The 72,089-nt window shown below is 37.9% G+C and overlaps 4 protein-coding genes across 4 annotated transcripts; 3 read left to right on the top strand and 1 right to left on the bottom strand.

Moving 5' to 3' along the window:
* Nucleotides 1-4,849: 4,849 nt before the first annotated feature.
* Nucleotides 4,850-5,815, bottom strand: LOC138177707 (olfactory receptor 51G2-like). Its single transcript, XM_069108918.1, has one exon. The coding sequence runs from the start codon at nt 5,813-5,815 to the stop codon at nt 4,850-4,852; it is 966 nt and encodes a 321-aa protein (XP_068965019.1).
* Nucleotides 5,816-27,601: 21,786 nt separating this feature from the next.
* LOC138177796 (olfactory receptor 52I1-like) lies at nt 27,602-28,615 on the top strand. The gene has a single exon (XM_069108997.1). It carries the CDS (start codon nt 27,602-27,604, stop codon nt 28,613-28,615), a length of 1,014 nt encoding a protein of 337 aa, XP_068965098.1.
* A 12,668-nt stretch (nt 28,616-41,283) lies between these two features.
* Nucleotides 41,284-42,414, top strand: LOC138177795 (olfactory receptor 52I1-like). Its single transcript, XM_069108996.1, has one exon. The coding sequence runs from the start codon at nt 41,284-41,286 to the stop codon at nt 42,412-42,414; it is 1,131 nt and encodes a 376-aa protein (XP_068965097.1).
* Nucleotides 42,415-70,614: 28,200 nt separating this feature from the next.
* LOC138177706 (olfactory receptor 52I1-like) lies at nt 70,615-71,746 on the top strand. Its single transcript, XM_069108916.1, has one exon. The coding sequence runs from the start codon at nt 70,617-70,619 to the stop codon at nt 71,664-71,666; it is 1,050 nt and encodes a 349-aa protein (XP_068965017.1). The 5' UTR covers nt 70,615-70,616; the 3' UTR covers nt 71,667-71,746.
* The last annotated feature ends 343 nt before the right edge of the window (nt 71,747-72,089 follow it).

The raw sequence follows: 72,089 nt of genomic DNA, 5'->3' as shown, positions 1-72,089 counted from the left end.
AGGGGAGGCTAGGTGGCACAGTGAGTAAAGCACCAGCCCCAGAGTCAGGAGGACCCTAGTTCAGTTCCAGCCTCAGACACTTAACACCCACACCCACACACACACACACACACACACACACACACACACACACACACACACAAACTAGCCATGTAACCTTGGGCAAGTTACTTAACCCCAATTGCCCTTTAAAAGGCAAAACAAAACAAAACTAGAAGATTTAAAGTATTTGAAGTACTGAAATATTGACAGGAATCAACAATATGTTATGGCAATAAAAAAAATAATATAATCTTAGGCTCTAATGAGGGAGACATTCTGTCCAGGTCAAGGTGGTTGACAGACCCACTATACTTGGTCCTGATCAGACCCCATTTAGATGATTGTGTTAAGGATTAGCCACCATTTAGGATAAATGATAAGCTGGAGAGGAGGAAAAACAAGGATGCTGAAGTCCTGCTATATGAGCAATGATGGTAGAAACTGGAAATATTTAGCTTAGAGTAGAGACAGAATAGTTGTTGCAAATATTTTTTTTCAGAATTTTATTTTAAAGTTTCTGTGTGATAGGCTAATTAGAAAAGACTGGGATGGATAGCTTTGGAGCTAATGGATTAAAGAAAACCAAATACAGAGCTGCTTCTTGTATGACTGAAGATGAGGCATCAAATCAGTGGCACATGTGAAAACATAGCCTCTTGTATACATCTCCCAGCCTGATATTTCAAGATAGGCACAATTAAATGCATATGTAGAAAGGGAATGGGAAATAAGGGAGAAAGTACATGTACAGCAATTTATATAATAGTAAATACCATGTTCCTTTTCACTGGAAATCTTTGAGCAGAGGCTGGATGGTCATTTACGGTATATACTATAGAAGAGATTGTTGTGCAAATATATTTCGGTGAGATAGCCTCTGAGGTTCTTTTCAAAACTAAAATTCTGTGATTGTGTGGAATTAATCTTCTGCCAATCAACAAGCATTTATTTAATGTTTTCTATTTGCCAGTCACTGTATTAAGTGATAGGGATGCAAAGAAAGGCAAAGACAGTCGCTGCCCTCGGAGAGTTTACATTTTAATGGGAGAAGACAACATGTAAGTAAATAGTTGCATAAAAGACATGTACAGAATTGATGGAAAATAGCATTTGAGGGAAATTCTATAGCATCTAAAGGAACCAGGAAAGGTCTCTTGCTGAGGGTGGCTTTTACTTAGCGTTTTGAAGGAGGCTAAGAATTTTAAGAGGTAAAGATGAGAAGGCAGAGATTTCCAGACATCCACTTTTAGATCAGAGGCTTCTTGAGGGCAAGGATTTAAAGAAACCTGTCTGGATATTTTCTCTGTTCTTTTCACATTCTGCCTTTTATTATAGTTCATCTCCATTATCAACAAGCACTTATTAAACACTTGATATATGCCTAAATTGGTGCTAAGCACTGGAGATACGGAGAAAAGTAAAAACAGTGCCGGTTCTCAAGTGAATTACATTCTAACAGAGAAGACAACAGGCAAATAAATATGAATGTATAAAATCCATACTGTGCAAATGGGAGGCCCTAACAAGGAAGGACTAGGAAAGGATTCTTGCCAAGGTGGGACTTGAGCTGTCTTGAGGGAAGCCAAGGAAGCCAGGAAAGGATAAAGGAAAACATTCCAGGCATGGAAATTTAGTCTATGAAAAGGCACAGAGTTGGGAGATGGAGTTTTGTGTTTGAGGAGCAGCAAGAAAGCTAGTGTTGCTGGACTGAATAGTACTCAGAGAGAAGAAAAGTTTAAATTGATTTGTATGCAGGAGAATTTGAGGGAGAGGCCAATTTTAGTTGATCAGGGTAATCAATGAAAGTTTCATGGTGGAAGGGGCCTGTTCTCTGAGCCCTGAAGGAAGATAGCAGCACAGTACATTGGAAAGAGTCCTCCAGCAGTTAGAGGACCTGGGTTCAAATCCTTTCTCTGATGTTTACTACTTGTATGACCTTGAAAGAGTCATTTAACCTCCAATGGGCCTTAATTACCTCAAGTGTAAAATGGGATGGTTGGACTAGATGGTTTCTGTGGGTCTCTTATATCTCTAGATCCAGGACCATACATCGATTTCTACTGATGAATTTTGCATTAGTGCTCCACAAGCAATAGATTCTTTAAAAATGTCCATTGTTTTGGATGATCTCTGGAAATGATTAATAGCAAATGAAGACACAATAAGATTAAGGAACAACTAGTAGTTCAGTTTGGATAGAAAATAGGATGCATGAAGGAGGAAGAGGGTAAAAAGGCTAGAAAGGGAAGCTGAAGGCAAATTATGGAAGATTCTTCAAATGCCTGGCTGACTAAGGAGTTTGTATCATATCACAATAGTGAGCCAATGAAGGTTTCTGAGCCAGAGAATGCTGTAGTCAGTCATGTATTAGGAAGAGTATTTGGAAGTTATGTGAAGAGTGATAGAGAAGGAAGAGACCAACTGTAGGAAGGCCAGTTAGGAGACATTATATTGCCTCTTCTTGAGTTCAGGCCTTTGGGTTATTTTGAGTAGAGAGACATTCAGCCATTGGTTTTTTCTCACCTAGTTGACAAGATCAGTTGCATCTAAGGTGACTGAGAGAGCTTTCAAACCTAGGGGAAGTGGGAGTTTGGTTGTAACAGGAATAGATCAACAAAAATAAGAAGTTGGGAGAAGGGACAGGTTTTGAGTGGAAGATAAGATTTTTTGAGGTATCAGTGGAACATCAGGTGGAGAAATCTAGTAGGTGTCTGGATATGAAAGCAAGATACATTGTTTGATTTATGTTGTATACCCTTTACTAGTGCTGGTCTTTGGTATCAATCAAACCTTTTACAGAAAATTTGGACTGATGTATTGAAGTCTAGAAAAAATGTGAAATCCTTCAGGGATCACTGAGGCTTCAAAAAGGGGCCTAGGTGTCATATGAGCATGGTAGTGGAGAGGATAGGAGAGAACTAATAGCAATGGACAAAATGAATTTCATCTCCCTGTGAGGAAGTTTTCTTTTTTTCTATCATCTTACCAACAGGAGAATGCATTACTGAGGAGGTAGTGAGTTTACCATGATATTCAAGTAGTAAAAATTACTGGTCATAGATGTTGTAAAGGGGATTTCTCTTCAGGTAGAGTTTGGATTCTCTTCCCTCTGAGGCCTTTTCCAGTGGAATTTTTTTTTGATTCTGTGATATATATATATATATCAGTGTAATGACCAGGTACTCAAGAAAACCCTCTTGCCTTCTTTCCTTCTGCCTCCCTTCTCTCCCCATCTTGGCCCCCACTCCTAATGTTCTCTTTTCTCTTTGTTTATTCCATTTAAGGTAGAAAGATGAAGGAATTGAGGACTATCTAAGCACTTTGTACCAGGAAGGACATACTGTAATGCAGGGAGGAAGGAATGGTAAAGGAATGAGGGAGCAGAGCTAATATTATATAGCATTAGTCTTCTAATGCATAAATGTCACTTTGGAATAATATTAGTAATAATAAAAATGATACTAGTTATAATAATTATATAGATAATAGTATTTGCCTTTGAAAAGTAAAAAGTATAGAACACTGTACTTTCAAAGCCACTATTTCACTGATTCTTCATAACATCCATCCCACTGCCCCAAATAAATAATATTCTCATTTTATAGAAAAGGAAAAGCGTGAGAAAGATTCAATAAACAACTCATATGTTTCCTTAGAAAGCATGAATCCTGCCCATAGTGAACTTATAATTAGATTGAAGAGACGGGGGGGGGATATCTGTGTAGAAAATAGAACTCTTTTTTTTTTTTTGGCCTTCTGTGAACCTTGTAGTAGCACATAGGCACGAACATACAGGTGGTGGGCTGACTTGTCCAATGCCAATGTGTAACATATCCCCCTTTACAGATACAAACATATACAATCCCCTTTTCACTGATCCCAATTATCTTGCCCCTCATTCACTCACTTAGTAATTGTCCCAAGATGCAGCAGAAGAATTAGAATGTCTAATTGTCTTTAGATATGGTAGATACATCTTCAATGTGAACTTCTCATTCAGTTGTCCTGCCCTTCTACTCTCCCCTCAGGACCTAGGTGTTATACTCTCTACTGTCTTTCCAGGATCTAAGCTTCCTGACTTATGATCTTGGGAGGCGAAGCATGTTTGGGTTTTAGGAGGAAATTTGGGTTAAGGTATTTGGATGACAGAAGAGTAACCGTGCCTTCAACACTTCCTTCCACCTCACTGATCTGATACATCTGGGCCCTGACTGGAGAAAAAAAAATACCCAGACTTTCTCTGGATATTCATTCCATCTTGACCATACTGTGCTTGATCTTGAACTTGGAGCATGACATCAAATATTGTCATTCTGTCTCTGGATCCTACTTATCTGTCAAAGCGACCAGCCAAACACCAATAATCATGAAACAAATATAGTGAACACAAGACTACCCTAAATATATGACAAGAGGAGGCCTCCTTACATTTAAATGTTTGGAGATCAGATATAGGAAAGAACTTCTCAAGGATATTCTCTGTTTATCAACATTCATTGGAAAGTATGAGATGCAGTATGAAGAGAGAGAAAAAGAGAGAGAGTACTTCAGTCACTCCCAGACTCAAGGTGACCCCTCGAGGTCCCTTCCAAGCGTCTGAGATGTTTAAAAATGAAAAATAGGTTGATTTTGAGGACTTGACAATGCGATTGTGTTTTTTCTGCCTCTTATTCCTTTATTAAAAAAAGATGTCATATATTCATGTCTCCCAACATGTAGTTACTACAAGAAGTTCCCCTTGATTCTCTTCAGACAATCAAGCTGTTTAAGGTTATATGCTTCCCTATCTGTTTTGGCTCTGTCCTCCTTAGGAGGTCTCAACTCTCTTCTGCCAGAAGCGTCGCAAAAGACCTTGTCGGATCTGCTTGGACTTGATGCAATAGATAATGGGGTTCATGAAGGGTGGGACCAAGAAATGTAGGTTAGCCATGAGTACAGCCAGAGCAGGGTAGGTGTGTTTCTCAACACGGTGCAGTATGGATAATCCCAGCTTGGGCATGTAGAAAATAAGCACAATGCAGAGGTGTGAGACACATGTGTTGAGTGCCTTCAATCTCTCTTCAGGAGATGCGATGCCCAGCACCGTGCGGAGGATCAGCACATAGGAAACTACAATGAGGGTGGAGTCAATACCCAAGGAAAGAAGGATGGAGACCAGGCCAAAGAAGCTGTTGATTTTGGTGTCAGAACAGGCTAGGCCCACTAGGTCACAGTGTAGGCAATAGCAATGAGAGAGGACACTGATAGGAGGAAAAGCCAACCTCCTGAGCAGGACAGGACCTGGGATGTTGAGAATAACTGCCCTTGCAAGAATTCCAGCCCCTATCTTAGCCATAGTTGAGTGAGTGAGAACTGAAGCATAGTGTAATGGATCTTTGATGGCAACAAAGCGGTCAAAGGCCATCGCCAGGAGTACACCTGACTCCACATAGGTGAAAGCATGGATAAAGAACATCTGGGCTGCACATAAGTCAAAGGGAAGCTCCCGGGCACCTAGCCAGAAGAGCTGAACCATGGTGGGAAAGGTAGAGGCACAGAGACCTAGGTCAGAGGCTGCCAACACGGAAAGAAAGATGAACATGGGCTCATGGAGGCTAGGGTCTGTGTGGATCAGGAAGAGGATGGTGCTGTTGCCCAGGATAGATATTATGCAGATCAGGTTGATGGGGATGGACACCCAGTGGTGAGAGGCCTCTAGGCCTGGGAAACCTGTCAGCAAGAAGGTTGGGTTATCATAACTGCTGGCATTGCAGGAGAAGATGGAAGGATCCATGTTCGGAGATATCTTGCTCCCCTAGGGGCAAGAGGGACGAGATTAGCCAGAGGGATAAGGGGATGTAATGTATTGGGATCAATGAGACCCACAGGTTCTAGAACTCAGCACAAGGCCTTATATCTAGGAACCCCTCACCCAAGTTCTCAACCTGTAATATGAGTTCACACCCACAATCACCCCATAGACATAGCTTAACACAAGCTGTCTCTTCCTCATTCTAACCACTGCCCAAAGTACCCTTTCTGCCATTAGGTCTCCTTAAAAATAGCCTTTTATTAGAGAGGATATTTTTTTGGGGGGAGGAGCAGTTAAGAGACTTTGTCAAAGTCATATAAATAGTAAACAGCATACACATGTTTGGAATCCAGAGCCCCTGACTTCAAACATATTTCTCTGCCTATTCTACCATACTACCTCAAGATGAATGCTAGAATTCATAATGTTAAGTTGTGGAGCTTGGAGTGGAGGGATTTTTTTAATATGGCATTAAAAATAAGCCTTCAAACCTATACAGTTTGACATTTCCCATATCTCTTTTATTAATCAAGCTTTCTACCTATGTAAATAAGCTAAAAATTGATATTATGCTGCTAGGAAGAGTTAAGAAGTAACTTGGCCAGTTAAGAAGAGACGTACCTAGTTATTCATTCAGTTTTAAATTTATTCAGGCATTAATTTATTTATATTAATTCATTTGTTCATTCATTCATTTATGTGTTTCTTTATTTGTTTATTCATTTATTTATTTGTTTATTTGGTCATTCTCTAATTTAGTTTGCCATAGGTTATTTTATTTTATTTTATTTTATTTTATTTTATTTTATTTTATTTTATTTTATTGTATCACCAGCAATTAGTACAATGCCTTTTTGGACAGTTACTTCCAAGGAGATTAAGCCAGATTTTTCACTGATCACTTCAGTGAATTGGGATAGGGAATGAAAAGAACTAGGAAAAAGTCTAAACAGTATGAATCAGAGTATCCATATCAGTCCAGAGCAGTGTTTCTTAAACATTTTCATGTCACAGACCTTTTTGGTAGCCTAGGGGAAACCTATGCGAACCTTCTCAGAATAGTTTTTAAAGAATCTTAATTGAAGGACATTTTAAATTTCAATTAGATTTTAGGAAAACAAAGATGTACTTTTTTTCTCCATCCAAATTTCTCTATGTTTCCAAGTATTATAGATCCTATGCTCAGCATAGATCCCCTGGAAAAAATGCTTTATTAGATCTCTCTCTAGATTTGGTGTGCATAGAGAGAATTTCAGAAGAGAAACAACTTGAAGGAGAGGAATATATTACTTTCACAAATTCCTAATTTACTCTTAGCTATTAGATAGATGTAGAGGGGCATAGTCAATGAAGCTGCAGATTGCCCTTCTCTAATGAGATTGGATATGGTAATGGAAGTTGTAGAGTGTTACCTTGAAGCTATCTATTTATTCCAAAATAATGGTAATTAGTGAGAAAGAGTCATATTTGGAAATAAATAGGTAGGTTCTGGAAAACACCCTTTTTGTCTTTCCTTCTCCAATATCTTGTCTTTATGTGTACTCTCATGGCCAGTTTTCAAGTTTTTTTTTTTTAGCAGGCCTTCTAAGTGTAGGAATTGAATGGCTAAGCTTGGTACCTTGTGAATTACCCTCTAAAGAATCTTTTCTATTGAACATACCTGTGTAATAAGTACAGTCGAGGCAGAAGTTGTAATGCCAAAATGCAATCACCTACATTTGGGAACAGAAATAAAGACTGAAACATAATTTATTGACTATATTTCACCCTATTATGGATATGGAATTCTGGGCTAGCCAGATGGTACAGTGTACAAAATGTTGGACCTAGAGTCAGGAAGACCTGAGTTCATAATCCATCCTCACACACTTATTACCTGAGTGACCCTGGGTAAGTCATTTGACTTTTTTCAGACTTAGTTTCCTCAACTATAAAATATAGATAATAATAGCACCCACCTCCCAGAGTTGATAATATCAAATGAGATAATATTTGTAAAACACTCTGCAAACCTTAAAATGGTTTATTATAATGATAATAATAACTAGCATTTATATAACACTTTAAAATTTGTAACATGATTGACATGTTATCTCATTTCATCTTCACAATAACCCTAAGAAGGGAAGTGCTATTATTATCTCTTGTTTAAAAATGAAGAAAATAAGGCTGAGATAGGTAAAGTGACTTGTCCAGGGTCACACAGCTAGTAAAGCCATTATTATTGTTGTTGTTATTACTGTTACTATTGTTATTGTTATTCTTACTCTTTTCTAGCTAGGGAATGTCTTTCCTCTCCAGGTATCTTATGCTATATTTGTCCCTACTTTCTGACTTTTAGAGGATAATTTTGTTAACTGGCTATGGACAGAGGTATTAATAAGTTAATCTTTATTAATTTTGTTAATATGAACAGTTGTTTATTAATAATAAACAGATCCTTTATTAATAAGTATTAATAAGTTAATCTTCACCTTTGTATGAATTTCAATTCCATACTTCAGGTGCCTGCCCTTTCCCTCTGTACGTCTATGCTTTGTGAAGAACTAGAAGACAAGGTAGGGAGTAGGGGGTTGGCATGGGCCCCACAAACTGAACTTGAGCTTGTCCTGAATGCCAAATTCGCTCTCAGTGTGAATTCACAAGCCTCAGAGGGCTCAGATACTTACTAGAGTCCTGGATCATGTGCTGAGCTCCACCATGTAAGAGGGATATGAACAACCTGTAATGCCATCCAGAGAAATGTCATGAACACAACCTGTAGGAAAAAAGGTGTGAGCTGAGGCTGGAAATGCAATGCATCATAAATATGATGCTGAATTGGAGTCAGGAAGATAAGAGTTCAAATCTGGCTCCAGTCACACGTGTGACTCTAGCCATGCTTTAATTTCCTCATCTGTAAAATGCACCTCCCAGGGCTATTGGGATTATAAAATGAGATAATAATTATGAGTGTTTAGCACAGTGCCTTGCACATAGTAAGCACTATATAAATGTTAGCTATTATTATATTAGTGAGGCATTTTGTAAATGTCAAAGCACTATATGAATGCACGCTATTATTGTTGTTTACGATGATGATAGCACAACTTGCTGTTGCCATGGATACGGTGCTGGGCCAGAAGTCAGGAAGATTCATCTTTGTGAGCTGAAATTTAGCCTCAGACACTAATTAGCTTTGCAATCCTGGGCAAGTCATTTAGTCCTGTTTGCCTGTTTCCTCAGCTGTGAAACGACCTGGAAAACGAAATGGCAAGCCACTTCAGTATCTTTGCCAAGAAAATTCAAAATGGGATCACAAAAAGTGAACAAAATTTTACAAATGAGAAATCTGAGTCACATAAAACTGAAATGACTTGCCCATGACATTAAGAAGTACCAGAAGTGGTGATTGGATTTCTAATATATTTAGTGCTTTTTCTACTACACCAAGATATCTCTCCATTTATAACATAAGAGGAAGAGTTTCTTCATCCTTATAATTAAAATCTCGACTTGTTTTAATAATAAAACATAGAAGTTTTCCCTGACTCTTCTCTGGGGGGCCAGAGAAAGATAGAAAAATACCTGTCACTGTGCCACATCTATCATTATGACACAGGTAGGGTTGGGGGTGGGGAACAAGAATAGCATATGTCCAGAGGCTCTGCTGAGATTCTGTGATGGGAGGGGTGGTAGATGAGGGAGTTGGAATATAGGGAAGGCTTTCCTTTGCTGAAAGAACCTCAGAGGTATGTTTGTGGAAGACCTGAAACAGATCCTACTCTCCCCTCCCCTCAGTCTCTTCCTACCGTTGATATCATTCTTGGCCACTATCCTAATATGCCTTTGTGAGTATGGTAGGGCTGAGGTGGGGAGGCAGAGTTAGTGTTTAAAGAATATTAGTGGCTAAGGATCGTGTTTTCACAACAAACCAGGCCTTTGATTTCCTATTCACCCATCTCTCCATACCCCTTTTTGTCTTCTACCTTTCCAGAATAACTCAAGCTTTAGGAACTCTTGACCTCAGGAAAAGACTAGACTTATCTCTCAACCAATCCAGGATATCCACACTGAGTTCATATAGGGAAATTAGCCTGTACAGCTCAAATTAGTCATGCCTTTGAGTTTCCATGGTAACAGACTCCAGCTTCCCTTATTCAGGTGAGATTATTTCCCTAGGAGAATTCGAGGACTTAAGCCTCACTCATTATTTACCATCTGTGTCCTGAAACTAGTGGATAACCCTGCCCATCAGTAACGTTGGATGTTTGGGCACTTCTGAGTAAATGGAGAGGTTATGTGTCTGCCAAGAGCTTAGCAGCACAACAGGAGAAGACAGTTGGTGCAATCTATGCCTATTACAGGATCATGAGATGATTTGGAAGGGGGATGCCAAGGCCTAAGGAATCCTTTATTAATACATTACCTTAGAGCTGCCATAATCTCCATTCTCCAAGCTGTCTTCTGTCCTGAGGCCTGGGGGATGGGGGTATTTTTGCCTGGAATTCTCTGCATTGCATTGCTAGGACACTGAGTTTGTCAGGGTCCTATAGAGTCCTTAGAATATCTCATAAGACAGAGAGGTATTGAAGACAAATCTCACTGACTTCCTTTTACTGTGCCTCTGTCCCACATACTGCCACCCCATCTCCCCTAAGGGACCGTCAGATCATTTCATTTGTTGGAAGGATTGCCCAATCAACTGATTGGAGGGACTGCTTCTTTTCTGCTCATGGGCAGGGTGCTTGACTGAGTTCCTAAGATCATAACTGAAAAATAAGAGATTAGTTTTCTGATTCCCCCCCAGCCCTAAATACTATAATTCTGAGGTCCAGAGAGGGGAAGCGATTTGCCTTAGGCAATACAGATTGTGAAAGGACCACAATTGGAACTTAGAATATTTAAGAGTCGGACAAGTGCAATGAAAAGAACATTTGCTGGGAAGGCAAAAGGTCTGAATTCAAATCCTATCTGTCACTTATCATATGTATGACACATACATTTTGGGGGGCCCCAGTTTCTTTATCTTTAAAAAAGTAGGAGAAAACCTAGATGGACATCTAAATCTAGGATCTTTTGATTTTAAATCCAATAATTTCCCCACCATGTCATAAACTTTTTATATAGGAAACTGCTGATATGAAGAGTCAAGGAGGTGTGTTTCCAGTGCCTGAGATCTTTTCACCCCTCATCTAGGCTCCTCTATAAGCTTACTTCCACACTCACCATGGCTCTGGGTGTCTTGTTCTCTCTCTGTTGGTTAGCCAGAAGTATGTCTTACTGACATCAGGCATAGATGAGTCTTTATATCTTCTCCTTAGTTAGAGTTGAAGTAATAGGGGTGGTGAACTGGGTCAGCTGGGATCTGGGTACAAATCCAGGAGATTTTCTTTAAGCCCATGAGTACTAGGGAGAGTGACTCTGAGGCTAAAGTTGTGTCCAGGGGCCAAGAAGGCCCAGAAGATGATGGGGGTAGAAGAAGAAGGCATCAAGGGAGGACTGGGTTTAACTTTAGCACCTGTTGCTTTTTCTTTGGGAGCCCCTAAGTGGCCCAGCCCTAGACATGCTCCTCCTGAAAGAACCAGGGCCCCTCCCCTCAACTTAATGGCTGTTTGGGAGGGGGTGGTAGAAGAGGGAGTTGAGATATAGGTGAGAATCTTAATTGGAGGAAAGTCAGAAGTGAGAATGTGGAAAACCTAAAACTGAGTCTTCCCTCCTTCTCTTCAGTTTCCCCCTTCTGTTGATAGTATCCTAAGATCCAATCCACGGTTTTGACAGCAGAGTGAGGCCAAAGGTGGTGTTGAGGGGGGTGGAATTAAAGTTTGGGAATTAACAGTGGATGAGGAGCATGATTTGGTTACCAACAAGGGCCAAGATTTCTGATAGACAATGAAGAATCTCTCATTTTCCTACTCCCTAGATTTCTCAGTGACCCAATAGTTAGGCAAATGTTTAAATGCTCAAATAATACCCTGGAACTCATTCATGACAGTGAAATGGCTGGGGACTCAAATGTCTCACACACTTAGATAAATAATTCTAGTAAAAGTATACCAAATTATCTGAGAAATCCAGGCAAAGTGACTCCCTGGCTTAATCCCAGGCTAACTCTGCTCAGGGTTACATAGATGACAGACAACACTCCCAATCAAAGCTTCTTGCCTCTGAGCTGAAGTTCTTTCCTCAGGCACTTTGGTCACTTATCCCTTACCCTGGGATATCCTGGATTGGGTCCCTCCACATTTCTTCTTCCTCTTCCCAAAGGGAAAAGCACTTTGGCATGAGACAGTAGTATAACATGACAGCCCCTAAAGCTATCAAGTCCTTAATCTGCATCGAGAGCTATAATCTCCAGAACTAGGGCAATAATAGTCCTTGTGCCTTCTGCCCTAGTCAGATCACATGTGGAATTTTGTGTTTGTAATAATATGAAGTAAATCCAGAGGACTGGGAGAGCTTTGGAGTTCATGACATAGGGGAGGTGTTCATGGAACTGTGGATATTTAATTTGAGAAAGGAAAGTTTAGGATAGCTATAATCAAGTTTCAAAGGCTACCACTCAGAAGATGACTTTTGAGATCCCTTCTGAGTCTTTCTGTGATATTTATAAGTATGCCAATTTGGACTTCTTTAGAGGGGCCATAATGGAAATCCAATGTGGATTTCCTCTTGGGTCTTAGAAGCAGAATCAGAGGCAATGGCTAGAAATTAGGGAGAATAAGGTTATAAGGATAAACTTACCAACAATGAGATATTCCACAAAATGGAATGAGCTGTATCAAGAGTATAGTTTTAGAGCTGGAAGGAACTTTAGATTTCATGTAGCCTATTCCCCTCATTTTACATATGAGAAAACTGAGACTTAGGGAAATGAATCAATTTGTTCAAGGCAACACAAATACCAAATGGTAGAGGTGGTGTTTTAATTGAAGTTTTCTGTATCCAAATCCAGGGCTCTTTGCATATAACATCATGAGACTTCCCAGGAAGCTATACTAATCACTGAGTCATAATGCTTCTACCACTAGAAGTCTTCACATAGAGACACTAGAGAACCACTTGTGAAGTACATTATACAGCAGATTTCTACTCAGGTATCACTTGGACTAGGTGACTGCTGACATACTTTTCAATTCTCCTTGTGATGTTTCAAAGTGAAAAATTCTGATTTTTGTGGAGAGACTTCAGATTTCAATGAGGAACACCATCATAATGACTCAGATGTATATTATGCTCTAATACTTATAAAACTCTTTCCACTCTATACCCAGGTAATTGGGTAATAAGAGAATTATTATCCCAATTTCATATGTAAGAAATTCAATCCAACTGAACAAACATTTATTAAGCTCCAACTCTAGGGTTAGCTATCCAGGAGGTAACATTATATAGGAGATAGAATCCCTGATCAAGGTTTGAATTACTTGAGTTTTAATCCTCATTTTTCAACTCTTACTATGTGACCTTAGGGAAATCACTTCATTTCTCCTGACCTGTTCTTAAATTACATGAATTTTTTTTCAGTTGATTAATATGTCTTCTCTATCTCTCAGCTTCTCCTCCAAACCCAGTGAGGGAAAAAATCAAAATGAACTCCATTAAGGGAAAAATAACATCAAAAAGAACCCATGTTACCAACTTTCTCATCCGTAAAATGAGGAGCAAGGATTAAATGAGCTCTGAGATACCTTACAGGTCTGAATCTATATTTCTATTAAATAAGAGAGAATAAATGATCTACTCACGGTTATACAGCTAGGAAGTACCAAAGAAAGAATTAGTTCACATTTTCCTGATACCAAGATCAGTACTTTCCTATGACACTAGCAGGGGTTGCGAACTTGTGGCCTTGAGGTCACATGTGACTTTCTAGGTCCTTGGGTGCGGTCTTTTGACAGAGTCCAAGTTTTACAGAAAAATAATTTTACTCAGGGGATTTGTTCTGTGGAATTTGGATTAAGTCAAATAGTCACTCATGAGGATCTAGATGGCCATATGTGGCCTCAGGGCTATAGGTTTCCCACCCCTGTAAAAGTGTCTTTGTGTTGTATCCAGAGAATTCAAGTGAAAAATTATGATCATGGATTTATATATATAGGTTTACAATCTTTTAAGCAATTCCTACTTTCAGTCATTTAACCATTATTCTTACTGAAGAAACAGCTTAAGTCAATCAGTTGATTAACAAGCATTTATTATACACCTACTATGTGCCACGTTCTATGGTTATTAAGCTTCATCTTCATGGAGATTGACCTGGTGAGATGATGTGTTTCTGCTGTTGAGAGATTTCTAGTCCAGAACATCTCATCAGAATCTGCAGTTTTATATGCCCTCCATAACTGGGAGAGCTTGGGTAAGTTTTATAAGTACAGTAGATAGAGTCCTGGGAGGGAGGGAGGGTACTGGATTTGAGGACACCTAGGCTACTAATTCACTAAATAAATTTGTGTATCTTACTTTATCTCTCTAGGTTTCATATCATTGCCTGAATATGCTAAGGATCCAAGATGTTACTACTGTGGACTCCTTACTCTACTTGTTTCCTCCTCTCCTGTAATGTGGGGTATCACAGAACCAATCCAAAATGGTAATAGAGAGATGGAGAACAGAAAGACATGCTATGCCCAGAGGACCCCTACTCCCCTTGAACCTCACCCCTTGTTTCCTTTCCTGATCTCTAGCTGTCCCAGAAATTATCATCTCAGCCAATTAGGAGATGGCTGACCATCACTCAAGGCACTTTCCCAATTTATTCTCTTGCATAGCTGCTCTCAAGTCTTGCATGAGATAGAAGTTAAAACTCCATTCCTGGGGAAGAGCCAAATTAGAGTAAAAGCAGGGTCTTGCTTGAGCCCTCCCCCAAACCCCTCAAAATACTCATAAAAATGACTAAAATTCTAGAGCAACAGAAGTCACAAAATGACAGACTGAAAAAAATTTCTAGTCCAAGACAATCTGGATGGTTGACAGGAAAGGCCTATTGAACTAGACTGGGAGAGGAACCCAGTCCAGTGTGGGTCACACCAGGACAGACCAAGCTGGAGTAGGCCTTAGGGGACTGAATCACTGGCAGTTGCAGTGGTTTCCAGACTTCTCAACCCACAAATGCCAGGGACAACTTCAAAAGTCAGTGAGAAAGTTTTCTCACCTGGAGAAGAGAGGAGAAGGGTCATACCTCAGGCCAGTCTCAGCCCCTAGGAGGCAACAGTCACTGTCACAGCAGCAGCTGCTTCTGAAACTCTCAGCCTAGAGACATTTGGGGAATCAAGTAGTTGACCAGAGTGGTACTGCAGGGATCTCTTTGATGTCTCTGAGATGGGATTCTCTTGCTTTGCCTATGCTTGGATCTGGGTCATAGTCCTGGGTGGCAGTCCTGAGGTGAGGAGGAGCACTGGCATGGCAGAATTTGTGGCAGCAGTTGAGAGAGAATCCTCCTCACAGTTCCAATGCAGAAAAGAATGCTTGTGGTTGCTCACATACCAGAATACAGGACAGGAGAGGAGAAAACACCTCTCCTTTGATCATACAACCTTGGAAGAACTGAAAATTTAAAGGACCCTTGAAATATCTCTGAAAAGCACATAACCCTTGAAGTTTGGGGACAGTATACCTTCCACTTAACAAAGATCTCAAAAATCAAGTAATTGACTGGGAAAAAGAGCAAACAGTAGGGAAAAAAAAAAACAGACTGTAGGATTTTACTTTCTTAGTGACAATGTGCTTACTTCCTTGGTGATAAGAAAGATCAAAATGTACAAACAGAAGACAAAAAAAAAATCAAAGCTCTTATATCCAATGCCTCCTAGAAAAATATCAATTGGTTGCAGGTCAAAGAAGAGCTTAAAAAGGATTTTGAAAATCAAGGAAGAGAAGTAGAGGAAAAATTGGGAAGAGAAATGAGAGCGATGAAGGAAAATCAAGAAAAAACAAGTCAACAGTTTGGCAAAAGAGACACAAAAATACCAAAAAAAAATTATATCTTAAAAAAAGCAGAGTAAGTCAAATGGTAAAAGAGATCCAAAAAACCAATGAGGAGAAGAATGTCTTAAAAAGAAGAATTGACCAAATGAAAAAGGAGGTCCAGAAGCTCACTGAAGAAAAATAATTTCTTCAAAATTAGAATGGAGCAAATGGAAACTAATGACTTCATGAGAAAACAAGAAATTATAAAATGAAACAAAAGAATGAAAAATAGAAGACAATGTGAAATATCTCATTGGAAAAATAACTAACCCGGAAAATAGATCCAAGAGAGATAATTGGAAAATTGTTGGACTAACTGAAATCCATGATCAAAAAAAGAGCCTAGAAATCATCTTTCAAGAAATTATCCAGGTGGGGCGGGTAGGTGGTGCAGTGAGTAAAGCGCCAGCCCCGGGGTCAGGAGGACCCGAGTTCTGTTCTGGCCTCAGACACTTAACACCCATACAAAGAAACTAGCTGTGTAACCTAGGGCAAATTACTTGACCCCAATTGCCCTCCAAAAAAACAACAACAAAAAAATAAATTATCAAGGAAAACTGCTCAGATATTCTAGAACCATAGGGTAAAATGGAAATTGGAAGAATCTACCAATCCCCTCCTAAAAGAGGTGTCAAAAGGAAAACTTCTAGGAATATTATAGCCAAATTCCAGAGTTCCTAGGTCAAGGAGAAAATATTGCCAGGACCCAGAATGAAACAATTCAAGTATTGTGGAAACACAATCAGGATAACACAAGATTCAGTAGCTTCTACACAAAGGTATCTGAGGGCTTGGAATATGATATTCCAGAGGTCAAAGGAGGTAAGATTAAAACCAATAATCACCTACCCAGCAAAACTGAGTATAATTCTTCAGGGAAAAAATAGAATTTCAATGAAATAAAGAACTTCCAAGCATTCTTGATGAAAAGACCAGAGCTGAATAGAAAATTTGACTTTCAAATACAAGATTCAGGAGAAGCATGAAAAGGTAAATAGGAATGAGGAACCATGAAGGATTTATTAAAGTAGAACTTTACATGGAAAGATGAAATTTGTAACTCATGAGACCTTTCTTAATAGTAGTGTAGTTGGAAGCAACAGGGTGAGCTGAATATGAAGATATGATATCTAAAAAAATAAAATTAAGTGTTGAGAGGAAAATACTGGGGGAAAGGAAAAGGGAGAGGTAGATTGTAGTAAATCATCTCACATAAAAAAAAGCAAAAAAGAACTTTTGCAATGGAGAGGAAAGGGAAAGGTGAGAGGGAGTAAGTGAACCTTACTCTCATCAGATTTGTCTTAAGGAGGGAATAACATACACACTCAATTGGGTAGGGAAATCTAATATAAGAATAATTTTAAGAAAGTAGTGGAGAAGGGGATAAGAGAGAGGGGATAATAGAAGGGATGGCAGATTAGAGAATGTTAGCAGGAAAGGTCTGTCACACCTGGATGAGAGTGGAAAACAATCCAGCACTGAGTGTGCCACCACATCCCTGTTCCCAGCAACAAGGAACTGGTCTTGGGGAGCCATTGAATCAGAAGTGACAGAAGCTGCATCTGGAGCAGTCAGCCCACAGATTACCAGGGAGTCAAGCAATTGGTTAGAAGGAGATTATTGGAGTGACTTTGCTAGCACTAAAACAGGACTCTGTTGCTTTGCCTATACTTTGACCTGGGTCACACTCCTGCATGGCAGTCCCAGAGTGAGGAGCAGCACTAGAACACCAAGACTTGTGGCCACAGTGGATTAGGGACCCTTTTCACAGTTTCAAAACAGAAAAGAGTATTTGTGGTCTCTCACAGACCAAACAGAGGCCAGGAGAGGAGTAAACACTTTTGCTTAGATCATACATTCTTGAAAGAACTGAAAACTAACAGGTCCCTATAAGTATCTCTAAAAACAACTGGATAAAACCCCTGAAGCTTGGGACAGTAGAAGCAGAGCCCTACTTTAACAAAGAGTGAGAAGTTGAGTAATAGACTGGAAAAAGATGAGCAAACAACAAAAAATATCTGACCATTAAAAGTTACTATAGTGACAAGGAAGATCAAAGCACACATTCAGAAGATAAAAAAGTTAGAGCTCCTATATCCAAAGCCTCCAAGAAAAAAATGTGAATTGGTCTCAGGTCATTGAAGAATTCAAAAAGGATTTTGAAAATCAAGAAAGAGAGTTAGAGGAAAAATTGGGAAAAGAAATGAGAGTGATGCAAGAAAATCAGGATAAAGAAACACCTTGATAGAGACACAAAAAATACTGGAGAAAATAAAATCTGAAAAAACAGATGAGGTCAAATGGTAAAAGAGGTGCAAAAAGCCAATGTTGGAGAAGACTGCCTTAAAAAGAAGAATTGGCCAAATGGAAAAAGAGGCACAAAAATTCACTGATTTAAAAAAACCCTTAAAAACTAGAATTGGTCAAATGGAAAAGGAGGTACAAAAGCCCACTGAAGAAAATAATTCCTTTAAAATTAGAAGTGAACAAATGGAAGCTAATGATTTTATGAGAAATAAAGAAAAAAATAAAAACCCAGTAGAATAAAAAAATAGAAGACAATGTAAAATATCTCATTGGAAAATAAACTGACCTGGAACATAGATCCAGAACAGATAATTTAAAAAAATTATTAGACTATCTAAAAGCCATGATCAAAAAAAGAGCTTAGACATCATGTTTCAAGAGATTATCAGGGGAAAATACTCTGATACTCTAGAACCTTAGGGTTAAATAGAAATGGAAAGAATCTATCAACAACCTCCTGAAAAATATACCAAAATAAAAACTCCTGGGAATATTATAGTCAAATTCCAGATTTCCCAGGTCAAGGAGAAAGCATTGCAAAGAGTCAGAAAGTAACAATTCAAGTATTGTGCAGTCAAAGTAAGGATAACACAAGATTTAGCAGCTTCTATGTTAAAAAATCAGAGGGCTTGAAATACAATAATCCAGAGGGAATAGAGCTAGATTACAAGAATCACCTACCCAGGAAAACTAAGTATATTCCTTCATGGGAAAAATGGATATTCAATGTCATAGGGGGCTTTCAAGTATTCTTGATGAAAAAAACCAGAGCTGAGTAGAAATTTTGACTTTCAGATATAAGATTCAAAGCAAAAAAGCTAAATAGGAAAGGAAATCATAAGGGACTCAATAAGGTTAAAATGTTTACATGGGAGATGATATTTGTAATTCATAAGTACTTTCTCAATTTTAAGGTTTGACGGAGTATATATAGACAGCTGGCACAGATGTGAGTTGAATATGAAAAGATATCTAAAAAATAAAATTAAGGGGTGAGAGAGGAATGTCCTGGGAGAAAGGGGGAAGTCAAATGTGGCAAATTATCTCATGTGAAAGAGTCAATAAAAAAAATCGTTTACAGTGTAGTGGAAGAGGGGGGAGGTGAGAGGAAGGAAGTAAGCCTTCCTCCAATAGGATATGTCTTAAGGAAGGAATAACATATACACACAATTGGTCATAGAAACCTATCTCACCCTACAGGAAGATGGGGGGGAAGGGAATAAGAGAAGGGGGAGTGGTGATAGAAGGAAGGGTAGATTGGGGGAGGGGGTAGTCAGAAGCAAAACACTTTGATCTCATTGGTCTTATTTCCAATTTTTAAAAATCCAGATGAAAAGAGTTTTAATACTCTTTTCTAATATAGGTTGAGGATGAAAAGTGTTAGCCCCTTTGTTCTTTTTCAAAAATTTTTAATATTTATTATATATTATTTTCTTTTAATATTCTATATCTTTTGTTTCTTCAGATAAATTTTGTCATGAGTTTGTCTAACTATGTAAAGTATCTTCTTGGGAGATTGGTTAGGATCACAACAAATTTGTAAATTAATTTTGATAGTGTTGTCACTTTCATTGTCAATGAAGTTATATTGGCATGGATCAAATATGAAGACTAAATGTCCCTCCACTATCTATTTGAATTTTCTGTATTTCTTTAAGTAATAATTTGTAATTGTATCACTGCAACTATTAGATATTCCTTATTTAAGTAATTCAGATATTATCCACTTTCCATTTCATAATGCTCTCTGTAGCTTTCTAACACTTTAAGTGCTATGTCATATGAGTGAGGAAATAGAGCAATGTTGCGTTACGCCTGTATTTATGAGGAAGGTATCAAATATGTCCTTCTTACACATAATTCCAACTTTCTGTTTTCAATAGATGCTGTTATTTTAGTAAAATCCTTTTATGTCTATTTTTAAGTAAAAGTCACTGTTAGACTTTATAAAAGACTTTTTTCTGTATCAATTGACATAACTACATGATTTGAATTCTTTGAATTTTTCATATGATTGGTTAAATTATTTGTTTTCCTCATGTTGAAACCATCCTTACATTTCACATATAAATCCATTTTAATCATAGTGAATGACCTGGCTGAGATAAATTGCTATATTTGCGTGGGATTTTATTCAATTTTTAAAAATATTCATTAGTGATGTTAGTCTATATTTTAATTTCTTTGTTTTTTATCCTTCCCTGGTTTAGGTATTGAAATTATGCATCTATGCATCTTAATGTTTTGGCTCTGCTTTTTGTAATAGCAAATGGCTGGGTTTTAGTTGGTCAAATAATAACGAAATGCTTAATACAATTTTCATTACTTTAAATGGCACTTCACTTTCGATCAGCTTCTTCAGGTTTATTTTTTTAATAGTAGTAAACCCACAAAAACATCAGCATTTTTATCTTTTATCATGCTAGTTCATTTACACTGCTATCTTCTCTAATAGTTTCCATGTCTTAATGTATAGAGTGCTGCTCTTTGTATTGTCAGATTGGGTATCTTACTGACCATGCCATCATGGAATCACTTTGGTTCTTTCAGAGCTAATATTAAGGGACATTGTGGTCACTAAGAATTGTGCTCAATGGTGATCCAATACAATAGTTCCCCCTTTACTAGCCCTTGGTAGACAGGATACAAGTGAGCAATGGAGAACCCATCTGATTCATTATAAATGTGCTCCCTATCAAGAAAAATCGTATAACTGTACCCACTAGGTCACTTTCCAAATTTGGGGCTCATGCTGTGGTGTAAGATGGATATTTGTTCTAGGCCTGATACATGCACATACACTCACAAACACATGAGTGTGTGCACATGCACACATGCAAACTCCCATCAAATAACCAAGAGGGCATCGATCCTCTTCCAGAAATTCCTCTATATACAAGTGGGGACCAGGTCTATGACTCAGTTCCTACAGAAGCTGCTGTTGAGGTTACTGGACAAGACCAGGACTCAAAGGCAAACTATGTGACTCCAAATATCAGACTTCCTTGGGGAGGAGAATGCAATGCCCTTTAAGTCTAAAAGCTCTAGATCCAAATCATTGTCTTACAATGAATTCCTGAATGGTCATGAAAAATTCAAAATTTTTTCTCAGCCTCAGGAGGTTCTCTAAGACTATCTTCTAATGATTAATGGATAGCTTTTGATTTTATCTGGAGGAAGCTCCTACACAAATAAAGCAATTATTTGATTCACCAAAATTGTATTCATATAGATGGTCCTGAATTATCAAAAGCTATTTAATTGGAGCTCAAATGTCTTGTTCTCCTAAGCTGGAAAGGTTTCAAGTATGGAACCAGTGACCAATTGTGTGACATCATTCACATGGTAGAGTCATTATTAAGAGTCATCAATCACATGGTAAACTGTGCATGATGATTTTTTTTACCCATAGCAACAGTGCTCAATAATTCAAAAAAGGAGATTCAACGTACAGGTATTGAACTAATGAGTTTTTGATTTTTGTTGAGTCTATAGGATTTTCTTTAAAAAAATGTTCAAATAAAGATTTTTGTTCCCTTTTCCTATATTAAAGGACTCACAGCTGTAAGTTTAAATCCATTGAAATTGAGTTAAACTGTTTCTGATCATCAAGGTTGACAAAGGTAAGAAATAATATTTTCATTTGTGTGACTTAGTATCTAACATAAAGAAGTTTTAAGTTTCTTCTTCACAGCCTCTACCACTCTCTTTTCTGAGCTTCCAGAGCGAAACAAAGCTGAGGCTTCAGGAAGCCTGAATGAAGGTGCCACACCCTGCTATTTTTCACTGGCTATTGTTACATGGATGTCAGCCATGGTTCAGCTCTCAGTTCCCAATGAGACCCTGACAATGGAGGAGCTGATGACACCTGTGAGGAGAAGTTCCTCACTGGCCCCTAGGGAGACTCTAAGGGCCAAGGACGGTGAGCCTCATTAGTTTTGATGTTCCACTGTAGAATTCCAGCACCCCTTTTCTCTCCTTGGAATGCTCAGGGCTCCCTTTGCTCTGCTTAATCAGTCCCAATTCGCTGCTTAGGCTCATAACATCATAGTAACTTGGAATGGAGAAGAACCATAGAAAAAAACCTAGTCCAACGTCTTTCATTCGCAGAGGAGAAAATTTGGCCCACAAAGGATACAGATTTCCAACATATTACTCACTGAGTCATTAACACAGCTGGGATGAGAAATAAAGGCACTCATGCTTTTTTTCTCCTGGTAATTAGGGAGAAGAGAGTATCTAGGCCCCTGAGGAATCACTGTATTTGGAAATGAGGGTGGCATTGGGGCTTAATTGGGTGATTGGTTGGGGTTGGTGTTCTGGATGCCTCAGGGGCAGAAGGTAAAAATGGGTCAAATCTAGAAGATACTTTTTTCCATATAAAGATTTAATTCCATCCCTTATTCAGTTACTTCTCCTTCTGCAACCACACATTTTACCCTAAAGGCACTTCATTGAAGTTCTTGCTCCCTTGGATCAGACCAAGCATGGAGAGGTAATGTGAGAGGCCATTTCTGAGGACGCTGGCAAATGTCAGCCAGTGAGGTGGGTTACTGAGTTGGTGGGTGAGGCTAATGGAGACAAGGGGTTGGGTGTCTCCTCAGAGTGGAGCACTGGATATCACAGTAATTCTCCCAGAGGGAGACCAGGCGTCAAGGTGAAGAAAAAGGTGCAGGAGAAAAATAGAGTTCTGCATCTGGAATAAAAGGACCTCATTTCAAGCCCCTCTTTTGCTTATTGAGTCCCTTTACCTGTCTATAGCTCAGATTGGAAGCTTTTCAAGGGTCCTTCCAGGTATGATTAATTCAATGGCAGCATCCTATGATGCAAGGAGAGAAGAGGAAAAAGAGATTTTGGTCATTAAATCATAGAATCTCTGAACTGCAGGAGCTCTCAGAAGTGATCTCCTCCAACTGACACAATGTAAAGAGGATAAATGAACTTATTTAAAAGTATGGCATATTCATAGTAGGTAAAGAATGATAGGATTTTCGTTTTGGAAGGGATCTTTGTGGTACTGACACCCTTATTAAGAGAATGATGACATTAACTCACACTGATGTAGTATTTTAATGTGTTCAAGTTATATACCTTTTTTCTGTCATTTGATCCTCTCACCTTCCCTATGAAGTACGTTCCATTATCTGTTTCATAAATGAAGAAAATGAGACTAAGAGGGGTTTAATGACTTCCAGGACAATGGACCAATAACAATGTCATGAGTGGAAATAAAAGATTTACAAAATTTAAGACTGGCAAAGTATTTTATATATTTCATCCCATTTGAGCCTCACAACAATGTTGTGAAGTCGGTACCATTATTATCTCCATTTTACAGATGGCGATACCGAGGCTAAGAGAGGTTAAATGATTTTCCCAGAATCACAGAAGTTTAACTAAAGCTTTTCTCGTTACCAATCTGCTGCTCCAGACTAGGTGATACCTGACAGGTATCCTCCTATTTCTTTGATACTTTCAAGGTCTGGAAGCTCAGTCCTTCTAACATCCAGTTCTATAGTTGGAAAATGCAATTATTCTAAAATTATTTCTTCTATTAAATTTAAATTGTCAGTCAAATTCAAAGTATTTATGATCAGCCTCATATCTCTGGAACTACATGGGGAAGGAAGCATACCAGCTTGTTTTAAATTATCTCTTTTCCATGATATCATAGCATAGAGGGATTAGATTGATACCCTTGAAACCTGCTAATGGTCACTATGTTAGGATAGGGGTTTTAGCTCCAAAGCTCTATAGACCTTGGAACATATTATTCAAGGGGATAGGGGAATTGAGTTTGAATGAATAACTACCATAACTATGTCTAAATTTCCTTTAAGAAGGAGGGGGTCAGGGTGGCTAGGTGGCACAGTGAATAGAGCACCAGCCCTGGAGTCAGGAGGACCTGAGTTCAAATCTGGCCTCAGACACTTAACACAAAAACTAGCCATGTGACTTTGGGCAAGTCACTTAACCCCAACTGCCCTCTAAAAAGCAAAAAAAAAAAATTTAAAAATGAGGGGATCAATCCAGTTCCATCCCTCCATGTCTTAATGGTAGCTAGGTGGCACAGTAGATTGAGCACTGTACCTGAAATAAGGAAGACCCTAATTCTAATCCAGCCTCAGACACTTACTCACATGTGACCCTGGACAAATCACTTTACCTCTGTTTACTTCAGCTTCCCCAATTGTAAAATGGCTATATTATCACCTATTTTACAGTGCTATTGCATAGATTAATGAGATAATATTTATAAAGCCTGTAACAGTGCCTGGTATATAGTAGGTTTTTAATAATTGTCCTTTCTTCCTCCCTCCATCCTTTTTTTTTCTTCCTTTCTTCCTTTCATCCTTCCTTCCAACCTTCCTTCCAACATTCCTTGTTTCTTTCTGTCTATTTGCTGGCAACTGTGCTCATCTAAATTGACTTTTTCCAAAGTAATAATTCTAGGAGTAGAGAAGTGAAGTTCAGGGTCAGGTGAGTGAAATTTATTGAAACAACTTCTGCTGAACTTATTCATGGAGGGATGAGAGCTCAGAAAAGAGAGTGAAGGGAACATGGGGCCTAATATGTTAGACTGGATGACTTCTAAGAGCATTCCAGTTCTAACTTCATCATGCTGTCTATGAGGAAAGATAAAATTTATACAATGAAGTGACTTACCCTGAATCACTTAATTTCTCTGTAAGTGGTAGACAAGATTAGAAGCTTGGTGCCTCCTGCTCTTCTGGCCTTGGATTCTACCCTCTGTGTGTCACCCTCCCCTTCTATCATGCATTCCTTCTTCAAGTTTAGAAAACCTTCCCACAACAACATTCTGTCATGCTCTGAGGCCCAGTTATGCACTGTCTGTCTGAAGCTTGCTAAGCCAGACACTCACAGCAGGCAGGGCCCCAAGTCAGAGCATTAGAATACAGTTGAGTCATAGAAAGCCCCCAGTTGAAATTTTTTCCTCCTCATATACTTCTCTAGGGCAGAGGCTTATGTTGTTTGTGTTTTTGTATCCCTACTAGTTTGAACTCTGCCTGTCTGACATTTAGTAAGTCCTCAGTTAATATTGGTTGAATTAATTACACTGAATTTAGCTAAGGTGTTTGGACTGTTCTTTATTTTTGGATTCAGTGCCCTATCTTATGACTAAAAACATATGTCTCTAAAAGGTCATGTGTCCATCTGCCCAGACTCTGGTCTTGTGGGCCCTAACAAGATTCTTGTTTTAGATTCTATAATGAATAATTAACTAAAATGATTTATAAAATCATAATAAAAATTTACAATTATAAAGCTTGTGGTTTCTAAAGGAATTTCATAGAATCATATATTTAGAGCTAAAAGTGACCTTAGAAGTCATCAAATCTAGTCCCTTCGTTTTACAGATGAGGAAACTGAGACCCAGGCAGGAAGAGTGATTTTCCCAAGGTCACACAGGTAATAAGTGATAGAACTAGCATTTGAACTTTCATTCTCTGGGACTACAAATCCTTTGCCTTTTTGGTCTTATCACATTCCATTGTACAACTTTTGTTTGTTAAAAATTAAATTGTAAGAATTTCTCCAAAGTTATACCTAAAGGGAAATTTTCCATAAAACAATCTTTGCAAAGACTATTTAGTCAGTGCATAAGAGCCTTAAATTCTGGGAAATGAATTCTGTCCTGAAGTAGCCTATTTCAATTATATATAATTGTAATTGTTAGAATTTACACACACACACATGCACGCATGCACACACACCTGTTCTTATTGTGATAATCTCCTTTCATTATAACTAAATTTTTTATCTTTGTCCTTCCCTTCAAGGAAGGCAGAACAATCTGCACTCTATTCTGTTACAGTTTTTTTTTCCTTTTTTGGAGGGCAGTTGGAGTTAAGTGAGTTGCCCAAAGTCACAGGACTAGTAAGTGTGTCGAGTGTCTGAGGTCAAATTTGAACTCAGGTGCTCCTGACTCCAGGGCCATGCTCTAGTCACTGCGCCACCTAGCTGGCCCTATGTTACAGTTATTTTTAATTTATATTTTTATCAGGAAAAAAATCCATTTTCTTTCCTTTCAATTCTATATTCACTAACCTCAATTGAAAACAAAAGAAAAACAAAACACTTGTTACAAGCATGTTTAATTAAGGAAAATAAAATTTAACTTTGGACATTTAAAAATAAAATATTACTTTTCTGCACTTTAAGTCCTTCACATTTCTATCAGACAGTAGATAGCTTGTTGCATCATGAGTCCTGTGGAACTATGTTTGACCATTATGCAGATCAGAGTCCCTACTTCTTTCAAATTTGTTTTTAACATATTGTTATTGCATTAATATCTCTCCTAGTTTTATTTACTTCATTATGCATCAATTAATACAATTCTTCTTTGTTTTTCTTTTTTTTTCTCTTTATGGAGGGGGAACGGTAGGGCAATTGGGGTTAAGTGATTTGCCCAAGGTCACATGGCTAGTTTTGTGGTGTCTGAGGCTGGATTTAATCTCTGGTCCTCCTGACTCCAGGACGAGTGCTCTATTCACTGCACCACCTACCCACCCCTCTTCCTGTTTTTCTTAAAACATTCTGCTTATCATTTCTTATAGCACAATAGCAATCCATCACATTAATATGTTATAGTTTCTTCAGTTATTCTTCAATTGTTGTATATACTTAAAGTCAATATTCTTTGACACCTCAAAAATGTTAAAATTCTTTTTGTACATTCTTTTCTTTTTTTTTGCTTTTTTCGAGAGCAATTGTCCAAGGTCACTTGTGTTAAGTGTCTGAGGCTGGATCCAAACCCACATCCTCCTGACTCCAGGGCCGGTGCTCTATTCACTGCACCACCTAGCTGCCCCATTATTAGAGTTTCTTTTGCTAAGCCTTGGAACAGTTCTTTTCTTTACTCTACCATCCCTCTGATTCCACCTTTTCCCCCTTTCCTACTCTCTCCCTGTTGAATGAAATGTATTTTTTTTACTGAACTGTGTGTGTGCGTGTGGGTCTATTCTTTCCATGAGCCAGTTTAGGTTAGAGTGAGGTTCAAGTTTCACATGCTCTTCCCCCTACCTTCTAATTGACTGTATAAAGGTCTTCTTTCCCAAGTTGACTTTGTGAAAGGAAGATGAGAAAGAGATAAGGGGAGAGAAGGAGGAGAGAAAGATAGAGACAGAGATAGAGAGACAGTGAGACACAGGGGCAAACATAGAGACTGAGAACACAAATGAACAAACCTTTGTCAAATACATATGTCCAACTCAAAAAAATCAGGATTGGTGAGTCCTATGTGGGGGATGGTGTTCCTTTATTGACTTAAAGGGTAATGGCTATGTATATGCCCTATTTAAAAAAGAAAGACAGGAACAATCAAATAGAAATTGGTCAGTGTCACCTGGATATGTAACAGAAACACGACTCATCCAAAAACTACATTTAGACTTTGGTCACCCGTTAAAATTGGTAGCCTAGGGTCCCTGGTCTCCAGTCTCTGATCACTTTTATGGATTTATCTGCAGGGAAGAAGTCTCCCCTGTGATGCTGGGCTCTTCCTCCAATCACACATTACCGAACACAGCTACTTTCATCCTTCTGGGTGTCCCAGGGCTGGAGGTAGCCCACCTTTGGCTGGCAGTCCCACTGAGTGCCATGTACTCTGTAGCTCTCTTAGGAAATATGATCATCGTGACTGTGATCTGGACAGACAGTGCCCTGCATGAGCCCATGTATCACTTCCTATGTGTCCTGGCTGTTGTAGACATTGTCATGTCAACATCAGTGATCCCCAAGATGCTGAACATCTTTTGGTCAGGCAATGGCATCATTGGCTTTGCTGCCTGTTTCACCCAGATGTACATTGTCCATGCCACCACAGCTATAGAAACAGGGTTACTCCTGGCCATGGCTTTTGACCGCTATATAGCCATCTGTAAACCTCTGCACTACCAAACCATCCTCACATCACGGACCATGGTAGGGATGGGCATGGCCATCATAGCAAGAGCTGTCACAGCTATGACTCCAATGACCTGGATGGTGGTCCATCTACCATACTGTGCCTCCCATGTGGTCCCCCATTCCTACTGTGAACACATGGCTGTGGCCAAGCTGGCATGTGCTGATCACATGCCCAGCAGTCTTTACAGCTTGATTGTTTCCTTTATCATTGTAGGGATTGATGTGATCTTCATTGCTATTTCTTACAGTCTTATCCTCCAAGCTGTATTCAGTCTCCCCTCTCGAGATGCACGCGTGAAGGCACTCAGCACCTGTGGTTCACATGTGAGTGTCATGGTCCTCTTCTACTTACCAGGCATATTATCCATCTATATGGCCTGGTTAGGGCAGGATTTAGTGCCTTTGCACACCCAGGTGCTGCTGGCTGATTTCTATCTAGTCATCCCTCCTATGCTGAACCCTCTTATTTATGGACTGAAGACAAAGTGTATACGGGAGCGAGTGTGGAATGCAGTGATTTCCAGTCTCCCTGACCATGTCTGCCACAACTCACCAAAACAGAAAAGACCTACTCATGTGTTCATAATGGAATAGAGTGAATCCAGATGGGGGGTACAGGCTCAGAAGTAAATGGGGATACTGAAATCTTGTCTTTATGTCTATCATTCATTCATGGCAAGGTTGGTTTCACATTGGGGATTTTGTAGAACTCCTCAAACTATAATGATAGTCACCTAATTTATCTCCAAACTTACCAAATTTCAGACACTGGCATTTATATTTCTTATCTTGGGTGCTCAATCAAAAAGTATTTATTGAGTTTGATGGTCAGTCAGTAAGTGAACAAGTAATTATAGCAACTTCTATGTGCCAATCACTATGTTAACCACTGGGGATACAAATAAAGGCAAAAACACAAACAACGCTGAAGGAGTTTATAGAGTGATATCATAGGTGTAAGATATATAGAAAGAAAATGGAAGCTAATCACAGAAAGGAAGCAGTAGAATTTCAAGGGATTGGCAAAGCCATCATATAGAAGACAGAATTTGAACTGAGACTTAAAGGTAGTCACATCTTGAAGGCATTTTTGTCTTCCCATAGTCATTGATATAATCCATTAAAATAGAGGATGTTTCATTTATCAAATCATTGTTCACTTTCTCATTTGTACTGGGCATTATATCCTACACTGGTTTCACCTCAGGATACTTGAGATTCCTCATAAGGACATCATAGGTGCAAATACAAGAGAAGCTGGTTGTAATTAATCCAGGAACAAAACTGTTCTCCAGGATTAAAGCATCTTTCTCTGACTCATGCATTAGGCTTCACTGAGCACTGATAACACAATATCTCTATTTAAACACTTTATTTTGTTAACACTTGGGACAGCTTTCCATCTATTACAAAACATTTAGAATACTTTAAAAAATGGAAGTCTTTGAACCAACACAGGTTATGAAAGTATAGCGGACCTATAGATGTATTTGTCAATAACAGAATCTTCAAATATAGAGTATTAGAGCTGGAAAGGACCTTAGTTATTATTTATCCCAATTTATTCTTGATCAGTAATCCTTTCTGTTATAAGAGTTTTTAACTTATAGGGATGGGGTGGATGGTTGTATATGTTTTGGTATTCTGCTAAAACCTATGGACCCTTTCGCAAAATAACATTTTGGAAAAATCATAACTAATAGAACTGCTAAATTTCAGTTAAATATGAATCAAAATAAACTTGGAATTTTCTCGTTCATAAGAATTGGAAGTGCTTGAAAAAATCTGTTGCCTCAGAATGCAAAGAAAATCTACACCCATTTAAAAAAACTTTTCCAAAATAATACTTTTGGTCTCTTTCTGCTCATCCTCTTTTATAGACTGAAGAGGAGCTGCATGTTGAAAGGACAGGGGGAGTATTGACTCCTAAGTGGACTGGGATTGACATGGGACTATATTTTTTTTTTAACACTTCAGGTTTTATCCTTACCGTTCAATAAATGAGATGATTGACTCTAAGGATTGAAGTATTCTCTGAATGAAGATAGAAGAGAAACTATGTAATTTTGTTAATTGGTGGCATATTTCAAATCATAGATTTTACTCTCAATCAGACCTATTTACCAATTCACTTTCCTCCTTCACTTAAGAAAGTTCATGCACACTGAGAGAAGGGAATATGCTACTCCTATTAGTTGTGATGCCATCTCATGGAAAAAAATAATGTCCTTAAATGATGCCCTTTTAAAATTAATTAACATATAATGTGAAAGCTGGTTAGTCTATAATTTCAGAAAGCAGGGAATTGAGCTACTTGTGGGTAGCTCTGGCACTGGCCACTATTTTGCATGCCTCAACACGTAACATCTATAAGACATTACATCATAGTAACAAATCATTCTGTTCTTGAGCATAAAAATGCCTTTCAGACTTGCATTTTAGGTATATAATATGGCTGTTCAACTGAATGTTAATTAGAGAGTGGGGAGACAAAGTGTCAAAATCAGGAAGAATTTCATTCTGGGAGATCAGCTGGGAGGTGAGGAAAGTCTGAATCTGGGCAGTCACTATTGTAATAGAGATAATAGCATGAATGGTAGAAATATTATAGAATTAGGATCAAGGGAACTTGTAATTAATTGACTTTTCTTTCTTTCTAATCTCCCATGTCCAATGATGACTGAGGCCACTGCTTTGATTAATTAGGAGAAAATGTTACAAAAGGAAAATGAAAGTTGGGAGAAAGCCTGTTTTCTGAGGAAAATGTTCAATTTCTAAAATGTTGAAATTAGGTGTTAACCACTCTTTTATATAACAAATGTTTATTAGGCGTTTACACTACATACCTTTGAAGTGTGGGTATGCCCTAAAGGGCTTTCCTTGGCCATATTCTCTCTATATGCATTATCCTTTAATGATTCCATCTACTATTTAATTATAACTTTCATACAAATGGCTTTCATATCCATAGCTTCATCCATCCACCTCTCCCTAAGATTCCATTCTCTATTTCTAGTTACATGATGCAAGACATAGATATAAGCACAGACATTTGAATGTCTCCAAAATCAAGATGTTCTGATCAGGAGCTATCAATTTCTCTTCAGAACCTGCCCTCTTTACTTTCCCATTCTACTAAATTCACCAGAATACTTCTATTTGCCAATACTCATAAACTCAGTTTCATCTTGGATTGTTCTCTCTCCCTCATCCAAGATATTTAAAAGTGTCTTTTTAGATACATGGATAAGTTGAGATGTAATCCCTCACATCCTATGAAGTGCTATTTAAATGCTGAGTGGAAAGGGATCAGAGAAAGTTTTGTGGAGTAGGTGAGGAGCATTGGAGAATATGTAGGAAATGAAGAAGGTGAGGGGATGACCGTTTTTGAATAGTTAGGGGAGAAGTCTCTAACTCCAGTCAGAGAGAGTGAGGTGCAGAGAATTTTGAGGAGGTATATTTTTAACTTTAACAAGGCAATACTAATTATCATTCTTTTATCTTAAATTAATCATTACTATTTAATATTATAATTGTTAAACATTATCTTTGAATCTTTTGCCTTATTCTGTATCACTTCATTTAAGTCTTTTTATTTCCTTCAATTTTTTTCTGCTTGTTGTCATCATGATGCAATTATGTTATATTGTGTGTAACACAGAGCCATGAAGTCAATAGATGCTTCATAAATGCTTGTTGAAGGATGGATTGATCTGGAATAATTCATTCAGTAGGACTTCTATCATTGGACACATGGTTTGCTTCTGTTTTTTTTCTATTCCACTTAGTAATGCTATAAAAATATTTTTTACAGAAAGGTCTTACTCTCCTCTTCTGCCAAAGAATCCTTTAGTATAGGCTTTCAAGGTATGAATAAGTGAGCAATTCTAAATTCCAAAATTATCAGACGAATTAGCAACCCTGACAACAGTGAATTATCATTTCTGTTCCCTCATAGTGCCATCTAAACGTATTTTTTTTCCAATTTGGAAAGAACTTGATGTTAAGAACACTTGGATTTAAGTTTTTCCCCTTATACCTACTGATTTTGGACACTTTACAAGTCACCTAACCACTCATTTCCCCAGGAAATTGTAGAAAAGTTCCCAGTCTGTATCACAATACATATTGATCTTTACTGGGAATTTCCTTCACTGATAAAATTACAAATCAAACTTTATCTCCAAAAGTGATCATTTACAGTTACTTTGATTTGCATTTATGCAGCCATTCGTGTCTTTGAACACTTTTTTTCCAGATGGCTAGTGATAATTCTAGTCTTTCCTTAAAAAATAGTATCCCTTTATTTATTTTGATAATTTGCCTTTTAGGAAGTGTCTCTTAATCTGACAGATGTTAAAACACACATAGATTTTATATTTCAGTCTTTTACCAGAGATGTTTAAAGCAAAGATTTTTTTCACAATATGAATCTATTGTTCTAAGGAAAGCTACAATGCTTATTTGTACAAATGCTTTGTTTTTTTATCTGCCAAAATTCATATTATCATTTTGAACTTTGTTCATAGAAAGAAGCCATTTCTTTTCTATCAGGAAAGCAGGACAGTAGTGATAAATGTCTTCCAGTCCCTCATTTGGGGATAATTTGTAATGACAAGTATGATTGGAGATGAATGGAATTTTGATACCTTAACTGAAATAAGAGAGTAAATTCAAGGAGTAACAATGGACACAAAAGGACCATAAGACCCTTTTCACTGGTTTGCTGTGGTTTTGGGTTTAACACAATTGTGCTGAAATATCTCTTGAGACTATGTACTAAAAAAGTCATTTTTTTAATATGGAAAGATGTTTGACAACTGCTATACAGCATATTTGGAGGTAGTGACAGAGGCAAGGCACTAGCATTCAGGGGTATTGAGAAAGACTTTTTTTTTCACTTGTTCCTGTCTTTCTTTTTTTCTTTTCTTTTTTATTAATTTGTTTGTTTAGTTTTAGTTTACAAGATTCAATTTCACAATTCCTTGAGTTTCAAATTCTGTTCCCCTTCCTTCCCCCCTCCCCATGGTAGCACACAGTCAAGTACAGGATCTGAAAATACTTTCACATTAGACATTAGTTAGGTTATAAAGATGGATTGTATCAGATGGAATGAAAAATGGTAAAGAGGAAATAAAACCAAACAAGAAAAAGAAAAAGACCAGGTAGTTTGCTTCAATCTGGATACAAACTCAGTTCTTTCTAGTTTTTTCCCTGGATATAGACATCTCTCCCCATCATGAGTCTTCTGGGATTGACTTATATCACTGCTTTGCTGAGAAGAGTCCAGTCTATCAAAGTTGGTCATCACACATACGTTGTGTCTGTAATTGTGTACAAATTTCTCCTGGTTCTATTCTTCTCACTCAGCATCGGTTCATATAAGCCTCTCCAGGTAAATATGAAGTCCATCTGCTCCTCGTTCCTTTTGCCATAATAGTATTCCATAACATGCATATGGCACAACTTGTTCAGCCATTCCCCAATTGATGGGCATCCCCTTAATTTCCAATTCTTTGCTACCACAAAAAGAGCTGCTATAAATATTTTTGTACATATGAGTCTTTCTCCTACTTCTATGATCTCTTTGGGATATAACCCTATAAGTGGTATTGCTGGGTCAAAGGGTATGAGATTATTTAAAGCCCTTTGGGCATAATTCCAGATTGTGCTCCAGAAAGGTTGGATCAGTTCACAGCTCCAGCAGCAATGCATTAGTGTTCCAATTTGCCCACATCCTCTCCAGCATTTGTCATTTTCCTGTTTTGTCATCTTAGCCAATCTGACTGGTGAGATGTGGTACTTGAGAAAGACTTCTTGCAGAAAAAAAGGATTTTAGCTAAGGAATCAAGAAAGCCAGAGTGTGGAGACAAGGGGAGGGACCATTGTGGGCCTGGGGGATACAGAGTGAAAAAGCATGAGAAATGAAGTGTCTTGGGCAAGGAACAGCAAGGAGGCCAGTGATTAGATTACAGAGTATGTGGAGGGATGTGAGGGATCAAAAGACTGGAAAGACAGGAAAAGGATAGGTAATGAAAGGTTTTAAAAGCTAAACAGAGAGTTTTATAACTGGCCCTTCAGGTAATAGGGAATCATCAGAATTTATTTTTTTAAGAAAGTCAAAGGCAGGTAAGTGGAGAACGGAGGAAAGTCAGAAGAAATGAAGCAGGGACTCCTATTCGCAGCTATTGTAATTGTAGTGTAATAATGTGCTTATGAGGGCTTCCACCAGGTGGAGGCAGTGTCAGAGGAGAGAAGGAGGGTATATATGAGAAAGTCTATTGAGGTCAAGTGGAAAGAACTCGACAATGTATTGGATATGATGGTTTAGAATGAGCATTTGAGGATGAAACCTATTTTTAAAGCCTGGGCAGCTGGAGGATGGTGGTGTCCTCAAAAGGAAGAGGGAAATTAGGAAGAGTTAGGGTTTGAGAAGGAAGACAGTATGTTCTGTTTTGCACTTGTTGATTTTAAGACTTTTCTGTTACATTCAGTTCAAGATGTTTGATAAACAGTTGGAGATGCAAATCTAGAAGTCAGGAGAGAAGAGTGTGATTAACAATGTCAAAAGCTGCAAAGATAAGCTATCTTTCTATCAGGGCTAATTAAGAAAATAAGAGCTTATGAACCAAAATATCCTTTAAATGTCCACAATAGAAAGTACGAGAATTCTTTCTAGACTTAAATCTATATCTAAGTTTTGCATTGGATAAGGAAGCTGGATTTCTTGTCCTCACAACTCACAGTCTGATGCCATCCATAGTTTTACCTATTTGCTTTGTGCATAGTTCATGGGGATTACTTTCAGAAGGATCCCTGGGAAAGAGGATGCTGGAAAGATTGTACAGTAGGTCAGAAATTTTCAAACTCTCAAGATTTTCCTCCAGAAAAGAGATAAAATCTCACTTCTGGGTGAAAATAGAGCGCTGAAAACAAGTAAGAGTAAGAGCAAAACAGCGGTCCACTTGGGACAACCAGAGAAGATCTGAAGAAAAAGAGGAATATTACAGTCAAATTCTGAAATCCCCAGATCAAGGACAAAATATTATGAGCAACGAGAAAAAAAATTCACATATGGCATACAACAACTAGAATCACACAAGACCTAATGTTGATGACATTAAATGATTACAGGTGTTGGAACATTATATTTTGAAGAGCAAAAGAACTAAACCTCCAGCTGAATATATCATATCCAGCAAAGCTAAAGCATAATTCTGGATGGAAAAAAAGAATTAGATCAACTGTCAGACTTTAAGGACTTTGTTTTTTTTTTTTAAAGCAATTGGGGTTACATGGCCAGGTTTTATGTGTGAGTGTTAAGTATCTGAGGCCTTAACTGATCCCAGGTCCTCCTGACTCTGGGGCTGGCACTCTTGCCTTTCAGGATTTTGTTAAAAAAAAAAAAGCCCAACCTTAATAGAAGATTTGATGTACAAGAGCCAAGAGAAATATGAGGTACATGCCAATGATAAATTACAAGGAACAAAATAAGGATAAAATGTTTACCTTTTATGTACAGAAAACGTAAAATGCATGCCTAAGATTGTTACTAGTAATTAGGAAGCTTATAAGAAAGACTGGGGTAGACCTGAGTATGAAATGACTTCCAAAATTAAAATTGTTCAGGAACAGCTAAAAGGGTAATTATCCTAAACAAATGAGGTTCAAGGGGAAGAACCAGTATAGAGGAATGGGGGCTGTTAGTTCTGGAAACCTGCTTTCATTGGGAATCAGTTTAAGAGGAGAAAACATATATACATCTAGAAGAGTATGAGTCTTCTGAATTTCAAAAGAATAAAATTCTAAGGGGACAGGGAGGAGGGAGAGAATAAAGGAAGGATATTTAGTGGGGAGAGTCAGGGAATAGGTTAAAAGTGGGACACTCATTTAGTGGGACCAGCCCTGGAGTCAGGAGGACCTGGGTTCAAGTCCAGCCTCAGACACTTAACACACACACACACACACACACACACACACACACACAAAGTAGCCGTGTGACTTTGAGCAAGTCGCCTAACCCCAAATGCCCTCCAAAAAAAGTGCATGGAAACTTTCTGTTGAATTATTAACTGACATGGATGTCAGCCATGGTTCAGCACTCAGTTCTCAAAGAGACCCTGACAATGGAAGAGCTGATGACATCTATGAGGAGAAGCTCCTCACTGGCCCTTATGCAGACTCTGGGGGCCAAAGACATTCAACCTCATTAGTGTTGATGTTCCACTCTAGAATCCCAGCACCCCTTTCCTCTCCTTGGAATGCTTAGGGCTCCCTTTGCTCTGCTTAATCAGTCCCAAGGAGCTCAGCTAAGGTTCATAACATCATAGCAAGTTGGAATGGGGAAGGACCATAGAAAAAAACCTAGTCCAAGTCCTTTCATTTACAGATGAGAAAATTGGGCCCAGAGAAGGAAGGAAACTTGCAACTTATTACTCACTGAGTTAATAACATAGCTGGGATAAGAAATCAAGTCACTCCTCATGTTTGTTTCCCTGGTCATTAGGAAGAAAAGAGAATCCAGGCCTCTGAGGAATCACTGTATTTGGAAACGACGGTGATATTGGGGCTTAATTGGGTGCTTGTTGGGGGCTAGTTTTCTGGATGCCTCAGGGGCAGCAGGTAAAAGTGGGTCAAATCTAGGAGCTGCTTTTTCCTTATAAAAGGTTCGATGCCATCCCTCATCCATTTACTCCTCCTTCTGTCATCACACATCTTACCCGTAAGGCTCTTCTTTTAATTTCTTGTTTTCTTGGATCAGAGCATTCATGGGAGGTAATGTGAGACGCCACTTCTGAGGAAACTGAAAATACCATCCAGGGAGGTGAGTCACTTAGTTGGTGGATGGGACTAATGGAGACATGGGGTTGTGTCTCCTCAGAGTTTCTCATTAATCCTCCCAAAGAGAGGCCAAGGGTAAAGGTGAAGGAAGAGGTGATGAGGATGCAGTGAAAAGAGTTTTGCATCTGGAATAAAGTGACCTGACTTCAAGTCCCACCTTTGCTTATTGACTTATTACCTATGTGATCATGTGCAAGTCCCTTTACCTCTATAGAGGTCCGGTTAGAAGCCTTCTACAGGTCCTTCCAGCTGTGACTCTACTTCAATGGTAGTACGTCATGATGGAAGGAGAGAAGGGTCAAAAGTGGTTTTGGTCATTAAATCACAGAATCTCTAAACTGGAGGAGCTCTCAGCAGTGATCTCATCCAACTGACATGCTGTAAAGAGGAAATAGATAAACCATGACATATTCACAGTAGGTAAATAATTATGGGAGTTTACTTTTGGAAGGGACCTTTGCGGTGCTGTGGAGAATATTAATATCCTCATTAAGAGAATGACATTAACTTACAGTGATGCAGTATTTCAAGGTGCTCAAAATTCTATACCTTTACTGTCATTTGATCCCCACAAGTTCCCTGTGAGGTAGGTTCTATTAACTCTTACAAATGAGGAAACTGAGACTAGGAGAAGTTAAATTACTTTCCAGGGCAGCAGACTGATAACAATTTGACAAGTGGAAATGCAAGATTGGCAAATCTTAAGACTGTCAAAACACTTTATGTATTTCATCTCATTTGAACCTTACAACAACTTTGTGAAGTGCTTGCTATTATTACTCCCATTTCACAGATGAGGAGACTGAGATTGAGAGAGGTTAAGTGATTTTCCCAGAATCTGAGAGCTAGTAAGTCTTTGAGGAAGGAGTTTAAAAAAGGCTTTCCTCATTCCAAGTGTGGTGGTCCAGATTAGGTGAGATCCTGTTATTTCTTGAATATTTCCAATGACAGGAATTTCATTCTCTCTAAAATTATCAATTTCTATAGCTGGAAAATGTAGCTATTTCAGAATTATTTCTATTGCTGAATTTAAATTGTCCTCCAAATAAATTCAGACAATTGATGACGTACCTCTTGTCTCTGGAGCTACATGGGGCAAGTGACACAACAGATTTTTCTAAGGTACCTCTTTTCCATGATATCATAGAAGAGAAAGATTAGGTTGACACCCTCGCTTCCTGCTAAGGGCCTCTATGGTAGTATATGGTTTTTAGCTCTAAGATTTTATAGACACTGAAATATATTGTACAAAGGAATTAGAGAGTTGAATGTAAAGGAACAATTACTATGCCTGTAAGCCGTTTTCCTTTAAGGAGGTTGTCAGTTCATATTCCATCCTTCCATGTCTTAATGCTAGGTAGGTGGTACAGTGGATAGAGTACTGGACTGGAAGCAAGGGACACCCAGGTTCTAACCCAACCTCAGTCACTGGCACATGACTCTATACAAGTTAGTTTACCTCTGCCTCAGTTTCCTCAATTTTAAATGACTATAATATTAACACCTACTTCACAGTGCTATTGTGAAGATTAATGAGATATTTATAAATCATTTAGTACAATGCCTGGTATATAGTAGGTTTTTATTAATGCTTCTTCCTTTCTCCCTTCCTCTCTTCCTCTTTTTCTTTTTCCCAATCTCCCTCCCTCCCTCTCTCCTTTCTTTCTTCCTTCCTTCCTTCCTTCCTTCTTTCCTTCCTTCCTTCCTTCCTTCCTTCCTTCCTTCCTTCCTTCCTTCCTTCCTTCCTTCCTTCCTTCCTTCCTTCCTCCCTTCCTCCTTTTTATCTACATACTGGCTTCTGTACTCATCTTAATGGACTTTTTCGAAGTAATACTCCCAGGAGAAGAAAATTTCAGGATGGGGTAAGAAAAATTTATTGAAATAACTGCTACTGAACTCATTCATGGAGGGAAAAGGACTCAGAAAAGTCACTGGGGAACATGTAACCTAAAATGTTAGACGGGATGATATCTAAGAGTTACTCCAGTTCTAATTTCATTATGCCATATATGTAGAAAGAGAAAATTTATACAATAAAGTGACTTGTCCAGAGTGAGCTTCTCTCTAAGTGGCAGAGCCAAGGTTAGAAACTTGGTACCTCCTGCTCTTCTGGCTTCAGACTCTACCATCTAGCCCGTGCTATGAGCCACCCTCCCCTTCTACTGTACATTGCCTTTTCAAGTTTAGAAAGCCCTGCTGCAGACACATTCTGTCCTGCTCTGAGACCCACTCATGCGCTGTCTGTCTGAAGCTTGCTAAGCCAGGCACACTCGTAGCAGGCAGGCAGGGCCTGAGGGAGCATTAGAATACAGTTAAGTCAGAGAAACCCCTCCAGTTGAAATATTTCTTCCTCCACATATACTTCTCCAGGGCAGAGTTTTATCTTGTTTGTGTTATTGTATCCCTACTACCTCACACTTTGCCTGACTGCCATTTAGCAAGGCCTCAGTTAATATTGGTTGAATTAATTACACTGAATTTAGGTAAGGTGTTTGGACTGGTTCCTTATTTTTGGATTCAGTACCCTCTCTTACAATTAGAAACATATGTCTCTAGAAGGTCATGTTCCATCTGCCCAGATTCTGGTCTCATGGGTCCTAAAAGATTCTTGTGTTAGACTCTATAATGAATTATTACTCAAGTTGTAATTAAAACAATTTGTAAAATCATAACAAAAATTCACAATTCTTTAGTGTGAGGAGTTTCATAGAATCTTGTATTCAGAGCTAAGAGTGCTTTTGGAAGTCATTGAGTCTACTCACTTCATTTTACAAATGAGAAAACTGAGACCCAGGCAGATGGAGTGATTTGCACAAAGTGACACAGGAAATGTGGCAGAACTAGCACGTGAACACAGGTCCTCTGTGACTTCAAACCCTTTTTCTTTTCTGCCTTATCACACTCTATCCTACAACTTTTGCTTATAAAAAATTAAATTGGAATGAATCTCTCCAAAGGTATGCCTAAAGGAAAATTTTCTTTGTAACATTTTTTTGGAAAGATTATTCATTCTGTGCATAAGAGCCTTGAGTTCTGGAAAATCACTCTGTCCTGAGGCAGCCCTTTTCAGTCATGTATAATTGCCATTTTTTAAGAATCATACCCCCCTTTTATTTCGATAAACATGTTTCACTATAATTCATATTTTTATCTTACTTCTGCCCTTCAGGAAATGCAGAAAAATGTGTGCTCTATTCTACTTATTTTTAATTTATATATTTTAATAATTTATATTTAATTATATATTTAATAATATATATATAAATTTATATATTTTAATATTTTAATTTATATATTTTAAGGAAAAAAACATTTTCTTTCCTTTCCAATCATACATTTACTAATCTCAACTGAGAATGAAAGAAAAACAAAACCCCTGATAAAACATCTATAATCAAGGAAAACAAATTATAATTTTGGCTGCTTAAAAATATCCACTTTTCTACACTTTGAGTCATTCACATTTCCATCAGGAGGGGGGTAGCTTTTTATTCATGAATTCTCTGGAATTATGATTGATCATAATGTCGATCAGAGTCCCTACTTCTTTCAATGTTGGTTTTTTTTTTTTTTTAACATATTTTCATTGTATTAATTGTTCCCCTGGTTTTATTTACTTCACTATACATCAGTTCATAAAAGTCTACCCAAGCTTACCTTGAAACGTTCTTTTCATCATTTCTTATTGGACAGTAGTACTCCTTCCCCTTAATATCTGGCAATTTGTTCAGTTGCTCACTAATTGTTGAATATGCCCTAATATTAATGTTCTTTTAGACCTCAAAAAAGCTACAACTCTTTTTGTACATTCTTAGAGTTTGCTTAACCTGGCATAATTCTTTCCTTTACTTTATCCTTCTTCTAATTCCCCCTTCTCCCTCTTTCCTCCTCTCTATCCAATGAACGTAATGTATTTTTTACTGAACTTTTTGTTTTTGGGTCCATATTTCCTGTGTACCAGCTTAGGTGACAGTGAAGTTCAAGTGTCTCTTCCCACTAACTTCTCCTTGATTATATAAATTCTTCTGTCCTAACTTGTGAGAGGAAGATAGAAAGGAGATGAATAGAAAAGGATGACAGAGATATAGAGACAGAGAAAGACAGAGATACAGAGGCACAAAGGAAGAGACTGAAAATACAAACTGGTCAAATACACATATCTAACTTAAGAAGCTCAGGGTTAGTGGATCCTATGTGGAGAATGATGTTCTTCTATTACCTTTATGTGATACCATTTATATGCCCCACTTGAAGAAGAAAGAGAAGAAAAATCAAATAGAAATAGGTCAGTCAGTAAGAGAAATATTTCTTGTTTAAAAAATACATTTAGACTTTGGTCAAAATTTGCAGCCTTGGGCCCCTGACTTCTGGTCTCTGATTATTTTTGTGGTTTTGTCTACAGGGAAGAAGTCTCCCCTGTGATGTTGGGCTTTCCCTCCAACCACACATTACTGAACACAGCTACTTTCATTCTTCTGGGTGTCCCAGGGCTGGAGGTAGCCCACCTTTGGCTGGCAGTCCCACTGAGTGCCATGTACTCTGTAGCTCTCTTAGGGAATATGATCATTGTGACTGTGATTTGGACAGACAGTGCCCTGCATGAGCCCATGTATCACTTCTTATGTGTCCTGGCTGTTGTGGACATTGTCATGTCAACCTCTGTCACCCCCAAGATGTTGAACATCTTCTGGTCAGGCAATGGCATCATTGGCTTTGCTGCCTGTTTCACCCAGATGTACATTGTCCATGCCACCACAGCCATAGAAACAGGGTTACTCCTGGCCATGGCTTTTGACCGCTATATAGCCATCTGTAAACCTCTGCACTACCAAACCATCCTCACATCACGGACCATGGCAGGGATGGGCATGGCCATCATAGCAAGAGCTGTCACAGCTATGACTCCAATGACCTGGATGGTGGTCCATCTGCCATACTGTGGCTCCCATGTGATCCCCCATTCCTACTGTGAACACATGGCTGTGGCCAAGTTGGCATGTGCTGATCACATGCCCAGCAGTCTTTATAGCTTGATTATGTCCTTCATCATTGTAGGGATTGATGTGATCTTCATTGCTATTTCCTACAGTCTGATCCTCCAGGCTGTGTTTAGCCTCCCATCTCGAGAAGCACGGGTCAAGGCACTCAGTACATGTGGTTCACATGTGAGTGTCATGGTTCTCTACTACTTGCCAGGCATATTATCCATCTCTATGGCCTGGTTAGGGCAGCATGTAGTGCCCTTGCACACCCAGGTGCTGCTGGCTGATTTCTACCTTGTCATCCCTCCTATGATGAATCCTCTTATCTATGGCCTGAAGACAAAGCGTATCCGGGAGCGAGTGTGGAAAGTAATGACTACCTGTCTCCCTGGCCATTTCTGCCAAAACTTAGGAAAAGAGAAAAGACCTACTCCAGTGCATGTAATGGAGTACAGTGAATTCAGATGGGGCCACAGACTCAAAAGTAAGTGGGGATATTGGAATGTTTTGTCTTTACGTCTATCATTTTTTCCCCAGCAGGTCTGGTCTCACATTGGGGATTTCGTATAACTCCTTAAACTCTAGTGGCAATTATAATTCTTTCCAAATTAAAAATGCCATTTCAGACTGTCTGGCATTTATATTTCTTATCTGGGATCTTCAATCAAAATGTATTTATAGAGTTTGGTGCTCAGTTAGTAGGAAAACAAGTAATTATTGCAATTTCTATGTGCCAGACTGGTTGGTTGGTTGGTGTCCTTCATTCTCAAAGAGAACCAAAATGACATCATTATATTAGAGTCAAGTTACAGGGCTTCTAACTGTGGCTGATTAGATTAGAACAAGGTCAAAATACTCTACCATTGGTTGGCACAAAGAGTCCAAGTAAACATTTGGGGTAGGTTCTCTAAATTTGTACATCTTGCACTTCTTTTCCGTTACTTTAATTCTTCATTGCTCATGCAGCACAGCAGTTTCTCTGATGAGGGCATGCCATGCTGAGCGGTTCTCTGCCAGGTTCTCCTATGCAACAAATTAATTCCAAAGTTCTTCAGAGAGACCTTGTGAGTGTCCTTGTATCACTTCTTCTGACCACTCTGTGAGTCTTGCCCTTTGTGAGTTCTCCATAAAATAGTCTTTTTGCCAAGCATATGTTTTGCATTCAAACAATGCAGCCAGCCTACCTGAGTCATGCCTTCTGAAACAGAGTTTGAATGCTTGGCAGGTTAGTTCATGAAAGGACCTCAGTGTTTGGTATCTTATCCTACCAGGTTCTCTTCAGAATCTGCCTAAGACAATTCAAATGGAAGTGATTCAATTTTCTGGCATGGCACTGGTATACTGTCCAGGTTTCATAGGCAAAAAAACAATGAGGTCAGCACAACTACTCTATAGACCTTCGGTTTGGTAGTTAGCCTAATACCGTTTCTCCCACATACTCTCCTTCAGAGGCTTTCAAACACTGAGTTAGCTCTGGCAGTGTGTGTGTTAACCTCATTATCAATGTGTACTTCCCTAGAAAGTACACTGCCAAGGAAAGTGAACTTATCTACAGCATTAAAAACTTTTCCATTTGCTGTAGCCAATGGCTCCACCTATGGATGGTGTGATACTGCCTGATGATGCACGTATATTTTCTTGTTGTTAATTTTTAGGCTAAAATTAGCACAAGCAGGAGAGAATGAATCAATAATTTTCTGCATCTCAGCTTTAGAGGCTGCATTGAGTTCACAATCATCTGCAAACAAAAAATCATGCACCGACACTCCCTCCACTTTGGTCTTGGATTGTAGTCTTTTCAGGTTGAAGAATTTGACATCAGGGTGATAACTGACCTTGATGGTATGTTTGTCCTTACTGAAGGTATTTGACAATATAACTGAAAATACCATGCGACAAAGCATGGGAGCAAGCTCACAGCCTTGTTTCACTCCATTGGTGACTGGGAAAGCACTGGAGCATTGGCCACCATCCAGAACCTGGGCAAGCATACTGTCATAAAGCTGACCTACGATGCTGATGACCTTCTCCAGGCAACCATATTTTGACATAATTCTCCATAAGCCTTCATGAGTAACAGTATCAAAGGCGTTGGTCATATATACAAATTTTACATACTGACCTCTGTTCTGCGTTTGGCATTTCTTCTGGAATTGTTGGACAGCAAAAATATTTACTGTTCCTAGGCCTTTTCTAAAGTCACATTGGCTCTCATGTCATCTACATCTTCTAAATGATGGATCAGTCTATTTATTAATGAAGATTCTGGCCAGAATCTTGACAGCAATGACTAAGAGAGAGGTCACCCCCCCCCCCCCATCATCATTACAGGACAATCTAGCTCCTTAACCTTTACACATATGAACAATGGAGGCATCTTTGAACTCCTGGGGCATATGATTCTTGTCATATAACCTAGAGAATTTCAGTCAACTTTTATATGAACAATGAACTAAGGGGCTCCAGGTCTCCATAGAATTTTTCTTTGACCTCATCAGGGTTCGTCATGGTGGTAGCATAAGCACTAGTGATGGTGGCATTGCATTTTTCTGCAAGTGGAAATCACATTGTCACAAGTCTGCTGTTCACTAATTTTGTAGGTATGCAAGCTTGTTAACTAGATTAGCTTTGATTGCAAAGCCTACACCAGTTTCATGGCACTTCTCTTCACTGAGGCCTCTACAGAAAATACTTGTATCCAGCTCTGACTTCAGTGATTTGATACTCATTTGCCAGCCTTGTTTCACTAAAGGTTGCTATTTGGATGGGATACCTGCTGAGTTTTCTTTCAAAAAGAGCTATTCATCTTTCAAGTCTACTGTATTTTGTGTTGTCTAAGTGTGTGCACATTCCATGTACTGATGGTAAGTGGAATCATCTTTGCAGAAGTTTTTGTACATTTTTTGTATGTTTCAGACTCAGGGTGGGATCCCCATCTGCTACATAAATCAGGCAAGGGTTGGGTAAGTGGACAATTTTTAGGGTTCCTTCCCTATATCATGTGTGTGTTTGTGTTTACATTATGGTAAAGCCTAGGGACCCTTATCCAGAATAATATTTTTGAAAAACTCATAACTAATGGAATTGCTAAATTTCAGTTACATGTGAATGAAAATCAACTTGGAATTTTCTTGTTCACAAGAAGAGTGAATACTTGCAGAAATCTGTTATCTCAGATTGCTTAGAAAATATATACACATTTAAAAACTTGTGCAAACTAATCCTTTTTGTCCCATACTGCTCATCCTCTTTTACAGGCTGAATAGGAGCTGGATGTTGAAAGAAAAATGGGACTATTGGCTATTAAGCTGACTGTGGTCCACATGAAAGTATTTTTTTAACACTCTGAGTTTCATCCTGCCTGATTGTTTCAATAAATGAGATGACTGAAGTGTAAGAGTGAAGTATTCTCTGTATCAGAAGGGTCATGACAGAAAAAAAAAGAATATTCCAAGTAATGAGATAGGGGTTCAAAGAGCAGATAGGAGAGAAACTGTATTTTTCTTTACTGGAGGTGTAGTTTGGATCATAGATTTATCTCTCCAACTCACTTGGGTGTCAGTTGACTTTCTTCCCAACCTTAGAAGAGTTCATGTAAACTGAGAGAAGGGAATATGCTACTTCTATGTAGTTTTTATTCCATCTCATGACAAAAAATAATATACTTATGTTATGCCCTTTGTAAGTAATTTATGTGAGAGCTGGCTAGTCTACAATTTCAGAAAGCAGGGCATTGAAGCAGGTGTGGGTACTTCTGGCAGTGCCTCTATTTTGCATGCCTCAACATACGTCATCAACAAGATTTGTCACATAGATTTGTTTAAAGACTGAGTAAATTATTGTTAACTTTCAATTAGAGAGAGTGGGGTGCAGAAAGTTTTGAGGGGGTATACCTTTAACTTTTATGAGGTAATACTAGTGATTATTCTTTTATTTTAAGTTAGTCTTTGATATTTAATATTATAACTTGTATATATTATCTTTTAATCCTTTTTCCTTACTCTTTATCAGTTCTTCTAAGTCCTTCTTTTACATTCAATTCTTTTTATTGTTGTAATTATAATACAATTATACTACAATACTAGCACAGAGCCATGAGATCGAAAGGCACTTCATCAATGCTTGTTGGTGGATTGATTAATCTGCCATGATTTGTTCAGAATGGCTTCTATCATTGGACACATGGTTTGCTTTTATTTTTATTTCTTTTTCACATAGTGATAACATGAATTTTTTTTGCAACACTGGCGTTGCTGCACTGATTTCCAAAATGATCACACCAATTAACAAGCATGCCATCATTTCATTATCATTTGTGTTTCCTCACAGTACCTCCACACTTAATTTTTCTGTTTGGATAAAGAACCCGACCTGGATGCTAAGAAAATAGATTTAAGTCTTGCCCAGGATATGCGCTGATTTTGGACCCTTTGTCAGTCACCTAACCGCTCAGTGCCTCAGGAAACTGTAGAAAAGTTTTTAATATGCAATGCACTATGTGTTAAGCCCTCACTTGGAATTCCCTTCACTGATAAAATCATAAGCCTCAAACTTTGCCACCAAAAGTGATTATTTCGAGTTACTTTAATTGGCATTTATGTATCTATCGGTCTATCCCTCCATCTATGTATTCATTTATTTGTTTATGACACTTATGTATCCATTTATGTGGCTATTAGTGTCCTTTAAGAATTTTTAGATGGCTGTTGATAATTCTTTCCTTCCCTTAAAAATTACCCTGTTGTTTATTTTGCAAACTTACCTTCAATGATTCTTAATATGACAGGTGATAAAACACATATAGATGTAATATTTCCCACTTCTATCAGAGATGTTTAAAGCGAAGATGTTTTTCGCAGTATGAATCTATTACTCTTAGGCTAACTATACTGTTCATTTATATAAATGTGTTTTTTGAAAAAAAAATTGGCTGCCAAATTCATCTTGTCATTTAGAGTTCTTGTAAGTCCTTTGTAGAGAGAATAGCAATTGCTTTGCTACCAGGAATCCGGAAGAACAGTGGTGATAAATTTCTTCCAGTCCATCATCTGGGGATGATTTGCCTAGATCTAGGCTAGCAACCACAAGTGTTATAAGAGCTGAATAGAATTTTGATACCTTAACTGAAATAATAGAGTAAATTCGAGGAGTAACAGCTAACACAGAAGCAAAATGCTTCAAAGGACTGTCCTAACCACATGACCTTTTTCACTGGCTGGGTGTGGCTGTAGGGTTAACACAGTGGTGCTGAAGTAGTTCTTGAGATTATGTGCTAAAAGCCATTTTTACCTATCTGAAAAAAAATGTTTAACAACTGCTATTCAGCAGATGGTATCAGTAGAGACTCCCAAAAGAAGAGAGTATCAATGGAGACTGGAACATCTGGAAATAATCTCAGAGGGAAGGGACTACCATTCAGGTGGATCAAGAAATACTTCTTGCAAAAAGCAAGATTTTAACAAGAAACTAAGAAAGTCAGAGGATGGAGAAAAAAAAGATGGATCCTAATGGGGCTGTGTGACAGACAGTGAAAAGGAATAAGTACTGAAGTGTCTTGTGCAAAGAACAGCAAGGAGGTGAGTGTCACTGGATTGTACAGTGTGTGGAGGGAAATGAGGGATCAAAAGACTGGAAAGGTACAAAGGGAAGAGATTATGAAAGGTTTTAAAAGCCAAACAAAGGACTTTATAGTTGTACCCAGAAATAACGGGGAAACACTGGAATTTATTGAGTAGAAGAGTGACATGATAATACCTTGTTTCTTATGAAAATCAAAGGCAGATGAGTGGAGGAAAAAGTGAAGTCAGAAGAAATGACAGTGGAAGTCCTATTCACAACTATGGTAATATCATGGTAATACTATGGTGATGAGGGCTTCAACCAGGGCGGAGATGGTGTTAGAGGAGAGAAGAAGAGTGTACATGGAGGTCAAGTTGACAGAACTTGGCAATATATTAGATATGCGAGCTGAGAGGAGAGTGAATAGTTGAGGATGACACCTACATTGGAAGCCTGGGTAGCTGGGAGGACAGTGGTTCCTCAACAGTAAGAGGGGAATTAGGAAGAATTAGGGTTTGGGATTAAAAATGATAAGTTATGTTTTGGACTTTTTGAGTTTAAGATATGTGTAACATTCTGTTCAGGATATTAAATAAGCAGTTGGAGATACAAATCTAGAGGTCAGGAGAGAAGAGTGTGATTAACAATGTCAAAGGCTGCGAACATAGGCTATGCTTCCATCAGGATTGATTAAGAAACTAAGGGTTTATAAACCAAAATGTCCTTTAAAAATCTGTAGTAGGAAACACAGGCCTTGTTTCTAGACAGAAGGTTATAACTCTCTTTTGCATTAGATTAGGAAGGAGGATTTCTTATCCTACAATTCACATAGTCTGAAGTCATACACAATTTTACCTATTTTCTTTTTGCATAATTCCTTGGAATAACTTTCAGAAGTAGGCCAGGGCCTGAGTCACATGGATGTCTTTTCAAAGACTGCACTTTACAAAACAACAACAAAATCCTGCAGTTATCCAGATTTTCTACAGATTTTCAGAAAAGGAAAAAAAAGTAAATAATTCAACAAAAATTTTCCTTGCCACCTTTTTTGACCAAGCTTCACACCTATGAAAGATCCACAGATCACTAAAAATTTGAATTTTTAATGGTCCAATGAGGTTTGTCCTCCCTCAGTTCATGCTTGATTTTCTTGAGTGTCTAAACGTAATTTGTACTTATCCAGTCTAAAGAAACACAATACCTAATTGTCACTCTTGTCTCCAATCCCAATGCCCTTCCCATTCATTCTGACCACAGTCATATAAACACCTAACAGGGAGAATGGGGAATTAAATCCATTTCTCCTTGGGAACCAGGATCAAATTTGCACAAATGGAAAGGGAAAAGGAGAGTAAACATCCCAGAAGCTTCTCAGATTTCTTTCATTTCTTCTATTCAGTGTTGGCACAAGTGTATGTGTGTGTGCAGATGCAAGAGCACATGTGCATACAATATGCACACACATATATAATGCATGTAAAATATGTAAATGCAAAACTGTGTGCCAATGTAGAGAATAAATATGAAGTTAAAATAAACCCCATGATATTGTTCTTTCTTGGTTCTCCTACATATTTGATCTTTCCTCAGTCTAGTTTACTGGATCAACATTCAGAATGCACCTCTGATCATGATTGTTGCCCAGATATCTGGTCTGAGGCCCTTTCTCTTCTCTCTCTATACTCTCTCAGTGACCTCATCATCTTTCTTGATTTAATCATCATCTCTCTGCAGATGATTCCCATATCTCTAAAGCGAGGTTTTAACCTCTCCTGAGGTCCAATTCCACATTACCAATTATCCCTTGAACATTTCAAATTGGGTATTCTAAAGACAATTTATACTCAGCAAGTCCAAAATAGAACTCATATTTTCCCCCCTGAACCCTACCTTTTAACTAAATTCCCTGTTTTAGTTGATAACCCCACCATCCTGCCTATCATGAAGTGCAGCCTTATAGTGACTTCTCATTCTGTCTTACTCCACATATCCAAATAGATGCCACATCTTTTGGATTCTGTCTCTATAATGACAATAAATAATAGCTAGACTTCATCTAGCAATTTAATATTTGCAAAGTGCTTTGCATATATTATCTCATTTGATCCTCACAATCACCCCTGGAAGTATGCACTATCATTATTTCGGTTTAACAGATGAAGAAAGTGAAGCTGAGAAAACTGAAATAACTTGTCCTGGGTCACATGGCAATTAAGTGTCTGAAACTCAGATCTGTCTGATTCATGTCTCTAGTACTACCCTGCCTCTGCTATATTATCATTCCAATCTGTCCTTTTCTCTACTGAAATGATCACTGCACTGGTTGAGGCCTCTGATTCCCTCAACTCCTGTTGAGTCAGACAGTGATCTAGAATCTTAGTTCAGATGGCTTATATCAGTTGAACTTTCCCCTATTCATGCTTTTTACCTGTACTCTTTCCTTGTCCTCCTAAATCTATAAGTATACTTTTCATAAGGAATGGGAGGAACAGATTCCCATTTGTTTCTGTAGTTTACAATCCTAGTTTTTCAAGGCCTAGAAAAGATCTATATCAGTTCATATAAATCTTCCCATACTTTCTTAAATCCTTCAAATTAATCAATATTTGCAATGCAGTAATATTCCTTCACATTCACCTGCCAAAACTGGTTTAGCCATTTTGCCAATTGATAGACATAAGACGTACTATGGGACTGTAAATTTATTTAACATTTAGAGGCAGGTAAGGTGGCACAGTAGATAGACCACATGGCCTAGATTTAGGAAAACCTAAATTAAAATCCATCCTCAGAAATTTCTAGTTGTGTCATCCTGGACAAGACACCTAACCTCTCCCTACTTTAATTTCTTCACATGTAAAATGAGGATTATAGATCATCTATCTCTCAGAGTTTCAGAAAATATCAAAATAGATAATATTTCTAAAGTGGTTAGCACGGTGCCTGGTTCTTAATGCATGCTTAATATATGCTTGCTTCTTTTCTTCTCAGAAAAAAATATTTGTTGCCTATATTCATGATTGAAAGAAATCATAAATTTTAGAGATTTGTGAAAATATGGGTATGATGTATTTTTTCCCTCTGAGATCACAGATTCTGTGAAGTCTATTCACAGACCTCTTGACAATATGTGAACCCCAGAGTAAGAACTCCTGCTTTCACATTATCACAGCCCAGATCATGTCTTGGACCATTTTTTTGATCGAGATTTGGGAAAATCCTCTAAGATAAGACTGTAGCGCTTAATACAAATTTTCTGATATAGGATTAGAAATCTTGATAACAACTGGAGCTAAATGTGAAGATTTTGTAGTTAACTGTGTAGATACAACAGCTGAATCCATATGATATTATGGGACAGATTATAAAGAAAGAATAGTAGATATCTATCCGAGGATCAAGGCTTGGCAGACATCAGCATATCTAGAGATACACAATGACTCAGCAAAGGAGACCAAGAAGGAAAAATTAGGGTGAAGGACAATAAGCAGAGAGTAAATATCATGGAAGCCAAGGAATAGGAGAGGAAGGGATCCAGGAGGAAGGGATGATTGACAGTGTCAGAAGATGCCAAGAAGTCATGAAAAATAAGGATTGAGAAAAAAAAAAGTATTTTAAGTTCAGTAGTAAAGAGATCATAGATAACCTCAGAGACAGATATTTCCATCAAATGGTGGCATTAGAAAGTAGATTGTAGAAGAAATCTTTCCATAAACATCTAATAGCATGCAAGTAGGAATGAAGGTGAGTTGGAATGCAGTAACTCAAAGTTTAGTTGTGTGTGTGTGTGTGTGTGTGTGTGTGTGTGTGTGTGATGATGGGACTAAGGAGGGGCAAGGACATGAAAGATAGGAAAGAGTATATTTTAAGTGGTTAGCTCTGAAATCAAGATTTTGGCAAGATGAATGTAAGAACACAATACATCTAAAAGACAGGAAAGCAGCTCAGGGGAAGGGAGTGTGCTGGTGAGTAGAACAAACAGTGAGAACAAAGAATAGTTTTAGCAGGGGTAAGGCAAAGATATGGAAAGATAGGACATGATCAAGAAAGGAGATTTTAGAATTCTGGATCACATGGGAAGAACACTTGTGAGTGAAAGTGAGATCAAAGTATAATCAATCCAGTGGATACATAAAGTGGAGTCACTGAAGTTTAGAAATTTTAAAAACTGGGAGGAAATAGTATGTGAAAGAAAATAATTATGATGGTGGGAGGAGAGTAGGAGTCAGTAGATAACTGCAACAGTATATGGATAGAACATATAAATGAATGGAGTGAAACTTGAAGGAAAGAGGGTTGCATAATGAAGGTATAAGACTGAGAAGAGAAATGATGGTGATATTGAAGTATTTTAGGGACTTTCATGTGGGTAAGACATTAGGTGTGTTCTCCTTGACCTCAGAAGGCAGAACATGGGCAATGTGTAGAAGTTGCAAATATACCTATCCAGGCTTGATGTTGAAGGAGGTGGGGCAAGGAGAGGACCTTTCTCATAAATTGAGCTGTCCAAAAGTAGAATAGGCCAGTTTGAGTAGTTGTGGGTTTCTGCTCTTTGGAGATCTCTCCAAGGAAACTGTATGACCACTTATTGGACATCTAAATTTGTATCTGTCCCTGGTCTAAGCATACATACAGTATTGATTTGTTCCACTTATCCATTTCCTCTGTACAGCATAACCTCCTTTAAACACACACACATATATTACTTTTCCCATTAATCCCCAACCCTCTAGTCTCTCACTTACTCATTCTCTAATTGTCCTAAGATGCAGCAAAAAGGTTGGAAAGTTGAAAGGATGCCTCCAGAGCCAGGCATAAAAAGCTTGATATGAGGTCTCTTTTCAAGCATCCTGGATCTAAGCATTCTGCTCTCTCCATTTCTTTCTATGAATTAGACTTCCTGAACTTTAATCTTAGGAGAAGAAGCAAATTTCAGGATCTCTGGGGTTTAGGAGAGAAATCTTAGGTGAGTGGGCTTGCGTGGAAGACAGAAGAGGAACAATGAGTTTTCAACACTTTCCTATTTCTCATTGATCGGATACACGTAAGTCCTGAGAGGCTTAAAAATATTTCTGCCCTCCCTTGGATATTCCATCTTGATCATAAAGTGCTTGGTACTGAACTTAGAGCATGGCATTGAATGCTTTCATTCTTCTTCTGGGTCAACCTCATCTGTTAAGGACACCAAAAAAGTAGAGATCAAAATTTCCTTTCCTTTGGGCAGGGCATTTGAAGATCAGTTTCAAGAAGAAATTTTGAGAACTTAGAAATAAATCACTTGTCCTGCATCTTTCTTTCTCTTCTCCTAATCCCCAATAATAACCCAGACTTAAATGTCAACAAGGCACAAGGTGAAGACTATTCAGAGATAATGAATGCATTCATTGAAAAAAGAAAAGAGAACAAAAAGACCGACACCCCTCCAGCCTACAACACAAAAATTATGAATAACTCGTTTCACTTGGAACTTTGGAAGAGAATTGGAATTTCTAGACAATATCAAGTTTCCAACCCTCCAAGAAATAGACTTTGTGCCTCACTTTAACAATCATAATTATTCTCCATGAGAGCAACTCCCCCACCAACAAATGTAGATGAGAATCAGTTTCCATCTACCTTAGTTGACTACCAGCACAAACATAGACCTATCTTATCCATCTACCTGCTTGTGCTGTGTGTGTGCATGAGTGTTCACTGTTCCCAAAATTTTAACTACTTCTTCTCTAAACTGTCCTTGCAATATCAGTCCCTCATTTGGCAAGGAAGAAGACCTAAAGTGCAGCCGAGTCTAATCTGCCAGAAGCCTGGCAAGAAAGTCCAAGCTATATTGTGTGAAGAAAAATGTGGGGCAAGTGGGCTGCATCAAAAGACTATCCTCTTGCTTTTACTTTCTTTCTGTATCCTGAGCCCTCTCTATGGTCTATCTTTAGGTTTTGAGTCTCCAGGAGTTGATGGGCAACAGCTGGGAATATTAAAAAAAAACAGAATAAAAGATACCAGAAAACTACCAATAATCATGGAATAAAAGGCAGATGTAGGACTATCCTAAATATGTAACAGGAGCAGGTACCAATGCATTCAAATATGCAGAGAACAGTTATAAGAAAGAACTTCTCAAAGAAATACTCTGTTTGTCAACATTCATTGAGGGTAATTAAGTACAATGCCATATATTGTGTGTATGTCTGCGTGTGTGTGATAGTTTTAAAAACCCACAAGGCAAGATATTTCAGAGCAACTATCAGTCTGAAAAATTTGTTTATGCTGATTCAAGGTGACCACTTCAAGTCCTTTTCAAGACTCTAGAGTGTTTAAAAGTGAAAAATAATCTAAGATCCCATACTTTTCTACACTCCAGACTCCATAGATGCCAATGGTTAGGCACTATCTACATCTCCAGATAATTCCCTGCTACTCATTCTTGACCCTTACATGTGTGGGGCCCTGAATTATCCACATACTTAGATAAATAATTTTAGAGTCCTCCAGGTAAATGAGCAAAAAGATAGAGGACTAGACATTTTAAATTATTCCCATGACCTCTCAAATATCTCTAAAAAAGAAATTATGTACCAAATATGAAGCAGCTTCAGCAGTCTCCATGATCTAGTATACCTAGAATCTGAAAAAAAAAAAAAACTTAAGAACTGATGCTCACTGGTCCTGAGTTTAGTCAACATCTCTCCCCACTTTCAATGCTATCAGTAGTGAATTTGTACTAGCAGACCCAGGTTTCCCAACACATGTGTCAGGGCTTGCAAAGAAAACAAACAAACAAAAAAATTCTCAGCCTGATTGCCACTCCCTCTTTTTCATGCTTTGGAAACCCCAGGTCCAGCAAAAGCAATGCAAAGCTCTAAACTTCCAGTACTAGGCTAAAAAATTAAGGAAAAGAGGAAGAAGGAAAAGACACCTAAAATATGTATTACTGTGAAGCACTCTGCAAAGCCTTAAAGAAAGAGTACAACATCCTGTGGGGCCAATTCTGACCACCCAAGAGTCACTGGGATCAGACACACAAACTGGTGAACTGTGCCTTGCCTATTGTGGGAGGAGATTGAGACATGTTGAGATCTAGTCCCCAATGAAATCTCAAACAGAAGGGAAGGAGTCAGAAAATGAGAATTAAAAGAAAATAAAATGTGGGGGAAGGGTGATAAGGGAGACAAATTACCAAATATTTCAGGGAGAAGGACTTAAAGACCTTGAACATAAACAGAAAAATCAACAAGAAAAATAGTAACAAGAGAACACAATATGGACTCCATGTCTAGTAAATTAGTTTCAGGCATCTATAAATAAATTATGCAAAACAAAGGAAAATGATCCAATGCCTGATGAAACAGAGAACCCTATGGAATTTGAGGATAACATGGAGACACAACTTGCTGTTCCTAAGTTATTCAAAAGAGAACTAAGAATTATGAGAGTAGAATGTATGGCCTACTTGGTGAAAGTTACAAGCAGAATAGTAAAATGGGAATCTGCGTTGGTAAACTTCACCAAAGATACAGAAGAGAGAACAATAGATTAAGAGAGTAAGCACACAGAAATGAAGGACCATCTAGAAGGAGAGAAAAAATAATATTAAAAATATGTTCATTATGTAAGCAAAATATACTAAACTTGAAGACAGGATGTATAGAGACCACCTAATGTCTCCTAGAAGAAAATGACAAAACATAAGCCTTAGCAACACAATAAAGGAAAGGACAGAAGAGAATTGTAAAGAATTTCAGAGTATAAAATATGAAACATTAAATAACAATGAAAAGAATTCACAGATAACCTTCAGAAAAAGACTGCAAACTTGTAAAACCAAACAAGCATCTTTCCAGAAGAATGTTGCTGTGAACAGCTTTTCAAGGTTCTAATTACACAGTATAGTAAACACACTATTTATTCAGTAACAAATCAGAGCAAAACATTCACAGAAAAAGAAGCAAGGTACAGCATTCACAATATTATAACTTATCACAGAAAATCAAAATACAGCATTCACCATGTCACAACTCAACAACTTATCACTAAAATTGCCACATAGTTTTCATCAAAGTGGTCACATAGTTTTCAATAAAATACAATCATTTAGTAACTCACCCATTCAATCATCCTTAAGGAGACTTGCCTCCTTAAGGGATACAAAATACAATAGACAAAGTTCTCCACCCATGGGGCACACTAAATTAAAAATCAGTCACTATTCAGTCATCATTCACTATTCAATCGTCAGAAATTACACAGGCCATCTATCCCTCAGTCACAAGTAAATAACAATCTTCTCAGTCAGTACACAGTATCCAAGTAAAGTCTTCTTTCAGCTTGACTCAGGGTAGGCTCTCAGATTCCCTGGATCCCCTTCCATGGTCCCAGCTCCTACATGGATTCACCAAACTGTCACTTGGGTTTAAAGGCAGGCAGCTCCAAGTTCCCTGTCCAGCTCTCCATTCAATTCCTGTTCCATGCTGAAGCTTACAGTGTCCAGTCCACCTTAAATCCTTCACAGTCTCTGTTCCCAGGAAGTCAAGGCTTAATAAAGCCACAAGAACATTCATGCACATTAACAAAGTCATAACAACATTTGTACAAAATACCAGAAGCACAGTCATGCTTCTTCAGTTTTCTGCAGCTCTGGCTGCTCCTTAGCTATCCTCAGCAGCTATTGCTGGCCCTTGGACTCAGCAGCTCCTCAGCAGCTCTAGCTGGCACTTGGAAGTCTTCAGCAGCATAAGCTCTGTTCAGAAAATCAAAATCACTTCATCCAGCCTCCACATGGCTTGCTCCAAGAAATTCTGACTTTCCCAGCTAGTGTTTTTCATTATATACAGTATTGCTCCTCCCTGTTCAGCCTCTTCCTGTTACATCAGCAACAAGGGTTCCCTGTTCAGCCCCTGCCTATTACATCAGCAACAGGGGTTCATAACTTCTGTTTCTGTAACAAAGGCTTAAACTTAAACTAGATGCTAAGTACCTCTCAGATTAATTAATACAAAAGGAACTTCAAATTTCATTACTATTACAAAACTTCAAGACATCGTGGTTAAATTTAACAATTCAATTTAGAAACAACACATTCTGCTAGTGATCAAGAGAAAAACATTCATTTACAAAAGGAAAGACCTTCAATTACATCACTTATATAATGAAAGACTATTTTGCATCTACTAGAAAATGTATGGAACTGAACACATTTCTAAAGAAACCATAATTAAAATATTTGATGTCTTCAAAATGAGACAGCAAAAGATTCTACATATTTCACTGCACCATAGAGAAAAAGAGAGTATTGACGAACTGAGTATACATTTTAGAAAGTTAGAATAGCAAAAAATCAACAAACCTAAAATAAGTGTTCACACACAATATGTTTATGTGTTTGTATGCATATGTATATAATATATTTATATATAATTAGAGGTGGAATAGACACAATAGAAACAAAAATATTCTATTCAGAAATTATAAAGTAAAATTGCCCAGATATCACACCAGAAGGCAAATATGAGTTGAAAGAAACTACTGATCATTCCTAGGAAGATATCCTCAAATGAAACCACCTGAAATATTACAGACAAATTCAAGAGCTCACAAAGCCTGACTGAACAAGGTATGACAAATGATTATAATGAAATATTATTTTGCTATAAGAAATGATGAAGAGGATTGATTCAGAAAAAGCCTGAGAAGTCATATGCCCTGATGCAGAGTGAAATGAGCAGAAGTGGGAGAATATTGTAAACATAAGAGCAGTGTTGTAATGTCAATCATCTGTGAAAGACTTAGCTTATCTGGTCAATATAGTGATCCACAGTAATCTCAAGGGACTCATGATAAAAAATGCTATCCATGTCCAGAAAGAGATTTGGTGAATCCCAAGTGCACATTGAAGCACTTTTTAGAAAATTCTCATTATTTCTTATGACTTTTTAAAAAAGAAACATGACAGCTAGGTGGCACAGTGAATAGAGCACTGGCCGTGGAGTCAGGAGGACCTGGGTTCAAATCCAGCCTCAGACACTTAACACTTACTAGTTGTGTGACCTTGGGCAAGTCACTTACCCCTAATTGCCATGCCCTTCCTCCTCCAAAAAAAAAAAACAAGAAAAAAAACATGATTAACATGGAAATAGGTTTTAGATAACTTCATCTTAATGGATATCACATTCCTTTTCTTTTTGATAGGTGGGGCTTGAGCAGGAGGAAAGGAGAGAATTCAGAACCAAAAATGAAAATATCTCTGCTAAAGGCACAGCTGCAAATAACTGAATATCATAGACAATGAAGCAAAATCAATACTGAACATATCTACACCAATATATAACATTCAAATTCTTGAACAAAAAGTTAAATGTTAGAGGAGGAAATAAACAGTAAAACTATCTTAATGGGGAACCCCAATTCAGCTCCCTAAGAACTAGATGAATATAACCATAAAGTAAAGAAGAAAGATATTGAGGACATGAATAGGATTTTAGCAAACAAAGATACAGTAGACCTCTGGAGAATATTAAATGGGAACAGAAAGAAGCATATCTTTCTTAGCTGTAAATGACACTTTCACAAAATTTTACCATATATTAAAACATAAACCTTTACAAATATATTTAGGAAAGAAAATAATATTAAACACCCTCTTTGGGGGACAATAACATAATAAAAGGAACATTTAACAAAGGGCCTTGAACCATAGATTACAAATTAATTTGAAACTAAATAATCTAATCCTATTCTAGGTGGCTCAGTAGACAGTGCTAGGCCTGAAGTCAGGAAGTCTCTTCTCCCTGAGTTCAAATCTAGTCTCAGACACTTACCTTGGGCAAGTCACTTTATCTCTGTTTGACTTAATCTATTGGAGAAGAAAGTGGAAAACCACTCTAGTAATTTTTCCAAGAAAAACCCATGGACAGTATGGTTGGAGTTGGAGATGACTGAATGACCGAAAAACAGCAAAAGAATGAGTGAATCAAAGAACCAAGCATAAAATCGATCCATTATTTCATTAAAGATAAAGACAACAATGAGATTACATACCAAAATTTGTGTGATACAACCACATTAATACATAGAGGAGGAAAACAAATCTAGTCCAATCTATTCACCATGAAAGATCATTTTTGTATATTACTCAAAAATAGTCATAGAGTTTCTGCTTGAAGGAAGAATGAATAATCTCTCAAAGAAGCTTATTTCACTTTTGCAAAGCTCTAATTGTTTAGAAGTTTACCTAGGGAGCACAATGGATAGGGTGCTGGCTTGGAGTAGGAAAACTCATCTGTCTGAGTTCAAACCTAGCCTCAGACACCGACTAGTGGTGTGATCCTAGGCAAGTTATTTAACCCTGTTTGTTTAAGTTTTGTCATCTGTAAAATGAACTGGAGAACAAAATGGCAAACTGCTCTAGGATCCTTGTCAAGAAATCTCCAAATGGGGGCTGCTAGGTAGCACAGTGAGTAAAGCGCTGGCCCTGGAGTCAGGAGGACCTGAGTTCGATTCTGGCCTCAGACACTTAACACCGACCCACACAAATAAACTAGCCATGTAACCTTGGACAAGTTACTTAAACCCAACTGCCCTCCAAAAGGCAAAAAAAAAATCTCCAAATGGAGTCACAAAATGTCAGAAATGACTGAAAAATGACTCAAAAACACCAAATGTTAGGAAATTTTTTATGGCATCTGTCCTAAATGTTGGTATGTGCAAATTTTGTTCATTACTTCTACTTTTTCCTTTCACGGTAATATGGAAAAAAACAAACAAACATATTTACCTTTTTTCACCTGACAACTTTTCCCATACATCATGACAACTATTGTGTTCCCCATGACCCTTCTCTTATCTGGGATTAACATGTCAAATCCCTTTCATTGATCCTCATATGATTTGAATATAAGGAATTCTGCTGTACTTTCTGTCATTTTCTGTATGTTTATCAAAGGCCTATAGTTGTCATAACTAAATATATTATTCTCAATAAGGACTGGCAAGGACAGAGTATACAAGGGCCACAACTACTTTATTTCTAGAAGTTATGTTTCCCCTTATATATTCCAAGATCCCATTAGCTTTTGGAACAACCATAGAACTCATATTGAACATACAGTGCCTTAACTCTAAAGATAATTTTCAGAAAAAAAACCTGCTATCTAAGTTTTGTTTCCCCATCTTGTATATATGATTTTTTGACCGAAGATTAAGATTTTATCTTTATCTCTATGGAATTTCATCTCGTCAGATTAAGCTGAATGTTCTAAATTGTCATTTCATTTAAATTTTCAATTTGGGGTTATTATAATGTATTAATACATAATAATATCCTTTATTTCATTTTCATCTCTTGTGAATTGTTTCTTTTAAGTTTTTGGAGGGTAATTTCATTTTCCTCTGTCTCTTTTTCTGATTTTTATCATCATATCACTTGTTTTTCTATTTTATATGTTTTCTTTTTTTTTAAGCAATTGGGGTTAAGTAACTTCCTCAAGATTACATGGCCAGTTATTTTTTCATGGGTGCCAAGTATCTGAGGCTGGTACTATTCCAGGGTCTCCCGACGCTGGGGCTGGTGCTCTTATTCACTATGCCACCTGGCTGCCCCCTATTTTATATTTTCTTAAAAATTGTTTTTTGTTAAGATTGTGGAACAGAAGCAGTAACTTTTCTAAGCTCCTCTATGATTCCCATCACTAAACTTTAACAAATGAATCTGAACAGATTTTAGAGTGACAAAATCCACAGGGAGATGGAGCATGGCAGAATCCAGACCAGGAAAGTACCCATATGAGTCTGGCCAGAGGGAGCATGGAGCACGTGGGGGCTGCACCAGCTCATACTAGGGAGCAAACTACAGCACAGCAGAGTAAGAAGGAGCCCCAGCTAGCAGACTTACTCACCCGAAGGGCAATTCGCAGCTGTCTCACCAGTTTCTCACCACAAGGCAGGAGGATCCATGGCAGGTGGGTTAGAGAAAGCACAGCAGAGACAGCAACTTCTCCTGGGGCTATCAGCCCACAGCCTGGAAGTTTAAAAATCACCTACCTGATTTTCCAGAAGCCAAGATGGCAAAGTAAACTCTAGCTGCTCTGATTCCACCTCCCTGACCTAGAGAGCCCAGAGATAAATGTCTCACCCAGAGTAAAATCCTAAAATAGCAGAAATAGCCTCAAGTTTAGGAGTCATGAAGAAAGGGTATGACTGAGGCAGTAAGGAGTCTGAAGTGAAGGGCAGGAGAGGTCCCTGCCTGAGCTGTAGCCCAGGGGCATAGAGGCAGAAATATGCAGTGGCCAGTCCACCCCTCCCCCACAGATTACTTTGTGAGCTTCAGCATAACTCAAGGGAAACACTGAGAGTCCTGGCCTTGGCCTCAGTATAGACACCCAGAGGATACAGCACACAAAGTCAACAACCAGGCACCTAGCTCTGAGCCTGGGAAGCTTGGGTCAGAGCCCTCTGTACCCCAGGAGCAGAAATACCCTTTAAAGGTCAGGAAATAGGCAATTACAATGGGCCAGAAGCAACTTGCAAAGGCAAGACCAAAGACAATTGAATCCTATTATTGTGAAAGAGAAGAATCACTTTAAGGAGACACCATGAACTCTGTATCCACACCTGAGACCACAGATGGAAATATGAACTGGTCTTAAGCTCAAAAAGCATTCTTCTCAGAGCTCAAGAAAATTTTAAAAGCCAAATTAGAAAGGTAGAAGTTAAATTTATATCTACAGTGACAAAATTGGAAAAAAAGTCTCACTGGAGAAAACAAATCTTTAAAAAGTAAAATTTGTCAACTAGCTGGAAAAACACCTTCTTAAAAAAAAGACCTTCAAAAACTAACTGAAGAAAATAATTCACTAAAATTTAGAATCAGTCAAATCGAAGCTCAGGATTCTATAATGCAGCAAGGGTGAATCAAACAAAACATGAAGATTGAAAATTAGAAGAAAGTGTAAAATATCTCACTGGAGAAACAACCGACCTCGAGAACAGATGGAGGGGAGATAACCTAGGAATTATTGGTCTACCAGAAAGCTATGATGAAAAAAGCAGTCTGGACAACATTCTCCAAGAGATAGTCAAAGGAAACTGTCCTGAAGCCGAGAATCAGAAGGTGAAATAGTTACCGCAACAATTTACTAGACTCCTCCTGAAAGAGATCCCAAATTGAAAACTCCAAGAAATATAGTAGCCCAATTCCAGAATTACAAGATTAAGGAGAAAATACTGCAAGCAGCCCAAAAGAAACAATTCAAATATCGTGGAACTACAGTCAGGATTACACAGGATCTAGGAGCTTCTACATTAAAAGATTGGAGGGATTGGAATTTGATATTTCATAGGGCAAAAGAGCTAGGACTGCAACCAAGGATTAACTACCCAGCAAAACTGAGCAAAATCTTCAGGCAAGGAGATGGTCATTTAATGAAATAAGGTACTTCCAGACTTTCTGTATGAAAAAGCCAGAGTTCAATGGAAAATTTGATCTCCAATTACAAGACTCAAGAAAGACATAAAAAGGTAAAAAAGGAAAACACACACTCACACATATGTACCTGCACACATGCACACTCACGTACATATGCACATAACTTGGTATGCAATAAGGGCAAACTCTTTGCATCCCTATATAAGAAGCTGATACATGTCAATATTGAAATGTATATGATTATCCTGAACTTTAAAAGGGATTTACATAGATAGAGGGTGTAGGTATAAATGAACTAATCTGATGATAGATTAAAAAAAATTATTAAGGTGTTGAAAGGGATTGTAATGGGATCAAAGGAAAGAATGAGGCAAAAAAAGGTAAATTATGCCATACAAAGAGGCATAAAAACATACTATGGCAGAGGGGAAGGAAAGAGGGAGATAAACATCATTTGAACATTATTATCATTGGTTCTGGTTCAAATAAAGATCAACATAATCAGTTAAGTTTAAGATTCTAATACAAAAAGATAAGCAATCCTTATCTCAAATAAAGAAAAAGCAAAAATTGATCAAATTAAAAGAGATAAGGAAGGAAACTATATCCTGCTAAAAGGCACTATCGAGAGTGATTCAATATCATTACTTAACATATATGTACCAAGTGGTATGGCATCCAAATTCCTAGAAGGTAAGGGAACTAGAGGAGGAAATAGATAGCAAAACTACACTAGTGGGGGACCTTAATCTCTCCCTCTCAGCACTTGATAAATCCAACCTCAAAATAAACAAGAAAGAAGTTAAGGAGATGAATAGAATTTTAGAGAGGATAAGTATGATAGATCTCTGGAGAAAAGTGAATGGGAATAAAAAGAAGAAATCTTCTTCTAGTGTTACATGGCACATACACAAAAATTGACCATGTACTAGGACATAAAAACCTCACAATTCAGTGCAGAAAGGCAGAAATTTAAATGCATCATTCTCAGATCACGATGCCATAAAAATCATATGCAATAAAAGGCCATAGAAAGATAGACTAAAAACTATTGGAAATTAAACAATTTAATCCTAAAGAATGAGTGGGTCAAACGAGAAATTATAGAAACAATCAGTAACTTCATTCAAGAGAATGACAATAATGAGACAACATACCAAAATTTGTGGGATATAGCAAAAGCAGTTCTTAGGGGAAGTTTCATTTCCCTGAGTGCATACATGAAGAAATTAGAAAAAATGGAGTTCAAGGAATTGTATGTGTAATTGAAAAAGCTACAAAAGAGAACAAATTGAAAATCCCCAATTAAAAACTAAATAGGAATGATGAAAACCAAAGAAGTTAATAAAATTAAAATTAAGAAAACTATTGAATTTATGATTAAAAGTAAGAGTTGCTTTTATAAAAAAAAAACAATAAAATTGATAGACCCTCAGTCAATATGATAAAAAAAAGAAAGAAGAAAACCAAATTATGAATATAAAAATTAAAAGGGTGAATCTACCTCCAATGAAGAGGAAATTACAACAATAATTAGGAATTATTTTGGCAAATTGTGTGAACATGAATTTGACAAGCTTAGTGAAATGGATGAATATTTACAAATAATTTGCCCAGATTAAATGAAGGGGAAGTAAATTACTTAAATAAACCCATCTCAGAAAAACAAATTGAACAAGCCATCAGTGAACTCCCTAGGAAAGAAAAAATCTCCAGAGCCAGATGGATTTACTAGTGAATTCTATCAAATATTTAAAGAACAATTGATTCCAATACTCTACAAACTATTTGGGAAAATTAGTGAAGAAGGTGTCCTACCAAATACTTTTTATGACACAAGTATGGTACTGATACCTCAATCAGGAAGAGATAAAAGGGAGAAAGAAAATTATAGACCAATTTTCCTCATGAACACAGATGCAAAAATTTTAAATAAAATATTAGCTAAAAGACTACAGCAATGTATCACAAGAATAAAGCACTTTGATCAGGTAGGATTTATTCCAGGAATGCAAGGATGGTTTAATATTAGGAAAACCATCAGTATAATTGATCATGTCAACAACAAAACTAGCAGAAACCACATAATAATCTCAATAGATGCAGAAAAGGATTTTGACAAAATACAATATCCATTGCTATTAAAAACACTAGAATGTATAGGAATAAATTGAACCTTCCTTAAAATAATAGGTATCATCTATTTAAAGCCATCAGCAAGTATTATATATAATGGTGATAAGCTAGAAGAATTTCCAGTAAGATCCGGGGTGAAACAAGGGTTTCCACTATTACCCCTCTCATTCAGTCTGGTACTAGAAATGTTAGCAGTAGCAATTAGAGAAGAAAAAGAAAACAAAAGAGTCAAATTAGGCAAAGAAGAGACCAAGATATCACTCTTTGCAGATGATATGATGATATACTTAGAGGATCCTACAGAATCAAGTAAAAAACTACTTGAGACTATAAATAAATTTGGCAACTTTGGACAATATAAAATAAAGCCATATAAATCCTCAGCATTCCTCTATATTTCTAATGAAATTCAACAGCAAGAGATAGAGAAATCCCATTTAAAGTTACTATAGACATTATAAAATATTTGGGAATCTACCTGGCAAAACAAACCCAGGACCTATATGAACACAACCGCAAAACACTTTCCACACAAATAAAGTCAGATCTAACTAATTGGAAAGACATCAATTGCTCTTGACTGGGTCAAGCTAATGTAATAAAAATGACAATTTTATCTAAATTTAATTACATATTTATTGTCACACCAATCAATTTATCAAACAATTACTTAATAGAACTAGAAAAAATAGTAACAAAATTCATTTGGAAGAACAAAAGGTCTAGGATATCAAGGGAATTAAAGAAAAGAAATGCTAGGGAAGGTGGACCAGCTATAACAGATATTAATCTATATTATAAAGCAGCAGTCATCAAAACTACTTGGTATTGGCTGAGGAATAGAGTAGTGGGTTAATGGAATATATTGGGTACACAAGACTCAGCAGTCAATGACTATGGTAATCTAATGTTTGATAAACCCAAAGACCCCTGTTTTTGGAATAAGAACTCACTATTTGACAAAAACTGCTGGGAAAACTGGAATACAGTGTGGCAGAAACTGGGTATAGAGCAATATCTAACACCATATACCAAAATCAAGTCTAAGTGGGTGCATGATCTAAGTATAAAGGCTGATACTGTAAGCAGTCTGGGAAAGCAAGGAATAGTTTAGCTGTCAGATTTGTGGAGAGGGGAAGACTTTATGACAAAACAAGAATTATAAAATGCAAAATGGATAATTTTGATTACATTAAATTGAAAAGCTTCTATACAAACAAAGCCAATGTAGCCAAGATTAATAGGAAAGCAGAAAGTTGGGAAACAATTTTTACAACCAATGTCTCTGATAAAGGCTTCATTTATAAAATATACAGAGAATTGAGTCAAATCTATAAGAATACAAGTCATTCTCCAAGTGATAAATGGTCAAAGGATATGAACAGGGAGTTTTCAGAGTAAGAAATTAAAGATACTATAAGCATATGAAAAAATGCTCTAAATCACTATTGATTAGAGAAATGCAAATCAAAGCAACTCTGAGGTACCACATCTCACTGGTCAGATTGGCCAAGATGACAAAACAGGAAAATGACAAATGCTGGAGGCTCTTATTAATTCATAAATGGGTATACAAAATCCACACCTATCAAATTATAGATCCTTAAAGTATCCAACTAATAAGATACTGATTGAATTTTCTTTAGTCTTTAGGATTTTCTAAAAAAAAATACTTCAAATAAAGCTTTTTTGATCCCTTTCCCTATATTACAGAATTCACAATTATAAGTTTAAATCCATTAAAATTGAGGCAATTATTTATAATGCTGGAGACTCTTATTAATTCATAAATGGGTATACAAAATCCATACCTATCAAATTATAGATCCTTAAAGTATCCAACTAATAAGATACTGATTGAATTTTCTTGAGTCTTTAGGATTTTCTAAAAAAAAAAAAAACTTCAAATAAAGCTTTTTTGATCCCTTTCCCCATATTACAGAATTCACAATTATAAGTTTAAATCCATTAAAATTGAGCTAATTTATTTCTGATCATCAAGAAAGTTAGAAATAATATTTTTTGTTTTGTCACTTGGTATCTAACAGGAAGAAGTTTTAAGTTGCTTATTCACAGCCTCTATCACTCTGCTTTCTGAGCATCCAGAGGGAAACAAAGCTGAGGCTTCAGAAAGCCTAATGAAGGTGTCACACTCTATTACTATTCAATGGTTATTGTCACATGAATGTCAGCCATGGTTCAGCACTCACTTCCCATGAGACCCTGACAATAGAAGAGCTGATGACACCCGTGAGGAGAAGCTCCTCACAGGCCCCTAGGGAGACTCTGGGGGCCAAGGACATTCAGCCTCATTAGTGTTGATGCTCCACTGTAGAATCCCAGCACCCTTTTGCTCTCCTTGGAAAGATCAGGGTTCCCATTTCTCTGCTTAATCAGTCCCAAGGAGCTCAGTTAAAGTTCATAACATCATAGTAACTTGGAATGGGAAAGGACCATAGGAAAAAAAAAACCCTAGTACAAGGCCTTTCATTCACAGATGAGAAAATTGGATCCAGAGAAGGAAAGAGACTTGTAACATATTACTCACTGAGTCATTGAAACAGCTAGAATGAGAAATCTAGGCACTCCTCATGCCTGCTTCTCTGTTCATTAAGGAGAAAAAAGTTACCAGGCCTCTGAGGAATCATTGTATTTGGAAACAAGGGTGATACTGGGGCTTAATTGGGTGATTGGTGGGGGTTGGTGTTCTGGATGCCTTAGGGGAAGCAGGTAAAAATGGGTTAAATGTAGAGGCTGCTTTTTCCATTTAAGGGTGCAATTTCATCCCTCATTGATTTACTGCTCCTTTTGTCACCATGTGTTTTATCCCCTATGGCACTTCATTGAAGTTCTTGTTCCCTTGGATCAGAACAAACATGGAGGGGTAGTGTGAGAGGCCACTTCTGAGGAAGATGGCAAATGTAAGCCAGGGAAATGGGCCACTGAATTGACGGATGGACTAATGGAGACTTGGGGTTGGGTTCTCTTGAGAGAGGAGCATCAGGCTTCTCATTAATTCTCTCTGGGGGAGGTCAAGGGTCAAGGCGAAGGAAGAGGCAATGGGCATGCAGGGGAAAAAAAAAGTTTGCCTCTTGAATAAAGGAACTTGACTTTAAGTCCTACCTTTGCTTATTGACTTATTAGCTGTGTGAGCATGTGCAGTCCTTTTACCTTTCTAAAGCTAACTTAGAATCCTTCCAACCCTTCCAGGTGTGGCTCTAATACATTGACAGCATGCCATTACAGAACAAGAAAAGGGACAAAAGGCATTTTGATCATAGAATCCCTGAACTTGAGGAGCTCTCAACAGTGATCTCATCCAACTGACATGATGTAAAGAGGAAATGGATTTATTTTAAAGCATGACAGTTATAGTAGAAAGAAATTACAGGATTTTAGTTTTGGAAGAGACTTTTGTGGTGCTGTGCTGATTAATACAATGATGATATTAACTCACATTTTTGTAGGATTTTAAGGTGTTCAAAATTATATCCATTTATTTTGTCATTTTATCCTCACAACTTCCCTATGAGGTAGGTTCTATTATATCTTTTTCAGTGGAGGAAATTGAGACAATGAGAGGGTAAATGACTTTCTAGGACCAAAGACAATGTAATAACAAATAGCAATGTAAGAAGTGGAAATGTAAGATTGGCATACTTTTAGATTGGCAAAGCACTATTTTTATTTCATCTGATTTGAGCCTCACAACAACTTTGTGAAACAGGTGTTATTATTACTCCCATTTTATAGATGAGAAAACTGAGACTGAGAGAAATTAAGTGATTTTTCCAGAATCACAGAGCTAGTATGTCTTTGAGGCAGGAGTTAAGGCTTTTCTCCTTCCAAGTTTGGTGGTCCAGATTAGGTGACACCACACAGGTATCCTGATATATCCTGAATACTACCAATGATTGGGAACTCATTCCCTCTAACACCTTCCAGTTCTATAGTTGTAAAATGCAGCTCTTTCGAAATTATTTCTACTATTGAATTTAAATTGTCCTTCAAATAAGTTCAAATCATTTATTATCTACCTCTTGTCTCTGTAGCTACATGGGGGAGGGGATATAACATATTATGCTCTTATTCTAAGCTATCTCTTCCATGATGTCATAGCATAGAAAGATTGGACTGACATATCTGCATGCTGCTAAGGACCACTATGTATAAAGTCTATAAGGCTTTATACACCTTGAACATGTTGTACAAGGGCATTAGGGAACTGACTGTGAAGGAATAATTACTGTGCCTGTAAGTCTAAATTTTCTTAAAGATGGAGGGTGTCACTTCATATTCCATCCCTCTATGATTTAATGGTAGCTAGGTGGCACAGTGGATAGCACGCTGAAGCAAGGGAGACCCAAGTTCTAATCCATCCTCAGATTCTTACTAGCATGTGAGCCTGAACAAGTCACTTTACCTCTCTTTGCCTCAGTTTCCTTAATTGTTAATGGCTATATTATTAACAGCTACTTCACAGAGGTGTCCTGATGTTTAATGAGATATTTATAAAGCACTTAGCATAATACCTGGTATATAGTAGGTGTTTATTAATGCTTCTTCCTTTCTCCCTTCTTCCCTTCCCTCTTCCTCTCTACCTCCCTCCTTCCATTCCTTCTTTCCTTCTTTCATCCCTTCCTTCCTTCCTTCATCCTTTCCTCCCTTCTTTCCTTCCTTTTTTTTATCTACATACTGACTACTGTACTTATCTAAATGAATATTTTGAAAGTAATACTTCCAGGAGAAGTCAAGTTCTAGATGGGGTGAGTAAAATTTATTGAAACAACTGCTGGTGAACTCATTCATGTAGGAAGAAGGGTTCAGAAAATAACTAAATAATATATAGTCTAAAATGTTCAACTGGATGATTTCTAAGAGCCATTCCAGTTCTGATTTTGTCATGATATATACGAAGAAAGAGAAAATTTATACAATAAAATTATTTACCCAGGGTCACTCAATTTCTCTGTAAGTGGCTGAGCCAGGATTATAAACTTGGTGCCTCATACTCTTTTGGCCTTGGGCTCTACCCTCTAGCCCATGCTATATGCCACTCTCTCCTTCTAGCATGCATCCCCTCTTCAAGTCTAGAAAACCCTACCACAGAAGCATTCTGTCCTGCTCTGAGGCCAGTCACTTGTCTGCAGTTTGCTGAGCCAGGCACACTCACAGCAGGCAGGGAGGACCCAAAGTCGGAGCATTAGATTAGAGTTGTCAGAAACCCCCTCCCCAACCCCCAGCTGAAATTTTCCTTCCTCTTCATACACTTCGACAGGGCAGAGGTTTATTTTGTTTGTGTTTTTGTATCCTTACTACCTCACACTTTGCCAGCTTGACTTTTAGTATGTCCTAAGTTAATATCTGTTAAATTATTTACACTATATTTTATGAGCTGAATCTCTATTTTTGGAGTCACTACCTTCTCTTAAGACTAGAAACATATATCCCTAAAAGGTCATGTTTCCATCTGCCTAGATTCTGGTCTTGTGGGTCCTGACAAGATTCTTATTTTTAGATTCTACCATGAATTATTAATCAAGTTATAACTAAAATGATTTATAAAATCATATTAAAAATTCTCAGTTCTGTAGTGTGAGGCTTACAAAAGTGTTTCATAGGATCATGTGTTTAGAGCTAAAGTGTTCTTGTACATTTTCTTCATTTTACAGATAAAGAAACTGAGACTCCGGCAGGTGGAGTGATTTGTCCAAGGTCATAAAAGGATATAAGTGACAGAATTAGCACTTGAACCTTGGTCCTCTGTGATTACAAATCCGTTGCCTTTTCTGCCTTATCACACTCCATCCTACAACTTTTGCTTGTTAAAATCATATTGGAAGGAATCTGTCCAAATCTATACCTAAAGAGAAATTTTCTCTATGACAATCATTGAAAAAATTATTCAGTCTGTTCATAAGATCCTTGATTTCTAGGAAATCAGGTCTATCCTGAGGAAGCCTTTTTCAATCATGTGTAATTGCCATTGTTAGGAACTGCACCAAACACCTTTTATTTTGATAAACTTGTTTCATTATAGTTCATTTTTAAAATTTCATTTCTGCCCTTCAGTAAATGCAGAAAAATCTGAACTCTATTCTATTTATTTTTAATTTATATTTAATCAGAAGAACACCCATTCCTCTCATTTTCAATCCTACATCCAGGTCTCTCAATTGAGAGTGAAGGAAAAACAAAACACCTGCTAAAACATGTATAATCAAGAAAAAAATTACTTTTTTGTTTAAAAATAATCACTTTTCTACACTTTGAGTGCTTCATGTTTCTATCACTAGGAGAGTAGCTTGTTTCATCATGAATCCTCTGGAATAATTAATCATTATTCTAATCAGAATGTAAAAATATCTAATGTAAATGATATGTCTAATGTAAAAAGCTGAGGATTGATGAATCCTACATGTGGGGTGGTATTCCTCTATGGCTTTTATTAATGGTCATGTATATTCTCTACTTGAAGAAGAAAGACCAGAACAATCAAATAGAAATAGGTCAGTGTCATTGATATGTAAGGGAAACATTTATTATCAAAAAACTACATTTAGACTTCAGTCACTCATTAAAATTAGTAGTCTAGGGCTCATGACTTCTGGTCTCTGATCTTTTTTGTGGTTTTGTCTGCAGGAAAGAAGTCTCCCCTGTGATGCTGGGCTCTCTCTCCAACGAAACATTACTGAACACAGCTACTTTCATTCTTCTGGGTGTCCCCGGATTGGAGGCAGCCCACCTTTGGCTGGCAGTCCCATTGAGTGCCATGTACTCTACAGCTTTATTAGGAAATATTATCATTGTAACTGTGATCTGGACAGACAGTGCCCTGCATGAGCCCATGTATCATTTCCTATGTGTCCTGGCTGCTGTAGACATTGTCATGTCAACATCAGTGATCCCCAAGATGTTAAACATCTTCTGGTCAAGCAATGGCATCATTGGCTTTGCTGCTTGTTTCATCCAGATGTACATTGTCCATGCCACCACAGGGATAGAAACAGGGTTACTCCTGGCCATGGCCTTTGACCGCTATATAGCCATTTGTAAACCTCTGCACTACCAAACCATCCTCACACCACGGACCATGGTAGGGATGGGCATGGCCATCATAGCAAGAGCTATTACAGCTATGACTCCAATTACCTGGATGGTTGTGCATCTGCCATACTGTGCCTCCCATGTGGTCCCCCATTCCTACTGTGAACACATGGCTGTGGCCAAGTTGGCATGTGCTGATCCCATGCCAAGCAGTCTTTATAGCTTGATTATTTCCTTCATCATTGTAGAGACTGATGTGATCTTCATTGCTATTTCCTATATCCTGATCCTCCAGGCTGTGTTCAGTCTCCCTTCTCGAGAGGCACGGGTCAAGGCACTCAGCACCTGTGGTTCACATGCGAGTGTCATGGTCCTCTTTTACTTGCCAGGTATATTGTCCATCTATATGGCCTGGTTAGGGCAGGATTTAGTGCCCTTGCACACCCAGGTGCTGCTGGCTGATTTCTACCTTGTCATCCCTCCTTTGCTGAACCCTCTTATTTATGGCCTGAAGACGAAGCGTATCCGGGAGCGAGTGTGGAATGCAATGACTACCACACTCCCTGGCCATGTCTGCCAAAACTTAGCAAAAGAGAAAAGACCTACTCATGTGTTTCTAATGGACCACAGTGAATCCAGATGGGGGTCACAAATTCAGAAGTAAGTGGGCATATTGAAATGTTGTCTTTATATCATTCACACCTGGCAGGTCTAGTCTCAAATTGGGGATTTTGTAGAACTCCTCAAACTATAGTGTCAATCTACCAAAATTCTTTCCAAATTAAAGATGACATTTCAGACATGCTGGTATTTATACTTCTTTTTCGTGTCTTCAATCAAAAATATTTATTGAGTTGGGCAGTCAGTCAATAAGCTGACAAGTAATTATTGCTACTTCTATGTGCCAGGATGGTTGGTTGATTGTTGTTCTCTGTTCTCAATGAGGACTCAAATGGGATTCAGGCATTCTGCTCTCTCACTTTCTTTCTATGAATTAGGCACCCTGATCTTTGACCTTAGGAGAAGAAGCAAATTTCAGGATCTTTGGGTATCAGGAGAGGAAATCTTGGGGCAGTGTGCTTAGATG

Source organism: Petaurus breviceps, unplaced genomic scaffold, assembly GCF_028583685.1.
Source record: "Petaurus breviceps papuanus isolate PSGF00001 unplaced genomic scaffold, PetGlider_PUasm1.0 90444, whole genome shotgun sequence".
NCBI lineage: Eukaryota > Metazoa > Chordata > Mammalia > Diprotodontia > Petauridae > Petaurus > Petaurus breviceps.
This window is presented reverse-complemented; position numbering and strand designations above follow the sequence as displayed.

Bases quoted from the DNA above. Each gene is read 5' to 3' on its own strand.
- LOC138177796 (XM_069108997.1), top strand. From the start codon at position 27,602: ATGCTGGGCTCTTCCTCCAATCACACATTACCGAACACAGCTACTTTC.
- LOC138177707 (XM_069108918.1), bottom strand. From the start codon at position 5,815: ATGGATCCTTCCATCTTCTCCTGCAATGCCAGCAGTTATGATAACCCA.
- LOC138177706 (XM_069108916.1), top strand. From the start codon at position 70,617: ATGCTGGGCTCTCTCTCCAACGAAACATTACTGAACACAGCTACTTTC.
- LOC138177795 (XM_069108996.1), top strand. From the start codon at position 41,284: ATGTTGGGCTTTCCCTCCAACCACACATTACTGAACACAGCTACTTTC.